This window comes from Arachis hypogaea, chromosome 14, assembly GCF_003086295.3.
Source record: "Arachis hypogaea cultivar Tifrunner chromosome 14, arahy.Tifrunner.gnm2.J5K5, whole genome shotgun sequence".
Lineage (NCBI taxonomy): Eukaryota > Viridiplantae > Streptophyta > Magnoliopsida > Fabales > Fabaceae > Arachis > Arachis hypogaea.
Window position 1 is genome coordinate 111,047,361 of NC_092049.1, and position 72,089 is coordinate 111,119,449.

The following is a 72,089-nucleotide window of genomic DNA, read 5'->3' on the forward strand; positions in this document are numbered from 1 at the left end:
GGAGCTCTGATACCATAAAGATATCAGGCCAGAACTCAACAGGGAGAGAGAGAGAGAGAGAGAGAGAGAGAGAGAGAGAGAGAGAGAGAGAGAGAGTGTGTGTGTGTGTGTGTGTGTTAGAGGAGAAAGAATGATCTGGATTAGAAATGTATGGTTGATGCCCAATGATGTGTGTGAGAGAGAAAGAGAGAGTGTTAGAGGAGAAAGAATGATCTGGATTAGAAATATATGGATGATGCCCAATGATGTGTGTGTGCTAATTTATATACCAACTAGTGTGACTAACTCTTATAACAAACTCTGCATAGCACACACGCTCACATGCCTAACAAATAGCTAACCACATTACAAAAAGATCTAACTAACTATTATTATACACACCACACGCTAACCTCCTTCGGTGATCCTTCAAATTCTTTAATCTATTCTTAAGATTATCTTTGCGAAGGTGGTTTCTAAATGAAGCTCTTAGAGTTGCAAGAACATTGCCATATGCACTTGTAGTAAAAGTACTGTCAATTCTATTTCCTTTGCTACATTTTTCAATCAAAGCATGAAGAAAAGTTGTATACATTTCTTTAGTCCATCTTAAATTGTCTTTACTTGATGTGTCACTTTGGGATGCTATTTTCTTTACCATTGACATGTCTTAATCTAAAAATCAAATAGTAAATTATAAAAATTAGGTTTCATACAATAACTTCAAGAAAATAATAATATAAAAAGTGTTAATAATTAATTCATCAATTAATCAAGGATATTACCTTAAGAAATGATTCGTATGTTACAAGTAATTTAATTAATAAGAAAGTCTATGAGACCAGCAATTTTACTAAAATATGGCCAACACTTAACCAGCAAAAGAAAAGTAAGTAATCATATACCATTAAATCTAATTTCATACCATTAAAAACACTAATGATAACTAATTAATGGCTACAAATTACAATACTTAGTGGCCCCCTAATACTCTTCTTAATTAATTCTAAAAAATCATTGTCATCATAAGCGAATGTTTCAACTACACATTTCATATACAATAATATAATGAATTTCACAATGTTCATGAGTTTTACATATTTTAAAATATTAGTGTGACACGTAATGCACATGGCATTTACATAAAATTCACACATTATATTTTTTGTTGAAACTAAAATGTCATTCTTGTTAGTAGGGACGATAGATTTAAGAAAGCCTCATCTTCTCATTTGATAGTCAGCCTACATTTGAGCCATAATGTTGTCTCTAAGAGCTGCACCTCTCCTATAATCTTCACTTATTCCCTTTCCTCATAAGTGATTTTTAGATTATTATTTTGTAATTCTTAATCCACTTGAGTAATTAAATATTGATTAGAATCTACACCCATTAAAAAGTTGTGGAGTATAATACATGCAAGGACAATAACCATAACCTCCATGTTATAATATGATTTCGTACCACCTGCTATTATTTCAAACCTTTTTCTCAAAATTCCAAAGGATTGTTCAATCACATTTCGTAAGAACGAATGATAGAGATTAAATAATTCATATGCATTTTCAAGTTCATATCTAGCAAACTCCTTTAGATGGTACCTTATACCTCGATATGGAGTAATTAGAGCATGTTTAAGCATGAATCCAGTGTCCTTAAAGTAATATTTTTCTAAAAAAATTCATATAGAGAGAGTATACTTTAGATATCACTACTTTATTTAAACATGTCAAAGTTTTTTTAACAAATAGATCTCTTGAAATTTTGAGCCTATCATCCCTTGATAATGCACTTTTAAGAATTTTTGAATCAGACGCGGTGCCTTTCCATCCTGTTAAAGCATGTGTGAATCACATATCAAAGGCACATGCAGCAAGTACATTCTGAGTTGGCCATTCTTTTCTACCACGAAATCTAGGTTGATCAGCTATTGGAACTTTGACTTTGACATATGTTCCATCAATAGCTCCAATACAATCCTATATGATATCACTTAATTAAAAAGAAAATTTTATTGTGTATACTAACTATGACTATCTACTTCAATGTGCAACTAGAGATATCTTAAAATATGGATAAAATCTATTGCTATGAAGAATCTCTGAGAAAACGTAGTTCCGGAAGGTTGTTGAACAAAATCTTCTTTGAGTGAGATTATACAACATAAAAATTGCCATTGATTGTTTCTCCAAATCGATGGAAGAAAAATGAAATGGTTCTATTTTTAACATTATAAGCTATAATATATAAGAATCTAGCTACTTGCTCTTTTAAGTGTGACATGTATAGTATCTTTTACATGATTAATTGCCCTTAGTTTTTCACATAACTCCATACAGGCATGACTCGCATGAGGGCCTATTCGCAAAATATCACACCTGTTCGTTTCAGTTGCAACAAAGTGGCTCGAATTTATTCTCTTCCAATAATATGATCTTTTATAGGTTTCTCAACTTTCTTGGCCATTGTAAGTATAACATGTGTACAATATATTATGCTTAATTTACTTGTGTTAAGGGTTGTTCTTATGAAATTATTGTTAAATTTGTCTTAAATTTTTTGAAAAATTAGCCATCAAGAATATATTTGATGCAAATCAAAAACTATTGAGACAAAATTGAAACAAAATAAATGGGATAAGTACTTTTTTCGTCCCCAAGGTCTGGGGTCAAAATCGAAATCGTCCCTGATCTTTTTTGTTATTAAAATCATCCTCAACGTTACAAAACGTTATAAAATCATCCTTTTCTACTTCTATTTTTTTTACCAAATTACCCTTTATTATTAAAAAATTATAAAATAAATAAAAAAAGAAGAAAAGGGGGTGGGGACTGAAGAGAGAAAGAAAGGGGGGAGTCCGCGAGAAAAAGGGAGGGGGAGGAGGGGGAGAGAAGAAAATCGGAGGGGAAGGGGCCTCGCTCCACGCCGTCCGGTCGCACCGCCATCGTGCCGTGCTCAGCCCGATACGTGTCCCGCCGCGTCTCGCCACCAGATCCGCGCCTTACGCCGTCACCCATGGAGCCACGAGCTGCGTCGGTCGCTGCCGCTTCGCCGCCGCACCGCACCGTACCACCCCACCACCGCTTCTTTGAACTGAATTTGTTGTGGAGTATTGTTGTTGCTGAAATTTTGGTGAAATATGTGGACTGAATTTTTTGTAAAATTTGTTGTGCATGTTGTTTGAATTTTCTGAATTTTTTGTTGATGATGATGATGACCATGAAGAGAGGGACATGAGGAAGTAGGGTGAGGGGGTTGGGGGGTTACGGTGAGGGGATGAGAGGGTGGGTAAAGGGGAGGCAGTAAGGGGTGGGGGTGAGGTGAGGGGTGAAGGGTGGGAGGCAGTGAGGGGTGGGGGGTTACGGTGAGGGGGAGGCAGTGAGAGGTAGGGGGTGAGGGGTGGGAGGCAGTGAGGAGTGGGGGGTTACGGTGAGGGGGTGAGGGGATGGGTGAGGGGGAGGCAGTAGTGAGGGGTGGGGGTGAGGTGAGGAGTGGGGGTTACAGTGAGGGAGTGGGTGAAGGGTGAGGGGTGGGGAGTGAGGGGGTGGGGGTGGGGGGTTACCGGAGTGGAGTGAGGGAGTGGTGTTTGTGTTTGTGTTTGTGTTTGTGTCTGTGGTGGTAGTGGTGGTGGGTTGGTGACAGTGGTGGTGGTGGTGGTGAGGAAGGTGAAGAGGAAAATGATGATGATAAAGGTATTTTGGTTCAAAAATTCGAGAAAGGATTATTTTAAAGCGTTTTTGAACGTTGGGGATGATTTTAATAAGAAAAAAAGGTTGGGGACGATTTTGATTTCGACCCCAGACTTTGGAGACGAAAAAAGTACTTATCCCAAATAAAATTTATGAATATTTTTAAATTTTTTGTCAAACTTTAAGGACAAAAAATATACTTTACGCTATCTGAAATTGACAAAATTTTAACGTTTATTTACAACTAACAAAGTTTAAGAAACTCTTGATTTTTTATCTTTATAGCTCTTCTGATATTTTTCAGTTATAACAGAGAAAAAAAATAACGCATCTAAATTATAAAGTCCATAACTCATTTAAAAAAATAAACTTAAAAAAAAGACTTCAATGCTATCACTAAAAATTAAAAATAAAAAACAAAATTTCAAAAACTATCATAATAAAAAAAAATACTAAAAGGATAAATACTACAGATTATTGTGTATTTTTTAAAATAAAAAATTAACATATTCTACTAATAATAATTTTAATTTGTGTCTCTAAAATATATATCAGCTAAATTCTAACTTTTTTACACAAATTAAAAATAAAAAGATACAACATTATTTTATAATTAAAAAAACATAATAATAATATTTATATTTTAAACAACCAATTAACTGATATAACTTTCTATTTCCAATAACAATTAGTTTAATTATTTGTACTCTGATCAGTAGTGTCCATGAGTTAAAATTTATTTATAAAATATAAATACTTAATTATTTATTATTTTTAAAATTATGTGAAAAGATAAAGACAAAAAATATTTTTAAAAATTAATCCATCTATCTTATAATATTTATCTCAATTATATTTTTAATTATAAAATATCTTCATATTTATAAATTATAATATCAAGTGTTACTGTGTTAGTTTTTCTTCCAATATTTTTTTTGGTATTTTTTTTCTTCCAAATTTATTCTAATAAGAATGTAACTTTAAACTTTAAAGATGAATAAATAGAATATTGATTATATTAATTAATATTTAACTTTTTATAAAAAACATTTGTATTTACTAATAATTTTTTTTTATTACTGGCAAAATAATTTATCTATTTTCATTGATATCCGTGTATTAGAAGTGTTATTTTATTCTTTTTCTACGTTGTTCTTATCTATTTAGTGCTTAGTAGGAGGAAAAATCGAGGGGAATCACAATTACAGTCACAGTTACAATCCACAAATCTATACTATGGAAGACGGTGTAACCGAAATTGATCAGAGTGTGGTTCCACCTCTGAATCTGAGTCCAGAAGATGGATCCAATAGAGAACACGATGACGAGGCTAACAACAATGGCGGTGAAGATGCTAAAGAAGATGAAGGTAAAGGTGGCGGAGTAATTAGTAACTTGATCTCTACACTGGTGTCACCCTTGAGCACTCCAAGAACAGGAAAATCAGGACATGAAAGCGAGAAAGGGGTGTTCAACTCTGAGGAAGGTGAAGGTGCTGGTTCTGAAGAAGGAAATAATGGTGGAGAGGGAGGAGGAATCATAAGCAATATTGTTTCGAATTTGTTTCATAATCATCAGAGTGAAGGTGGTGTGGCGGTGGAGAATGCGAAGAAGAAGGAGAAAGAGAGAGAAGGAGAAGAAGATGACGAGGAAGTGAAGAAGAATAAGCGTGTGAAGATTGGGGATGATGATAATGGCGGCGGTGGAAGCATCGTTCATGACATTGTTTCACATTTTCCTCCATCACTCCCAGGTACGCAGCAAAAAATAAAAAATACCTGCTATATCAATTATTATATTATATTTTATATTATTAATTATTGAGAAAAATATACCTTATCAAAAACGGAAAAAAAAAAAGAAAGAAAAATGGTGTGTGATAGGGAATGGGTGTTTGTTTCAGCAGAGGGTGCGGTTCCTACGGCAGACGAGGCGTCTATTTTGATTAACTCTCTTGTTCGTGACTAGCCAAATTATTGCTTCAATTTGGCACCAAGCTGCAACCAAACAAGCAGGATTCTTTCAATTTTCAGTGTACTCTGTTTTGTGTTTATCCTTTGGCGTTTTCTTTTTAATTTAATTTTTAGGGAGTCTGTTTTGTTAATTTTGGTAAGATTCTCGTTGAGTATATATATGGATATGGACTATGCGGCAGAAATCCATATATTTGAAGCTGGGCTTGTTGCATTGTTGCTGGGAAATTTTCAGTGGCGTGTACAGTTTGTATTGTTGTTCTTGAAGATGATGAACCTGGCTAACTTTTTCCAGTGGATCCTTTGGCCTTTATATGTGCTAGCTACTTAGCTTGTCATACTCGGTGATTTTCTTTTCCTTATAAGAATAAGACATATGGATTCTTTTTACCATAATTTTTTAGAATTTATTTGTCCAAATGACAATAACGATGACTAACATAGGAATTTATTTGATTCTATAAAGTTGAAAGATTTTAAGGTAATAATTTTTTTTTATTTTATTGTAATAAATTTTTTTAGACAAAAAATCTCACATAAAATTTGTTAAAAAAAACTTTTTAAGGATATATTCGAATATAACATTATTATTATTATTATTAAAACATAGTTTTATGTTTATTTATTTAATAATTCAAAATAGGATCAATTGGATTTATTTTAATTGTTTTTTTTATATTGGTAATTTTATTGTTAGAAAGACAAAAAAAATAATTTAAATTTATTTAATATTTATTAATTTTAAAAATAATTAATAAATATTAAATAAGATAAATTTTAATTATTTTTTTTTTGTTAATTTTATTTGGTTATTAATATTTTTGGTTTGGATATATGGTCGGTGATTTTCTTTTCTGTAAAATTTGCACTGGTTCAGTAGTTCTTGTAAAATCTTGGTGGTTAGTCGTAGTACTACGAGTCTACAACACAAACATAAGTTCTTGCAAAAATATTTTCACAAATGGTGCCCTCCTGATTGATGTGGGCTGAGCCAATAGTGGGTTTGTTGGGCCTTTCTGGAGCTTCTTGAATCCTTGATCTTTTGTTGCTTGGGCTTCCTCCTCAATTCATACAGTCCAATAAGCTCTGGATCTGTGGATAGCTGTGGACTCTGGGAAGCGCGTAAGACTTCGTTTTGAAGACCGTAGAAAAATATGAACTCGATGCAATCGGGTAGTTGCAAAGAAAGTTGCTGGAATTGCATGCAAGAACAAATTCGAGTCTATTGGTATTAATTTGTTGATTTTCTTTTCTCTTCTTTTCTTTTTAATATATTATTTTTCGGAACTAAGATTGGCTCTAGATATGGTTTATGGGAGGCACCGTTTAACGTAACTCCGTGTGAAGAAGATAAAATTTGTGAGATGATGACCTTGGAAAACAAGTTATCAATAGGTCATCAAGTGGAATTTTCTTGTCATGATAATTTTTTTACGTTCATTGAATTTTGTTTATCTAACTATTAGTTTTGTTGGTATAAGAATTTTTTTTTTGGTATTATTTGGTTGAAAAATATTAATTTTTATTTTTTTTATATAAAAGAAATGAGGCTAAGGCCCAAGAAAACAAAACTACAGTATAACTTAACCGAAATAGATCTTTTTAATTTTTTGTTTCAATTGAGAGAGTAAAGTGTGATCTAACTCTTTAATATTTTCTATTTCATATATTTTTCTATTTCACTTATAAAATTAATAGTGATAGATCATACTTTACACTCTTAAGTGAAAAAACTTAAGAGGATTCATTCCTAACTTGACAGGGTATGGTAACCCCTCTGCTATCATAAAAAATAACCTGAGCTGACTCCCTAAAGAGTTGATCAATAAAGTGTTATCCAGACTAGTTTTAAGACTTTTTTTAGACATCCAGTCAGTTGTTCTATTACCTTCTCTAATATATTGTTTAGATTAGAAGAATTTGAAAAGAAAGAAAATGTAAGGAAGGAAAATGAATAAAAAAAATACTTTTTCTTTATTTGGATGAGAACAAAATTGAGTAGAAAAAAAAATGTATGTGGGGACCATGTAAATGTTTTCTTTTCAAAGTTGCAAAGAAAACTTATAGAGAAGTGCAAATAAAAGTAAAAGTACAAATTTACCCTTTAAGTAACAGAAAGTGAAATTCCTAATTCATTCTTCCTAGAACTTGAAAACACGTCTCTTCTCTTCTCCCGTTTCATCGTCGTCCTCAACAGCACCACCGCAACTTCCCGTCGTTGTCCATAGCACCATAGCAGATTTGTCATTTTCGTGACAGCTCTACCGCATCTTCATCCGTGCATCTTCAAGATGAAGGTGAGTCCTTTTTTCATCATTTTCGTAGTTTCTCCCAAAATAAAATGAAAAAATCATCACTTCACATAGTTTGTGAAGTTTTTTTGTTTTGCAACTGAGATATTATTCTGCTTTTACATTCCATAGATGATTCTTATCTTTGTAGTGAAAAAATAATCAATTCTTTGTTCTCTGCTTTCAAATGAGTCCTTCATTCTAATTCAAAAATTCAACCATCTTTGAACTTATGTTTCACTACACCAATTTATGTTTGGTACAAAAAAGAAGAATTTTTAATTGGATTGGTATTTAATTAAGTGCCTTTAGTTGCATGATACCACTGAATTTTGGCAATAAAGCAATGCATTAATTAATTTTAGGCTTTTTACCATAAGCATCCATAACTAGTAAAATCCTAAGGCTATTCGCAATTCTTAGGTAAAAATTCGTTAAGGCAAATCACATTAGACAATTAAAAGGGATATCATCTGCATGTGAATATCAAGGAGATGAAGATTGGTAACAACTGCTCTAAGAATACTCACTCTAGCAAAAGCAAACTCTTGCCTGTCCCACAACGTTAGGATTGTGACAATAGATTGCAAAGTCCATTCCGTCTTCCCTCCAAGTACGTCAGCCAGATATAGCATATAGATCTCAACCTCGTAAATTAATGTCATATCATTTTATTTTGTAAAAAAACAAAAACGTAATTTTATTTTGAAATTAATTTATGTGAAAAGAGTTTACATCTTTAAAATATGTAATATTATTACTAATAAATAGATTAATTTTTTGAATGTCATAGAGTGAGACTGAGATATTTTAGGTTCAGACATTCACCTTATCCTTATTGAAACATCCAAAGAGTCGTATGAATACATTATATTTGAGTTCGAATCCTTACAAGTTTAAATTTGAGTTCAAAAACAGTTTAATTGTACTAGCTTATGTGAAAGAAAGAAGTTTGAGACTAGTTTTTATATAATTTTAATTGTATAAGGTTATGTTTTTATATGAGGTTATGTTTTTTGAGTTTGAATTCTTGAAGGTTTAAATTTGAGTTCTAAAATTCTTTAACTGCCTAGTTTATGCGAAAGAAGGGAGTTTGAGACTAGTTATCATATAATTTTAGTTGTACAAGGTTATGTTTTTGAAATTGAGTTCTTAAAAGTTTTTATTTAAGTTGCGAAATCTTTTAACTATACTAGCTTATATGAAAAATTTGAATGAAAGTTGACTTATTATACAAGATGAAAGCTTTTTTTTTTTGTTGTCTATATGAAATGTTTTGTTTATTTTGTAACTAAGTTATATTATTATTGTAATTATTATTATTGTTGAAGCTAAATAGAAAATAAGTGATGTTGAAGAGTAAGGTGAGGCATTGACTAAGTTATATTTTGAGATTAGAAATGCAAAAATCTTTGACTAAGTTAGAGAGAAATATGCGACTATTAAACAGGTTTTTAATAAACGAGTTTTTATTAAAAACATTACAATTTCAGTTCAGTTTTTTTAAGTTATGTAAAATAGTTTTACTTCAATTACAAATCAGTTTGGTTAAACTATTTTTTTAGCACCCCTAATTACCATATACGTTTAGTTGTATAAGATTATGATTTTAAGTTTGAATTTTTTAAGGTTTAAATTTGAGTTCGAAAACCCTTTAATTTTACTAGCTTATGTGGAAGAAGGGAATTTGAGACTAGTTTTCATATAATTTTAGTTGTATAAAATTATGTTTTTTAGTTTGAATTCTTCATGATTTAATTTGAATTCCAAAATTCTTTAACTATATTAGCTTATGTAGAAGAAGAGAGTTTGATAATAGTTTTCATATAATTAAAATCAATTTATTCTTTGACAAATTCATTATGATAGGTGGATCTTATGGGTAGATACATGTATTTTTTTTTTTTTTTGTGGAGAACTCATCTTCCACACAAAAATATGATTTTGTTAAATTAATTATTCTTTCATATGCATTATACCGTTCATCAGTCGTGTGAATAACTTGAGTCCCTTTCCTTTTATACAAAGATGGTAATATTTTGATAAACCATGGACAAGTTGTAATCTTACATTTTATAAATTTGGTTTAGATTAGTGTAAATAATGTATCATATAATTTACAATTTATATTATTATTTATGATAGAGAGTTTTAAAATCCAATTTGGCATTTAGAAATTGGAGATAAGTATCTCAGAACAAGATATTTTTATATTGCATAAGGTAAAAGTAAAGTTTTATATAAAATTTTAGTTTTTTTTTTCAACAAATAAATTGTTATATTGTAATAAAAAAAATTTAACTTTCTGGTTACTTTTATTATTGATGTGTCCACCCTAAACATTATATTTTATAGATGGGTAACAAAAATGTCGAAGATACGAATGTTGAACATAGAACAAACGTCATATACGACTCAAAATTTCAAGTAAATCAAATCACTCCTACTAATCTATATCATCCTAAACCAATATAAATCTTGATTCATGTTAGGAAAGAGTTAGAAAAGAGACAAAATATTTGTGTCAGATCTCTTTCATGTGTTACAGTGCATGCGCTGTATTTTTTGAAATTATTATCACAATATAGGCCTAGACAAATTAGTGATGACAACTTGGAAGAGAAATTAGACATACTCAGTTAATAACACGGTTACTGAAGTCTAAAAAATATTGAGATGTTATACGTATGGGTCCTGAAGTATTTAGACAGTTGTGTCAAAAGTCAAGAGGAATTGGTAGAGTAAAAGATTCAACTCGCTCTATAGTTGAAGAGCAAGTCGCTAAATTCCTACATATTATAAAGCATAATGTTAAAATTAGAACCATGTCTTTCTTCTTCCACCGCTTAGAGGAGACAATTAGTCGTTACTTTTACAATGTTCTACATCCTATGCTATCGTTAGAGGAAGAATTCTTCAAGAAATCATCTGGTGAGAATGTTTCTCATGAAATACTTAATAATAGTCAATTCTATCTCTTTTTTAAGGTAACTCCTTTAACTTAGTTAGTGACATTTATGTAATTGTCAATGAAATAATTATAAAAATATTATGTTAATATGTCAATATATTTTTCTAAAAAAGGGACTGCATTGGAGCCATAGACGGAACTCATAGTCGTGTGAAGGTACCACAGGTAGAAGTCCCTCATTTTTGTCAAAGAAAATTTCACCCCACACACAATGTTTTAACTGCCTATGTGTTTAATATGAAATTCACTTATGTGTTGTCTGGTTGGAAAGAAACCGACTCTAACTCAAGAATTTTGAAAGATGTTTTAAATAGGAAATATCCACTTTGAATCCCCGAAGGTCTGTGATAGTGTAATTTATGAAATTATCTATATAAAGTTAAATTCATCATCACAGTATGTTATACTTTAATATGTGTATGCAACTGTTGTACAAAAATTTTATTTAGGGAATGCTAGATTTATACTGAAACCTGGGATACTTACACCATATAGAGCTATTGGGTATCACTTGAAAGAGTATTTAGTGTGTGAGTTACGAAATCCTAAAAAATTATTTAACCACCAACATTCTTTATTAAGAAATATCACTGAAATATGTTTAGAAGTTCTAAAGAAAAGATTCTCAATCATAGTTGGCGACACTAAACCTAATTATTCATTTGAAATTATGAGACATTTTTTTGGCATGTTGTATACTGCATAACTTTTTTATAGATGTCGATGTTGATCAATCTATAATTGATGCGGTTAACCGAGAATTGCTACAAGAACGCAACATAGATAAATCACAATTAAATCAACAACGTAATGAAAAATATAGACATGCAACACTGTTACGAGATAACATTGTAACTGAAATGTAAAATGTATATCAAACATTATGAGTGATGATATATTTTCACACATATATATATATATATATATATATATATATATATATATATATATATATATATATATATATATGTCCGAAATTGTTTAATTGGATTTTTTGAGGGGATGTTACAGGTTAAATAATGCCAAATAAAGGGAATAAAACAACAAAAAATAATCAACCTTCTAAAGACAACTTAAGATGGTCTGATAATATGAATGAAGTGTTGTTGAATGCATTAGTAGAAGAAACATTCAAAGGTAATAGACACAATAGCTTCTGGACAACCAAAGTATATGCCAATGTTGTGAAAATTTTGAGTATAGCAATAGGCCCGCACATAACAAAGAACTATATCAAAAATAAAACGAAGACATTGAAAGATCATTTTGCTAAAGCATATGACTTATTTCATCACTTAAGTGAATTTGCGTGGAATAATCTTGTTACTAGAAAGTTTGAAGCTGAAGAAGAAGTGTAGCAAGATTTTATTAAAGTATCTTAAACTTTGTTTTTATTACTTATACTATTGATGAAGTTAGCCAAAAGTAATTTAAATATTTTTTATGTATGAGAAACCACATGTAAAAAAATAGAAAAAAAAATGCAAATTAAGCATTATGATACTTTAAAAGAGTTGTTTGGAGCTGATAGAACTATTGGTAAATGGGTTGTTACTTTACGAGAAAGGATTCAACAACTTGATAGAGATATCATTGACTTAAATGACTCATTTGAAAACATTAGGTTTTCTAACATAAATGTTAATATGAGACATGATACTCCTACATTTTTTACTAATTTAGATTCATTAAGTGCCCTTCATAGTCAGCCAAATTAATTAGGAGAGACTTCAACTTCAAGAGGTACAAAGCGTAAGTCTCCCATGAATAATTTTCTGGAGGTGAAATATGAGAAAGTTGCATTGCATTGGGAATTACTACCATGGCCAATGCTGTAAAAGAAGGTAATTATCTTTCTAGCAAGTACATGATGTGGCTGAGCAACAAGTTGCTATGACTCAGGGGCAGGTTGAATCAGCTGAAAGACAGGTTTCTGTGGTTGAGAGGTAGGTTTCGGTTGCCGAAAAATAAGTCTCATTAATTGAAAGACAAGTTGCAATGGCTGAAAAAGGGTTAACTATCATGCAACAAAATAGGCTTCGTCTTTTTAGTGAATTAGATGTATCAAATATGTTGACTGAATTAGATTTGGTAGGTTCATATTAGATGCAATATTATCAATTTTTATGTGAAAATGAACAAAAAAAGCGCCAATTTTTTGGTATCTCACCTGAAATGCGACTGCATCTTCTTTTCTATTTCACAACTGCTGCTTGTGTTCGCTTAGGAGATATGGTATTTTCAGAAAACATTCATCATTGCAGGTATAATTTTTATATGAACTTAATTTCTGGTTACTTTGAGGTTATTGTTTTTAATAATTGATTTTATATTTTGTATTGCTATAAAGTATGACTTTATTTTATGTATTTTTCATATATGTTTCTTTGTTTTATTTATGTCAACACATGGTTATAAATCAGCCTTTGTTGATACTTTAAGAGTGATTGTATGTTTGAATACAAAAATATTGAAAAAATATTTTATTATGATAAGCTCTTTGTGTTAATTTATATTTGTTATATATGTTTGTCCAGGATAAAAAAATGTTGAAAAAATATTTTATTATGATAAGCTCTTTGTATTAATTTATATTTGTTATATATATATTTGTCCAGGAATCATAATACTTGAAAATGTTTGGGAATAATGAATATATTGTATAGTACAAACAAAAATAGATCATGTATTATTTTTAACTAGGAAAAACCTTTTTTTTTGAAGTAGATGTATGCATATGGCTCTAACTATGTAGAATTAATTTTTTGAAGCAGGCATATAACGATGACTCTAACGATGAACAATTAGCTTTTTTGAAACTGGCATATAATAATAAAATATTATTCTTCTAGTTGTTGTTACTCTTTTTGTATTTTGTTATATGTTTTACAAGAATTGCATATGATTTTTCGTCACATATAATAAGAAAGAAATGCTAGCCACTTTTGATGTTATTTTATTATTTTAAAAGACGATTTTCGTTCCTTAAATATAATTAAAGAAATTAATATGGAATCTATAAGTAGTTTTTATTATCCTTTTATAAAAATGTATTTGTATTTTTTTGAAAAACAGAGATGTATATTTTTGTTTATGGCATTTAAAAGACAATAAAAAAAGATAACTTCAAAAAAAAATAATTTTTGCTAATAAAAATAACATATTAAAATCTTGCAACCTAATTTGGATTTTTTTTCTCTTAAAAAATGGGTTAAATACATTAATAAGTTATAATTTACATATAATATGTATAAGGATATTTATGTAATTTTACTCTATTATAATTTTTTCTTTTTTTATTTTTTCTTTCTTTCAAAAAAATTTTTTTTAAATTCTTTTTCATTCATTTTTTTCATCCAAACAACCACAAAAAAATCTATTTTTATTTCTTTTTTTAAATTTTTTTCTCCCATTTTTTTCTCTTATTTTTCATTTTATTTGGTTTGATAAAAAATAAAAAGAAAAAAAAAATAAAAAGAAAATAAATAAAAAAAAGTTTTTTTTTGGTTTGGATATAAAAAAAATTAGGAAAGAAAGAAATTTTTTTTTTGTAGATTCTACTAAAAAATATTTCTTTCCATCATAAGCAAAAAACACAAAAAAAAATACTATCATTCGTTATATTGTTATTAATAATTACTAATATAAGCTTAATTTTAATAGTTTTAATATATTATTATAATAAAGATTCACATTTAAACATTATATTATTAGATAAATAATTTAAATTAAATACATAAAATTATAATATTTTATAATATTTACAAAATATAATATAAATAAATAAAAATATTTATACTTTATTTTATGATAAGAATAAATTTATTAGTTCATATATAATGTATATTTTAATTTACATATAATGTAGATAAGTATATTAATATACTTTTATTTTATTATAATTTTTTTTTATTTTTTTATCTAAACAAAAAAGATTTTTCTCTATTTTTGTTTATTTATTTTCATCATTTATCTAAACAAAGTGCAAGTGTGTTTGCATCTAAATTGTCACTCCTTTTGTGTCATCTTTATTAATCTTCTCACCGATGGATTCGGACGTTGTTCATTTCTTTTTCCCTTACTCAAAACTTCCTCCAATGCTTTTGAATCAATATCTAATGTCACCTTCCGAAAGCCCAATTCCCAAGCGGTCCGTAACTCTTGAATAGTTGAATCAATTTCTAAGGGGCAGCTCCACAACATAAGGTGATGAAACCAGGAGAACCGTTCCGAATTTCGACGAAAAAAAAAATAGAATGAATTTTTTTAATTGTTAAAAAAAATTAAAAGGATAAAATGTAATTTTTAATTATTTATTGTTTTTTTATATTTATTTTTGATTTCAGTTATAAAATTAATAATAAAAGATCACACTTTACTTCTTCAATTATTAAAAAAAATTGAGATGATCCATTTTCAGAAAAAACACAGAGACAGCATTGAGCGTCCTCGGTCGCAATTGAAGTTCCAAAACCTCTGTAGAAGTTGAAAGTGGCCAGGGACGAAGCTAAGAATTTTTTTGGGAGGGGCGAACATGAAAAATATAAGTTAGGATGAGAGAAAAATTAAAAATTAAAAGAGAAGTAAACTGAAAATTTGGAGGTTTGGGAGGGGCCATTGCCCCCTTCCCACAAACGTGGCTCCGCCACTGAAAGTGGCGCCATATACCACATGCAGTGGAGGCACCATGAATATTCAAACCATTTCATCCTCTTCGATTAGATCACGGCTTCAGCTTTTTGAAAAGAGCCTAGCAGCAGAAACGACACAAATGTTCAACACAAGAACAATATGAAAACATTCACAACACAATATGGCAGCAACTATAACAAGCAAATATAGCAAGTAAAGCAATAATAAGAACACACTGAGATTTTAACGTGGAACACCCCCTCAGTGTGAGAGGTAAAAACCACGAGTTATCCAGACCAATGAAATAGCTCAACTATAATCAAATGAGGTACAAGAGAGTCTCAAACAAAGCACAAAAAATGTGCATATAACCAGCCAAAACATCAAAGCACCAAAGCTCACAAATGAAAAGCAAGAAGATGAAATATACCCAAAAAAATAGAGCTACTGTCGAAGCCAATTTCTCCCTCTGTAGACCTCCAATTAAAATCTTCACCGTCCAGAATGAAGAACAAGATGTGAAAAATCTACAGTTCAAATTTCACGTCGATCTAACGGTGAAAGAATGAGAAACTGCCGTTCCAAAATTGCTGCTCTGTGTAAAAACGGGAAACCTAATTTCTCTCTTGCGAAGCCAATTTCTCTCACTGAAAATTTCCAATAAACATCTCCACCGACCAGAATGAAGAAAAAGATGATAGGAACATGTAGTTTAAATTTCAAGCCGATCCAACGGTGAACAACTGAGAAACTTCCATTTGAAATTTACTGCTTTGGGCAAAAACGGAAATTCTGTTTTTTCCTTTCTCTCTCACTTGGTGGCTACTCTCTCTCACTCTCAATGACCCCCCAAAAATCTGAACTAGGGTTGTGGCACAATGGGTGCAAGAGACACCCTCAAAATGTTGGGCTTGGGCCTCACAAAGGAGAGAAAAACCCAACAAATCTCCCCCTTCTCGACTAGGTGGAGGCTCTCGCCATTCCGGCGATCAAACAACATGTTTCAAACTTTTCTCTTGACAATGCTTTTGTCATCATATCAGCACCATTGTCATCAGTGTGAACTTTCTCAAGTTCCAACAACTTTGAATCTAACACATCCCGTATCCAGTGATACCTAACATCAATATGTTTAGATCTTGGATGAAAAGTAGAATTCTTGGCAAGATGAATAGCACTTTGGCTATCACACAACAACACATAACGGTCTTGCTTGAAACCAAGTGCTGCAAGAAACTTCTTCATCCACAACAACTCTTTACATGCTTCAGTTGCTGCAATAAACTCTGCCTCTGTGGTAGAAAGTGCAACACACTTTTGTAGCCTTGACTGCCATGAAATAGCTCCCCCTGCAAACTTGACCAAATAACCTGAAGTAGACTTTCGAGAATCAATATCTCCTGCCATGTCTGCATCAGTAAAGCCAACTAGCAAAGGTTTCTCACCACCAAAACTCAAACTCAAGTTAGTTGTACCTTTGAGATATCTCATAATCCATTTAACAGCATTCCAATGTTCTTTACCTAGATTAGAGAGAAAACGACTCACAGTACCAACCGCATGAGCAATGTCTGGTCTAGTACATACCATAGCATACATCAAGCTTCCAACAGCTGAGGCATAAGGAATTTCATCCATGGCTTGTTTCTCCTCATCAGTGGTTGGACACTGCTTGGTACTCAACTTAAAATGAGGAGCAAAAGAACTAGCAACACATTTGGCATCATTCATGCCAAACCTTTGAAGCACCTTCTTTATGTACTTCTCCTGTGACAAATAAAGCTTCTTGGAATCTCTATAACGAGTAATAGTCATGCCCAAAATTTTTTTGGCAGGACCCAAGTCCTTCATAGCAAAGAACTTGCTCAATTGTTTCTTCAACTCATTAATCCTCAAAGCATTCTTGCCCACAATCAAAATATCATCCACATAAAGCAAAAGAATGATAAAATCATCATCAGAAAATTTTTGCACAAATACACAATAATCTGAAGTTGTCTTACGGTAACCATGCTTCCCCATAACAGATTCAAACTTCTTGTACCACTGTCTTGGAGCTTGCTTCAACCCATAAAGACTCTTCTTAAGCTTGCACACAAAATCTTCCTTTCCTTTAACAACAAGGCCCTCCGGTTGCTCCATGTAGATCTCCTTATCTAAATCACCATGAAGAAAAGCTGTCTTCACATCCATTTGCTCAATCTCCAAATCAAGAGACGCTGCTAATCCAAGCACAGCACGAATGGATGACATCCTCACAACAGGAGAAAAGATCTCCTCATAATCAACACCTTTTCTCTGGCTAAAACCTCTAACAACCAATCTAGCCTTATACCGAGGCTTAGAATTGTGTTCTTCATTCTTGATTCTGAATACCCATTTGTTCTTCAAAACTCGCATACCTTTCGGTAGCTTCACTAACTCATAGGTATCATTCTCAAGTAATGACTTCATTTCTTCTTGCATAGCTTCAAGCCATTGAGCTTTGCTTTCATCTTCAACAGCCTCTCCAAAGCATTTAGGTTCTCTCCCATCAGTCAACAAAACAAACTCATGTGAAGAATACCTTGACGAAGGCTTTCTCTCTCTCGTAGACCTTCTAAGTGCATTTGCAGGAATTTCTAAAGCTGGTTCTTCATCTTGATCATCATCACCAACTTCATCAAGTATCGGATCAACTGTTCCATCTTCACCTGCACTTGTATTATGCTCATTATTTTGAGCTTCAACTCTACCATCTTCTACCATAGGCATAGAGGGAGTAATATCCAAGTCAGAAAAATCATCACTAGGCTGAACCATTGGCTTTTCCGCATTATCAACATCCTTCAATGTTTGGTCTTCAACAAAGACAACATCTCTACTTCGAATCACCTTCTTGTTAACAGGATCATAAAACCTGTAACCAAACTCATCCATGCCATAGCCAATAAAAATATATTGCCTAGTCTTTACATCAAGCTTAGATCTCTCATCTTTAGGAATATGAACAAAAGCTTTACATCCAAAGACTCTTAAATGATCATAAGAAACATCTTTACCTGACCATACCTTCTCTGGCACTTCAAATTGCAAGGGAACACATGGTGTCCGGTTCAAGACATGAACAACAGTGCTCAAAGCTTCACCCCAAAAGGATTTTGCCAATCCAGACTGTGACAATAAGTACCTAACTCTTTCAACCAATGTTCTGTTCATCCTTTCAGCCAAGCCATTCAACTGAGGAGTCTTCGGAGGAGTCTTCTGATGTCTTATACCATGCTCTTTACAATAAGCATCAAATGGACCTGAGTACTCACCACTATTGTCAGTACGAATGCATTTCAACTTCTTCCCAGTTTCTCTTTCAACAGAAGCTTGAAATTGCTTGAACACATTCAAAACTTGATCTTTGGTCTTCAAAGTGTAAACCCATAATTTCCTAGAATGATCATCAATAAAGGTTACAAAATAGATAGACCCTCCAAGTGTTCTTGTCTTCATCGGCCCACATACATCAGAATGCACCAAGTCAAGTATCTCTGACTTCCTTGAAGGTGGGTGGCTCTTGAAAGAAACCCTGTTCTGTTTCCCAGCAAAGCAATGGTTGCACTTTTGCAAAACAACCTTACAACCAGATAAAAGATTCCTCTTGGATAATATATTCATGCCCTTCTCACTCATATGACATAATCTCTTATGCCATAAATCAGTTTCATCAACAAACTCAGCAGCATTAACAACATCTTTCACAATCTTTGCTTGAGTTAAATAAAGAGTAGAGTGTCGAGTACCTCTAGCAACAACCATGGAACCCTTGGTGAGCTTCCAACTATCACGAGAGAATGAGCTATCCAAGTCTTCATCACACAACTTACCAACAGAAAGTAAGTTCAACCGAATATCTGGAACATGCTTCACACGCTTCAAAGTCAACTTGGTACCGTTGGAGGTTTCCAAACAAACCTGTCCAACACCGGCACATTTTGCAACACCTTGATGAGCCATTTTCACATCACCAAAATCACCAGGAGTATAAGACGTAAACAAATCCCTCCTAGATGTAACATGAATAGAAGCACCGCTATCAATCACCCAACTAGTGCTATTATCAACAAGGTTAACAGATTCAAACTCCTCAACAACAAGAAAATCATCATGAGTTACATTAACCTTGTCTTCCTTGCTACCATCATCTTTATTTGTGCTCTTGTCTTTACTTGCCTTGGCTTTCTCCTTCTTTAGCTGCCAACAAAATTTCTTCACATGTCTCTTTTGACCACAATGATGACACTCAATATTCTTATACTTTCCTCGAGATTTGCTTCTGCTTTGATCTCTACCTTTAGGACCTCGACTTTTGCTTCTCCCCCTAGACTCAGAAACAAGAACATCTGAATGTGTAGTCGATGTACCTTGTGACTTTCTTCTCATCTCTTCATTTAAAACACTGCTCTTGGCAAGATCCATAGATATTACACCATCAGGAGCAGAATTAGACAATGACATTCTGAGAATTTCCCACGAGTCTGGTAAGGAGCCAAGAAGTAAAAATCCTTGATAACTGATTCATAATTCCTTGAAAATTATTCAAGTGATCTGTCATTGATGTCCCATCTGTATACTTCAAAGCCAACAACTGCTTGATCAAAAACATCTTGTTATTCCCAGTTTTTCGAGCATACAACTGTTCAAGCTAAATCCAAAGAGTCCGAGCATGTGTCTCTCCAATAATATGGTTCAACACATTATCGTCAACCCACTGCCTAATATATCCACAGACTTGTCTATGCAACAAAGTCCAATCATCATCAGATTTATCATTAGGCTTCTCTGTACCAAAAACTGGTTGATGAAAATTCTTGACATAAAGCAAATCTTCCATTTTTGACTTCCACAAATCATAATTAGGACCATTAAGAGTGATCATCCTACTAGTATTAGTATTAGCTTCCATTGTTCACAAAATCACAAGCCCAGAAAAATACCAACAAGCTCTGATGCCAGTATGAAAAGAGCCTAGCAGCGGAAACGACACAAATGTCCAACACAAGAACAATATGGAAACACTCACAACATAATATGGCAGCAACTATAACAAGCAAATATAGCAAGTAAAGCAATAATAAGAACACACCGAGATTTTAACGTGGAAAACCCTCTCAGTGTGAGAGGTAAAAATCACGAGTCGTCCAGACCAATGAAATAGCTCCACTATAATCAAATGAGGTACAAGAGAGTCTCAAACAAAGCACAAAAAATGTGCATATAACCAGCTAAAACATCAAAGCACCAAAGCTCACAAATGAAAAGCAAGAAGATGAAATATACCCAAAAAAATAGAGCTGCTGTCGAAGCCAATTTCTTTCTCTGTAGACCTCCAATTAAAATCTCCACCGTCCAGAATGAAGAACAAGATGTGAAGAATCTACAGTTAAAATTTCACGTCGATCCAACGGTGAAAGAATGAGAAATTGCCGTTCCAAAATTGCTGCTCTGTGTAAAAACGGGAAACCTAATTTCTCTCTTGCGAAGCCAATTTCTCTCACTGCAAATCTCCAATAAACATCTCCACCAACCAGAATGAAAAAAAAGATGATAGGAACATGCAGTTTAAATTTCAAGCCGATCCAACGGTGAACAACTGAGAAACTGCCATTTGAAATTTACTGCTTTGGACAAAAACGGAAATTCTGTTTTTTCCTTTCTCTCTCACTTGGTGGCTACTCTCTCTCACTCTCAATGACCCCCAAAAATCTGAACTAGGGTTGTGACACAATGGGTGCAAGAGACACCCTCAAAATGTTGGGCTTGGGCCTCACAAAGGAGAGAAAAATCCAATAGTTTTGTTATAGAACCGGGATAGATCTTTTCAAATCGATTTTTTTAAAGGTTTTGACTCAGACCAAAAAAAAAAAAAAGAATTCTCTAGATAATATATAATAAAAATTACTAGACGATAAAGTATTGATGGTTATTAATCCAACAACATGCTTTACTTCATATTTTTAAATATTAATAATTAATTATTAATTAAAAATAATAAATTTTAATAATTTGTTAATATTTTTTATATATAATTTTATCTATTGAAGTATGTCTTCTTTATATAAGGATAATTTAATAATTTTGTTTATTTTACCAAATTCTATATTATTAACTAAGGTTTTTTTTTTGTGTGTTTTATTTTGGGACAATTATTGATTTTACAGTTATCGTGAAATTTAGGGAGTATTTACTTTATTGTTCCATTTTCATTTTCAAAAGTATAAATAAGTATCATACCTTTCTTTATTAAGTATGCGTTTGGATGACATTAAGTGGTGAGAATTTTTTTTTACTTTTTAATTTTTAAATTTTTGTGTGTTTAACAATTAAGTTAAAGTAAAAGTAATAGAAAAATTAAAAAATATCTTTTAAAATGTTATAATTTGCATTTTTTAAGGAAATCTTTTTTATTTTAGAAAAAAATGTCTTAACATAATAAAAAGTTATTTTTATATCATTCTATTCAAACATAATTTATAAATAAAAATATTTTTATATTACATATTTAAACATCAAATTATATTTATTTTTAAAAAATCTTTTTAAAAATCATTTAAAGAAAGTTTTCTTAGAAATTTACCCTAATAATGCTAAAATTTACAGAAAGTGTAAAATATAATAGTGCTCAATAAACATCACAAAATCAACCACTTGGCATGGGAAGACGAAATGATTGCATAATGCCAAGAAGATACAAATCGTTTTTTTTTACTAAATACAAGTCATGTTTAGATTATGATTTATAATCAACTTTTATAAATAATACAGTAAAACAAACTCGTCACTATAATAAAATTTTATAATCATACAATATCAAATAAATACACAATCACGCGTTTTTGTATTAATAATTTATCTGTTGCATTCATTAAGCATTTATTTTAAGTGTAGTGATAGATATATAGCATCGATGTCATTTTCAATAATATAGAAGGAAAATTATTAGGTTGATGATGTAATTCATAAGTAAAAGGTCACCGCATCATGAATGTAATATGTAATATATTTCAACGAAACTACACGAATTATTTTTCGGTTAAGGAGTTGATGAAACCTGATTGCCTTCACGTCACTTCAATTCCTTGAAATTTCTCTTGCTACACCAATGTCAAAGTAAATAGCACTATATCAGCCATTTAGAGTTCATAATAAACTTTGTCGTGTATTACTACTTGTCTACTTACTACTAAATCTCTGCATTTTCTTCCATATTTTTCCAAGATTGCAATTTGCAAAGCATCACAATCTGCAAAAATCTTGTGCCGTTGTAAACAAGGCAAGACATAGGTGGCGAATAGCGTATAGTGCTAGTTATTCAATCAGAATGTTGATGGCTGCATTAACTACTCAATCGATCACCGTGATGAAGAACAATAGCGCCAAGGAAGAATAGTATTGTATTGCTGAGTGTAGCATCATTCATGCTGCAAAAACTAATCACAAGGCGTACAATATTGGTGAATGAGTATCAGAGTATGTATATCTGAATAGTACTGTATAAATATTTAGTGTAACATAATATGGATTAATACTCAAATTTGTCAAGAACGTAACTCATTCTTCAAACCGTTTTTTCAAAAATTTTATTAGTGATATTAATCTTTAAAAGATACAATTTAAAAATACAATCCTTTCAGTTAATTACCTGATTATGTATCAAGTTAAGTGTTTCTTAGCATGATGACATGACAAAATGTCATAAGTCTCAAAATTTAAAATGTGACACATTAACTAATTATTTTGTGGTATGCATGATTAACTTGTCATGTCATCATGTCACGTTAACAAATACTTTTAAAACATTTTTGAGACTTATTTGTTAAGACACGTTTAAGTGGTGAAATTCCATCTTGGATGATGAACCTCAGCAGTTTGTATTACTTGAGTCTTCAACAAAATCACCTTCAAGGTGAAATCCCTCACTCTTTCTTCAAACTAAGGAATCTTGCAATCCTTTCTCTAGCCAGTAATTTGTTGGAAGGACAATTGGAGCTTGACATATTTTTTAATCTCAAAATGCTCTATTATCTTAGTTAATCATTCAACAATCTTTCTTTACTCACTGGGAAAGGATCTTCCAATGCAACCATTCCTCAGTTCCAAATTTTAGGTTTGGCTTCGTGCAATCTAGTTGAGTTCCCAAATTTGTTACTAGACCTCGACAACTTGGAATATCTTGACATGTCATTCAACGATTTAAAGTCGATACCAAGTTGGATGTGGAGAAAAACAAGTCCTGAGAGTTTGATTGTTATCCAGAGTTCTTTGACCGGAGAAATATCTCCAAAGATCTGCAATTTGAAATCCCTTGTGCATCTTTATTTGTCTGAGAACAACTTAAGTGGTATGATTCCCACATGTCTTGCAAGCTTAAGCAAATCTCTTCAGATTTTGGTTTTAAATAGAAACAAATTAGTTGGTCCCATTCCTCAAACCTATATGACAGAATGTGCTATATTGGTTTGATTAATTTTAGTAATAACAGTTTGCAAGGTCAGTTGCCAAGAGCAATGGTCAATTGTAGAATGCTACAAGTTCTTGATGTGAGTTATAAACAGATCAATGATTCATTTGCCTTTTGGTTGGGAACTCTTCCTGAGTTGGACATTATTGCTTTATGCTATAATGAATTTGACGGAGCTATAGATTGTCCTACTACATGCCCATTTCCGAAGCTCCATGTTCTTGATCTTTCTCACAACATGTGTTCTGGAAAGTTGACTTCAGAAACAGTAAGAAATTGGAAATCTATGATGGCTTCTAGCAATAGGAAATTACAAAATGAGGAATGGACTCTTTACTATGCTGGAAAAGATTGGTTTTCTCGCATTATTTATCCGTTCTCGATGTCTAACAAAGGGGTTGTCATGGATTATACATCAGCTTTACAACAATTTTATTCCAGGGTAGCAAGCGACATTTCATGTAACAGAATTTCTGTAGAAATTCCAGTTGCCATGGGAGAGTTGAAGAGTCTTGTTTTGCTTAACTTGTCCAACAATATGTTCATTCGAGACATTCCATCTTCTCTAGGAAATCTTTCCAATCTTGAAGCATTAGACCTTTCTCTCAATAACTTGTCAGGGAAGATTCCTCCAGAGTTAACAGAGCTCACTTTGTTTTTTAATGAAACTGAACAGTTTTCCACGTTTGGAGTTAACTCATTTGAAGGAAACATGGCTTTGTGTGGAATTCAACTGATGAAGAAATGTGACGATCGTACTAGACATCAACCACCTGAATCTAATGGCGATCAACATTACTCTGGCTCAAACTCTTTTGTGGAATTTGACTGGAAAATAATTTTCATCGGTTATGTGGGAGGACTTGTTGTTGGACTGGCATTGGGAAGTGATTTTTGTTCAGATATTCTCAGATTTTTTTTTTTTGGTGACAGATATTCTCAGATGGACTAAAAGGAAGACTTTTTGTTTGAATTTCAAATAATAATTATGTTCTCTTCTCTCTTGTGTCACGTAGTGTTATGTAAAATTACTTAAATAGAGAGGGGAAAAAAAGGTAGTATGCTATGTAAATTGTAAAAAGTAGTAGTGTTTGTTTGCTCATGTTGTAATTTAATTGTCATACTTAAAAGTAGTAGTGTTTGTTTTAAGTTGCTACCAAAATCATACTTAACTCTTAGTTTATCTTTTTTATTGCTCCATTTCTTTTATCCTGAAAAGAATGAGATGTTAACTTGAGAAAATAGTAATTTTACCCCCTTTTTTTTTTTTTTTTGAGTTTTCCCGGGATTATCTTATTGATGCCTTACAGGCCAATTCTTCAAATTTTTTTTTTCTATTAAAAATATGAACTCTTTAACATTTCTTGATACACATTTAAAGAAGCCCTGTTTTAGAAGAAAATGTATAGGATCAACCTTAATTTAGTATTTAAACGATATCAATGTTATCCTTTGGCATTTTCTTTTTAATTTAATTTTTAGGGAGTCTGTTTCGTTAATTTCAGTAAGATTCTTGCTTAGTTATATATATGGATATGGATTATGTGGCAGAAATCCATCTTTGAAGCTAGGCTTGTGCACAGTAGCAGAACTTGAAACAAAATTTTGGGGAGTCACGTAAAAGATAATTGTCAAGATGCTTTTGATATGGACCTATTTAAAATAAGTTCGTCTTTGGGTGATATTGCCAAATTTAAAGCCGTTTTTCAGGGTCTCGTTCCAAAAAATTAAAGTTAAACTCATCAGATGTAACTTTTTGAACTTTTAAAGGTTGTATCTCACTTTTTTCGTGATTCATTAAAGTAGAAAAATTATCTGCAGGTGTTGATATTGTAAAAGTTATATGTTTTCCTTCTTAAATATTAGCCTTTCTCTTAAAAAATACATAAATTCTTTAATTTTTTTATTATTATTTTATATAAAATTTGAATATATATCCTATAAAATATATAAGGAAGAAGTTAGAAGGACAAATATTAAAATTTATAAAATAATATTAAATTAAAGAAACAGTAAAATATAAAATAATATTAAATTAAATAAATAAAAAATATCTAATTTTTTATATTTGAAGTTAAAGATAGAGGGAGTGTTGTTTATTGAACTTATATATTGGGTACTTTAAGTCATAATAAAGTATTTAAGTCAATTGAACTATTTTTTATCTTTTGAAAAAGTACTACTAATTTTTTTATAAAAAGTTTAGGGAGGGTCATGTCCCCCCTTGTCGGAATTAAGCTCTGCCCCTGCTCGTGCATTGTTGCTCGAAAATTTTTTCAGTGCCATGTATAGTTGTATTTTTCTTGGAGACGATAAAATGGCTAACTTTTTCTCGTGGATCCTTTGGCCTTTAGACCATCTTCAGTAGGGAACTCATTCCAGTTCTTATTTATGGCCCACCTGTTATAAAAAAGTAACTCCACATCAGCTTTTGCGTCATAAATAGTAAATAGGAACTCAAAACATCTTTTTCTTCTCCAATAGGAGGAACTAACTTTAGTCCCTATTGTGGTCCTACTTAATTAATTAATTAAAATACTTAAAATTAATGTAATTATTTTTTCAATAATATTTTTTAAATTTATAAATTTAAAAATAATTCACTATTAAAAGATATTAATTATTAAAAAAATTCATATATAACAATAAATACACAATATATAATTTGGGATTATACTAAAATTATTTAATAAAAAAATAAATAATTAATATAAAATATTAATTAAATAAAAATTTAATTATTTAATCTAATTAATTATTATAATTATTAATACATTAATTATAATTATTTACTTAAAGAAGGCTGCAGCTACTCAAAATATCTCGGCCAAGGTGGCGGGAGAGGGGTCTTCTCAAGTTCCGGTGAAGCCGCCCGTGCCGAGTTCTCCTGGCCCGAGGAGGGTAATTCCCACTCCTAGGGTTCGCCTGGCCGAGCCTCCGCAGTCTTCCGCTGCTACTTTTGGTGCTCCTCCCAACAAGAAACAAAAAACAATTGAGCCTTTTAACCTTGATGCCCCTGATTTTGACGCGGTTGAGTTCGTAGATCAGCAGATCGGTCCATACGGTGTCCTCCCTATGGATGATGAATCACTCCTTCATCATTTGAACTTTATAACTCGGAGTAGTGTAAAAATGGCACATATAGGAGCTGCCTTGTACCGAACGGCTCAAAATCTTTCTCTCCATGCCACCAAAGCCTTCATGGAGGAGGCAAAACAGGAATTCGATCGGATGAAGGGCTTGAAAGAGGAGCTTGAGGTGAAGGTGGCCAAACTGGAGAAGGATCTGGAGAATGAGAAGGCGAGTTCCCTTGCTCTGGCGGCTTCTATGCGGTTGGCCGAGGACACGGCGTTGAGACATAAAGACAGCTACGTGGGAAGGAATGCGTTTGAAGGGGGAGTTGGAGAACGCCCGAGCTGATTATTCTGAGCTTCAGGGTCATCTTGTTGGCAGTGTGAATGCTGCTTTCGAGAACCTGAAGGAGCAGGTTCGAATTATTGCTCCTGAGGCCGACCTTACTCTTTTTAGCCTGGATAATGTTGTGAGGGATGGTAAGATTGTCCCTGATGACCAGGATGATGACGATATCGAGCCTCCCCCTGTGCCTTCTGTCAAAGTGTCAACTTCTGTTGTTCGTCCAGGTGAGGTCGGTCATTCCGTTTCTGATCCGGACTGTCAGATCTTGAACCGGGATGATGGTACCGTGGATGCGGTGCCTATTCAGACTCGCCCTCCTTCTCCCCGTACTGATGCTGCCGAAGGCTCCCGATCTTAGCTGATTTTTCTTGGATGTTTGTGTAGATGACCTGACTTGTGGACTTTTAAACTCTTTATTTTGTAATTTGAATATTTTGCTGACTGTTGATACTCTTTCTAGTTGCTTGTTTAGCAACTTTTCGTTTTGAAAAAACAACAAGTAGCTTTCAAGCTTTTGGGCCTGATCCTGAAGCTTGTTTATAATATTGTATTTCATATTATACTTGTTTGCACTTGTCTTGGCACCTTTTTGGGTTTTGAGAATGCTGAAGCCTTGCTGCTTGGCCTCTTTGGATTGCTTTGTACCTATTGCTTGTAGCTCGGATCCTTTGAGGTTGTGGATGTGTGGATCCAACTTGTATTTCAGTTTTCTGGCTCTTACTTGTATTTATTTCTGGCCATCCATAACCGATTTCTTTACGTTGGTCCTCTTTCCAGTTATTTTTGTAGTCCTCTTTTTTGGACCTTTGTCAGGTCTCTTTCAGGGACTACTTTTATAACTTGTTTGTTGCAGGAGACCGACTTCTTTATGTCGATTTCTTATAAGTTATTTTGTAATCCTCTTTCTTGGACCTTTGTCAGGTCTCTTTCAGGGATTACTTTTATAACTTGTTTGTTTGTAGGAGACCAACTTCTTTATGTCGATCTCTTCTAAGTTATTTTTGTAATCCTCTTTCTTGGACCTTTGTCAGGTCTCTTTCAGGAATTACTTTTATAACTTGTTCATTTGTAGGAGACCGACTTCTTTATGTCAATCTCTTTTAAGTTATTTTTGTAATCCTCTTTCTTGGACCTTTGTCAGGTCTCTTTCAGGGATTACTTTTATAACTTGTCCGTTGTAGGAGACCGACTTCTTTATGTCGATCTCTTCTAAGTTATTTTGTAATCCTCTTTCTTGAACCTTTGTCAGGTCTCTTTCAGGGATTACTTTTATAACTTGTTTTTCGTAGGAGACCGACTTCGTCATGTCGATCTCTTCTAAGTTATAGCAATTCCTCTTTTATAGGGTTGGCCAGACCTCTTTCCAGGGATTTGCTGATAACTTGGGTTGACTTGGTCCGACTTTTTAACGTCGGCCAGTCTTTAAGTTATTATTTAGCAATCCATAAGACCTCGTCAGGTTCTTTTTCTGGATCACTTTCGATAACTTCTTGCATTATTCTGTGTTCATCTTTGCCGATTCGTAGAAGGTGGTTTCTATCTTTGTTTGGTCGACCTTTAGATGAATCACGTTTTCATCTCTATTAGTCTTTATCGTGATCGTGCAGTGAATCTGTTTTTCACTTTTCTACCAATCTGTTGCTTTATAATCGGACGATGAATGCTTCAGATTAATGCGTCTTGAGAATTTGTAGAATATCTAAAATATGCTTTATTTAAAAGAAAATGCAAATATATACATGTGGGAATTTTTTATCCCTTTAAGTCGGATAATTTCTGAATCTCAACTTGGTGCCTCATTAAAAAACCTTTTCAGGAAAAAGAGTGCATCCTATGATGAGATCTTTTACTTTTTCTAGCTATAGTACCTTCTTAGGTTGCAGGCGTGCCATGATCTGGGAAACTATTGTCCCTCGAGTTCGGACAGTCTATAGGGTAGCGTTTGTTTTCGGGGGCAGGACACGGAGACATGGACAACACTTGTTTAAAAAGTGTTTGGAAGCAGAGACATGGACAGTGGACATATTGTCTCCGAGACAGTTTTTTATACTTTTGTGTCCACTCTTTCATGAAGGACAATGATGAACACGGGATTTGGAAGAATGGACACGGACAATTTTATAAATTTTGTTTTCCTTTTTTCCACTATTACCCCTTTTTATTTTTCCTATTGCGTTGTTCAGAGATACTTTTTTCTTCCTGTTCTTCCTCTATCTCTTTCTTTTCTAGGTACTCTCTCCTTTCTGTAGAATTTTTTATTGGGGGTAGATAATTCTTTTCTTTTTATCGTTTTACTTCAATACCATTTTAACCTTATATTATATTATTTGATTTGTAATAAAAATAATAACAAAAATAATTAATCTTAAAACTTTTAAAAGATAAATATTAGCAAAAGTAAAATTGATCTTTTAAAATGCTAAAAAATAATTTATAAATTGTAATTGATTTTATATAATTTAAAGAAAAATCAGTTTTTTATAAAGAAAAATCAGTTTTTAGATAAAAAAAATAATTTTTTTAAATAAAAATAGATTTTTATATGCAAAAACTAATTGTTTTTCATGTAAAATGGATTTTTTTTAAAATTAATTTGGCTTATTAACTTAAACAAAATTTTTTATTAATCAAACTCAAATTTATTTTTTTTTGTTAATCTTAACCATATGTATTCCTACATATTAATAATAAATTTTAAAATAAAATAATTATATTTATAAATTTTATTTTAATATAAATACTAATATATTTTTTTATTAAAATTTTTTGCCTCTTCAAATATTTTTTTCAAGTTCCGTCTGTACTCCTACGTACTCTCATTTTTTATTAAATTAATTTGTATTGATGTAGAAAATTTGGAATCACAGGGCTATTTTAGTCATTTCATATAATATTTTAGTCTTGTCCATGTGTATCCAAACATAATACTAGACATTACATTAGTGTCTTGTCCATCGTATCCAAACACAATACACAAAAGATAATTTTTAGTGTCTCCGTCCTATTGTCTCCGTTTCAGTGTCATGTTCTGTCCTGTCTCTAAAAACAAACACAGCCTAGTAGCCCTTCCCAAGTACTTCTATGACTCGGTAGGGTCCTTTCCAGTTTGCTACCAGCTTTCCTTCTCCGGGTCGAGTTGTTCCAATATCATTTCGGATTAGGATGAGATCATTCTCAGCGAAACCTCTCGGTACTACCTTTTGATTATATCTGGAAGCCATTCGACGTTTTAGTGCTTCTTCCCTGATCCGAGCTTTTTCTTGGGTTTCAGGAAGTAGGTTGAGCTCTTCCCTTTGAAGTTGGGAGTTGGCTTCCTCATTGTAATGAACCACTCTAGGCGACCTTTCCTCGACCTCTACTGGGATCATTGCCTCCACTCCGTATGCTAGTCGAAATGGTGATTCGTTTGTGGTGGAATGTGGCGTTGTTCGATATGCCCATAGGACTTGTGGAAGTTCTTCGGCCCAGGCTCCCTTTGCATCTTGCAGTCTCCGTTTCAACCCAGCCAATATGACTTTGTTGGCCGCTTCGGCTTGTCCATTGGCTTGGGGATGTTCAACGGAGGTGAACTGGTATTTTATGTTTAAGTCGGCTACTAACTTTCTGAAGCCCGCATCTGTGAATTGGGTGCCATTGTCTGCAGTGATGGAGTATGGAACCCCAAACCTTGTGACAATATTCCTATATAGGAATTTCTGGCTCCTTTGAGCAGTGGCGTTGGCTAGGGGCTCTGCCTCGATCCACTTTGTGAAGTAGTCTACCCTGACTATGAGGAATTTAACTTGTCCCGACCCCTGGGGAAAGGGTCCGAGAAGATCGAGTCCCCTATTTTGCAAATGGCCAAGGCGAGGTTACACTGATGAGCTCTTCTGGCGGGGCGATGTGAAAGTTGGCATGTTTCTGGCATGGTGGGCATGTCCTTACAAACTCTGTAGCTTCCTTTTGTAGAGTTGGCCAATAAAATCCCGCCCGGAGTACTTTTTTGGTGATAGCTTGTGCTCCGAGATAATTACCACAAATGCCACTGTGTACTTCCTCTAAAACTTCCCTTGTGTTGGAGGTCGGCACATATTTTAATAGCGGTATTGAAATCCCTCTTTTATATAGGGTGTTGTTTATGATAGTGTAGTACTGAGCCTCCCGTTTTAACCTCTTTGCCTCCTTCTCATTTGTGGGGAGTGTTTCTGTTTTGAGGTAATTAATTATGGGGGTCATCCATCCTTGATCCTGACTTGTTATGGCTAGGACTTTTTCCTTTTCCGAGATTGACGGGTTCTGCAGCATTTCCTGGATAAGGCTTCTATTGTTGTCCCCTGGTTTGGTGCTGGCTAGTTTTGAGAGTGCATCAGCTCGGGCATTTTGTTCGCAAGGTATGTGGCAAATCTTATATTCCCCGAGTTGTCCGAGCTGTTCCTTGGTTTTATCCAAATACTTTTTTATGGTGGGATCTTTGGCTTGGTAGCTCCCTGTTATTTGTGAGGTGACTACTTGTGAATCGCTGAAGATGTTGAGTTTTTGAGCTCCAACCTCCTTAGCCAGCTTCAAACCAGCTAGTAACGCTTCATATTCCGCCTGGTTGTTTGAGGCCGGGAACCCAAATTTGAGGGAAAGCTCAACTTGGGTTCCTTGGTTGCTTTCTATTATCACACCTGCGCCGCTTTCAGTCTTATTCGAAGACCCATCCACGTAGAGATTCCATTCTGTGGGGGTTTCCAGGGTATCTGTGAATTCTGCAATGAAATCGGCCAAGTATTGTGATTTGATGGCTGTCCGAGCTTCATATTGGAAGTCGAACTCGGATAACTCGACTGCCCATTGTAAAATTTTGCCTGCTAGATCTGTTTTCTGCAGTATCCCTTTTATGGGCTGGTTGGTCCGAACCTTAATAGTGTGAGCCTGGAAGTACGGGTGAAGTCGTCGAGATGTCAGTATGAGAGTATAGGCAAACTTTTCTATTTTGTGGTAGTTCAGCTCGGATCCCTGCAGCGCTTTACTAATGAAGTATACAGGTTGTTGCCCTTTGTCGTCCTCTCGAACTAGTGCTGAGGCTACTGCCTGACTTCCTACCGCAAGGTACAATACGAGTGGTGTTCATACCCTGGGTCGAGCTATCCGACCCGGGATGATCGGCGACACAGCGACCGACCTCTTCAGGTCAGACTACCCGACCTCTTCTAAAAGAGCTCGGCCAAATCGACAGGAAAGCCCAATAAAGGGCCCAAATAGAGGAACACGACCCAAATCCAAAGGCAATCCCAGCCTATAGAGATAAAGGCGGTTCCCTTGAAGATAAGCTGACTTCATCCAAAACAGGATAAGATAAGATAAGATAACTAACTTATCTTATCAGAAAGATCAGCCCACACTACTATAAATACACTGGAGCACCCAGGTATAACTCATACTCTGATTCTACATAAAACCTGCTTTATACCCGTGCTAACTTAAGCATCGGAGTCTCTTGCAGGTACCCCCCACCCTCTGGTGGCCAAGGATCAGCAGCGCAGCAAGCCCACCAAGTCGGACACAACAGCTCCGGCCGCCACCAACTGGCCGGACACGTTATCCCCGACCAGTACCAAGGATCTCATCTGAGATCGACCTCCAGTTTCAGGTAACCCTCGGAACATTGGCGCCGTTGCCGGGGAATCTGAAAGTCATCCCAAAACCATGGCGGACGGCCATGACAACGACCACGACTCGGATCTGGAGAACAGAACACCACACAAGAACGCGGACGCTACGTCAAAGGACACTCCGGAATCCAACGGGGACAAAAACTCACCAAATCTAGAAGCCATGGAAACACTTCAAGATCGCTTAAAGCAACTTGAGAAAGAAACCCAGCAACAACGGGAGATCGGAAAGGATCTACAAAGAGAGGTACGGCGACGTCGAGAACTAGAAGAAAAACTACAGCAATTAGAGGCCGACCTTAAATCAAAAGCTCCTCGGACCACTCCTGAGGAAAATTCACACAAAGAACAGGATCCATTCACCAGGGAAATCATGAAGACCAAAATCCCAAAAGATTTCAAGCTCCCGGATATGGTTTTGTATGATGGCACTACAGATCCCAACCATCATCTCAGCAATTTTAGAAGCAGAATGTACCTTACTGATGCCTCAAATGCCGTTCGCTGCAAAGCTTTTCCAACAACTCTCACGAAAACGGCGATCAGATGGTTCGACAACTTACCTCCGAAGTCCATCTCAAACTTCGACGACCTGGCCAAAAAGTTCCTGGCCAGATTTTCCATCCAGAAAGATAAGGCCAAGCACGCACCCAGCTTACTAGGGATCAAGCAAGGAGATCGGGAGAGCCTCCGCAACTACATGGAAAGATTCAACAAAACATGCATGGACATACAAAGTTTACCAACAGAGGCCGCCATCATGGGGCTTATCAATGGCTTACGAGAGGGACCTTTTAGCCAATCTATATCTAAAAAGTATCCTACCTCCTTAGACGAAGTCCAGGAGCGAGCAGAAAAATATATCAATATGGAAGAGAATGCTCGGCTGGGAGAAATCTCAAAATCTGGGGCCTCCTACCGAGACAAAGACAAGGACTCCAAAAGGAAAGAAGATCGACAGGGTGAAAAAATCAAAAAATACCACAACTACACTCCTCTCAAAGCATCCCTAGTCGACGTGTACAAAGAAGTCTGCCATACAGAAAAAATCCCCCAGCGCGGCCACTCAAAGGCAAAAAGGGAGGAGGAAACCGGAAGGAATATTGTGAATACCATCGAATTTGAGGGCACTCTACCAACGAGTGCTTCGACTTGAAAAATATCATAGAAAAATTGGTAAGAGAAGGAAAATTAGATCGATTTCTGGCCACCCGGGATGACGACCAAAGAAAAAGACGGAGAGACGAAGATGATGGACGAGCTGAACGGTCACCTCGGACACCAGAAAGACACGTCCATATGATACATGGCGGATTCACAGGAGGTGGGATCTCCAAATCATCCCGAAAGAGATATCTCAAAGAAGTATATCATGTTGAGGGAAAGGAGGAAGCACCCGACATCCCGGCGATAACATTTACTAAAGAGGACGCATCCGGCATCATCTCGGGACACGACGATCCCATGGTCATCACTATTATACTAGCAAATGCCAATTTACACCGCACACTAGTAGACCAAGGGAGTTCTGCCGACATCTTATTCAAAATAGCCTTCGACAAGCTCGGCTTAGACGAAAAGGAACTTAGAGCATACCCGAACAATCTGTTTGGACTAGGAGACACTCCGATACAACCGCTGGGATACGTATCACTACACACTACTTTTGGAAAAGGGAACCAATCTAGGACCCTCAAAATAGACTACATTGTGGTCGACGTAAGTTCGGCCTACAATGCTCTCATAGGTCGGACAACACTCAATCAACTTGGCGCAATAGTCTCAACCCCGCATCTATGCATGAAATTCCCAACTACAGAGGGGATAGCCACGATAAAAGCAGATCAAAAGATGGCACGTCGCTGCTATAACGAGAACTTAAACTTCAAAGGCAGAGGAGAAGAGTTTCATACCATTGAGCTTAACGGAGCTCAGCATCGAGAAGAACTCCGTCCGCGCCCAGAAGGTGAGGTAGAGAAGGTCCAGATTGGAGACACCTCGGACAAAATGACTAATATCGGCACGGTCCTAAGAGGGGACTCAAAAGAATTATTGATACAATTCTTACAAGATAATGTCGACCTCTTCGCATGGAAAGCCGCAGACATGCCAGCCATAGACCCTAAGCTAATGTGCCACATGTTGGCGGTCCATCCAGGATCGCGGCCGGTGCAGCAGAAGCGAAGAAAACTCGGACCAGAACGATCCCAAGCTGTGGAAGAACAAGTACAAACGTTACTGGAGGCAGGATTCATAAGAGAAGTCAAGTACCCACTATGGCTAGCCAACGTCGTCTTGGTGAAAAAATCAAACGGGAAGTGGCGCATGTGTACCGATTACACCGATCTCAACAAAGCCTGCCCAAAAGATCCATACCCACTCCCAAGTATTGACGCTCTGGTAGATGCTTCCTCCGGATATAGATACCTCTCGTTTATGGACGCCTATTTGGGATACAACCAAATCCCCATGTATCCACCAGATCAAGAAAAGACCTCGTTCTTAACACCAAAGGCGAACTACTGCTACATCGTGATGCCTTTCGGTCTCAAGAACGCGGGAGCTACTTACCAAAGGCTAATGAATAAAGTCTTCTCAGATCACATCGGAAAAATCATAGAAGTCTATGTAGACGACATGTTGATAAAGACACAAAGCGAAGATACATTATTGTCCGACCTGGCTCAAGTGTTTGACACTATAAGGAAGCATAACATGCGACTCAACCCCGCAAAATGCACCTTCGCAGTTGAAGCAGGCAAATTCTTGGGCTTCATGCTCACACAAAGGGGAATTGAAGCAAATCCAGACAAATGTCAAGCTATACTCAACATGAAGAGCCCAACCTGTGTCAAAGAAGTACAACAACTCAACGGGAGACTGGCCGCCCTATCCCGATTCTTGGCAGGAGCTGCGATAAGATCTCTCCCCTTCTATGCTACTTTAAGAAAGGGAAAACAGTTCGAATGGACGACAGAATGTGAGCAAGCTTTCCGAGACTTCAAGGAGTTCTTAGGACGGCCACCTATCCTATCTCGACCACGAGAAGGAGAACCACTCATATTATATCTCGCAGTAGGAAGCCGAGCGATAGCCTCAGCACTAGTCAGAGAAGATGAAAATGGGCAACAACCCGTCTACTTCATTAGTAAAGCACTACAGGGATCCGAGCTGAACTACCAGAAAATAGAAAAATTTGCATCCTAACATCTCGACGACTCCGCCCGTACTTCCAGGCTCACACCATTAAGGTTAGAACTAACCAGTCCATAAAAGGAATATTACAGAAAACAGATTTAGCAGGCAGAATTCTATAATGGGCAGTCGAGTTGTCAGAATTTGACCTCCAATATGAAGCTCGGACGGCCATCAAATCACAGTATCTGGCCGACTTTATTGTAGAATTCACAGATACCCTGGAAACTCCCACAGAATGGAATCTCTACGTGGACGGTTCCTCAAATAAAACTGGAAGCGGCGCAGGCGTGATAATAGAAAGCAACCAAGGAACCCAAGTTGAGCTCTCCCTCAAGTTCGGGTTCCCGGCCTCCAATAACCAAGCGGAATATGAAGCATTATTAGCTGGTTTGAAGCTGGCTAAAGAGGTCGGAGCTCAAAAACTCAACATTTACAGCGATTCACAAGTGGTCACATCACAAATAACAAGGAGCTACCAAGCCAAAGACCCCACCATGAAAAAATATTTGGATAAAACCAAGGAACTACTCAGACAAATCGGAGAATATAAGATCTGCCACATACCCCGTGAACAAAATGCCTGAGCTGATGCACTCTCAAAACTAGCCAGCACCAAACCAGGGGGCAACAATAAAAGCCTCATCCAGGAAATGTTGCAAAACCCGTCAATCTCGGAAGAGAAAAAAGTCCTGGCCATAATAAGTCAGGACCAAGGATGGATGACCCCCATAATCAACTACCTCAAAGAAGGAACACTCCCCGCAGAAGAAAAGGAGGCAAAGAAGCTAAAAAGGGAGGCACAGTACTACACCATCATAAACAACATTCTGTACAAAAGAGGAATCTCAATACCTTTACTAAAATGCGTGCCGACCTCCAACACAAGGGAAGTGCTAGAAGAAATACACGGCGGCATTTGTGGCAATCATCTCGGAGCACGAGCCTTCGCCAAAAAAGTACTCCGGGCAGGATTTTATTGGCCAACTCTACAGAAAGAAGCCACAGAATTTGTAAAGACATGTCAACCATGTCAAAAACATGCCAACTTTCACATCGCCCCGCCGGAAGAGCTCATCAGCGTGACTTCGCCTTGGCCGTTTGCAAAATGGGGACTCGATCTTCTTGGCCCTTTCCCACAGGGATCAGGACAAGTTAAATTTCTCATAGTGGGAGTAGATTACTTTATAAAGTGGATCGAGGCAGAGCCCCTAGCCAATGCCACCGCTCAAAGAAGCCGGAAATTCTTATATCAAAACATTGTCACAAGGTTCAGGGTCCCATATTCAATAACCACAGACAATGGCACCCAATTCACAGATGCAGGCTTCAGAAAACTAGTAGCCGACTTGAATATAAAGCACCAGTACACCTCCGTCGAACATCCACAAGCCAATGGGCAGGCCGAAGCTGCTAACAAAGTCATATTGGCTGGATTAAAACGGAGATTACAAGATGCAAAGGGAGCCTAGGCAGAAGAGCTCCCACAGGTCCTGTGGGCATATCGAACAACGCCACATTCCACCACAAAGGAATCCCCCTTCCGATTAGCATACGGAACAGAGGCGATGATTCCAATAGAGATTGAGGAAGGCTCGCCCAGAGTAGTTCACTACAATGAGAAAGCAAACTTCCAACTTCAGAGAGAAGAGCTCGACTTGTTACCTGAAATCCAAGAAAGAGCTCGGATCAGGGAAGAAGCTCTAAAACGCCGAATGGCTTCCAGATATAATCAAAGGGTAGTGCCGAGAAATTTCACAGAAAATGATCTCATCCTAATCCGAAATGATATCGGAACAACTCGACCAGGAGAGGGAAAGCTGGCAGCAAACTGGAAAGGACCCTACCGAATTGTAGAAGTACTTGGAAAGGGCTACTACAGGCTGTCTGAACTCGATAGACGAGAGCTTCCCAGGTCATGGCACGCCTGCAACCTCAGAAGATATTCTACAAAGATTTCAAGACACATTAATCTGAAGCATTCATCGTCCGATTATAAAGCAACAGATCGGCAGAAAGTGAAAAACAATTTCACTGCACGATCACGATAAAGACAACTGTCCGATAAAGGTGAAAACGCGATTCACCCAAAGGACGATCTAGAGATGACAACCACTTTCTACAAATCGGCAAAGATGAACACAGAATAATGTAAGAAGTTATCGAAAGTGATCCAAAAAAGAACCTGACGAGGTCTTACGGATTGCTAAAATAATAACTTAAAGACTGGCCGACGTTGAGAAGTCGGACCAAGTCAACCCAAGTTATAAGTAAACCCTGAAAGAGATCTGACAAAGATCCAAGAAAGAGGACTACAAATAACTTAAAGGAGACCGATATAACCAAGTCGGACTCCTACTACTTAAAAGTTATCAAAGTAGTCCCTGAAAGAGATCTGACAAAGATCCAAGAAAGAGGACTACAAATAACTTAAAGGAGACCGATATAACCAAGTCGGACTCCTACTACTTAAAAGTTATCAAAGTAGTCCCTGAAAGAGATCTGACAAAGATCCAAGAAAGAGGACTACAAATAACTTAAAGGAGACCGATATAACCAAGTCGGACTCCTACTACTTAAAAGTTATCAAAGTAGTCCCTGAAAGAGATCTGACAAAGATCCAAGAAAGAGGACTACAAATAACTTAAAGGAGACCGATATAACCAAGTCGGACTCCTACTACTTAAAAGTTATCAAAGTAGTCCCTGAAAGAGATCTGACAAAGATCCAAGAAAGAGGACTACAAATAACTTAAAGAAGACCGATATAACCAAGTCGGACTCCTACTACTTAAAAGTTATCAAAGTAGTCCCTGAAAGAGATCTGACAAAGATCCAAGAAAGAGGACTACAAATAACTTAAAGGAGACCGACATAACCAGGTCGGACTCCTATAACTGGAAAGTTATGAAAGTAATCCCGGGAAGATATCCGACAAAGATCCAGGAAAGGGATTACAAAAATAACTTAGAAAAGGACTGCGAAAACAACTCGGCGGACTAACTTGAAGAAATCAGTTACAAATCATCAGAAATACAAGCCGGAGCGAGAACGAACCAAAAATCAAGTTAGACCTACCTAGTCACAACCACAAAGGATTCAAGATACAAAGTACAAAGCAATCCAAAAAGAGATACCAAGTCAAGCACAAAAAACGCGATATCATCCACAAGGTTATAAAAGCCTCGGAGGCCACCAAAACCTATCTCAAAAAAGCTAAAGCATGCTACCATTTGTTTTTCATAAAAAACAAAAGTTGCTAGGCAAGCAACGGGAAAGTGTCAGCAATTAACAAAACATAAAGAGTTTAAAAAAGCCCACAAGCCGGGCCAACTACATATCCAGAATAAAGTTAAAACTAAGGGTCAGAAGATTTTTTAGCAGCATCAGGCTGAGGAGACGGAGGCCGAGTCTGGAGAGGAACGGCATCTACAGTACCGTCATCCCGGTTCAAGATCTGGCAGTCGGGGTCAGAAGCGGGAGGACCAACCTCGGCAGAGACAGCAGAGGTCGACACCTTGGTAGAGGCTACAGGGGGAGGATCGACATCATCCTCTTCCTCGTCATCAGGGACAACCTTGCCATCTCTGACAATGTTCTCCAAGATAAAGAGGGTCAGGTCGGCCTCGGGAGCAATAATCCGAACTTGTTCCCTCAAGTTCTCATAGGCAGCAGTTACACTGCCAACAAGATGACCTTGGAGTTCGGAATAATTAGCCCGGGCATTCTCCAACTCCTCTCTCAGACGCAACACCTCCCGGTAAGACATCAAATAACTGTCCTTATGCCACATAGCCGTGTCCTCGGCCAGTCTCAGAGAACCATCCAGAGAAGTAGAACTAGCCTTTTCATTCTCCAAGTCTTTCTCCAACTTGGCCACCCTTACTTCAAGCTCCTCCTTCAAGTCCTTCATCCGATCAAACTCCTGTTTGGCCTCCTCCATAAAAGCTTTAGTAGCATGGAGAGGAAGACTTTGAGCAGTTCGATATAGGGCCGCCCCCATGTGTGCCAACTTAATACCACTCCGGGTGATATAATCAAAATGATGAAGAAGTGACACGTCGTCCATAGGAAGAACACCATAAGGGCCGATTTGTTGATCTACAAACTCAACCGCATCAAAGTCAGGAGCATCAAAGTTGAAAGGCTCAGTTGTTCTTTGCTTTTTACTAGGAGGGGCACCGGAAGCTGCAACAGAAGATTGTGGAGGATCGACCAGACGGACCCGGGGAGTAGGAATTGCTCTCCTCGGCCCGGGAGAACTCGGTATAGGAGGTTTAACTTGAGGCTGAGAAGATCCCTCTCCGGCCGCCTTGGCCGAGATGTTTAAAGCAGCGGTCGCCTTCTTCGCCTTCTTATAGGCTCTCATAGAATCATTATTCTTCGACATCTCTGAAAAACATAAAAAACAAAGACAAGTTACAACACAGGAGAAACAAAGCTCGAGAGCAAGTATAAAAACAAATCAGACAGTACCCAAAGTAGCCCGAACCAAAGATGGATCACTCAAAAATCTCTTCGTGTCCAGATGGGGAGGCTTCCCCCACAAATCTTCGAGAATAACTACAAAGGCCCGCTCAATCTCACTAAGTATTTCCCATGTGTAACGTGGCACTCTTACATTCTTTTGCCACTCCAGAGGAAAAGCAGGCTCATCATTTTCATCAAGAAAAAAGGGGCGAACCCCCTCAATGGCACGAACTCGGAAGAAATAGTTCTTAAAATCTTTAAACGACTCGTCATACATGGCAAAAACTTTATGTCCCTGGGCCGACCTGAAAGAAACCCAGGAAGCTTTCTTTCTGGAGGAACCTCCAGGTTTGGCCGAGACAAAAAGATAAAGGAAAAGAGTTTCAGAAGGTGTTATGTCCAACTCCTGGCAAAGAAGTTGAAATATCTTGATAAAACCCCAGGAGTTCGGATGAAGCTGGGATGGAGCAATGTTACAGGACCACAACAAGTCAGTTTCAAAAGAGTAAAAGGGAAAGTAACGTTTAACTGGCTGAAGAAGTATTCATAAGCATAGAAGGAGGGACGCTCCCCCTCGACAGAAGTCGGAAAACAAACTCTCTCATCGGAATCAGGAGCAACAAGCTCATAATCACCCTCGTGGGCACTGTTACCACAAATCCTATGGTGCTTCCTCAGCTCTGTGCAAAATTCAGCATCCACAATAGAAACACACAACAAAACAAGGGAGTCCAGCCAATCGGACATCCCCTCGGGAACTTTGGAAGACATCTCTACAATGTTATTGCGAGAAGACATGAGGCCAACTAATCCTACAAGTAAGAAAAAAAGATGGGATTACTAAAAACATCTCGGACAAGGGAGAAAACAACTCAATACGATACAGGCGAACACACAGAAAAAGGAAAACTCCAAGACTCAAACCAAAATCTTGGGGCATCCTTTGGAGGCAGTAATAAAGCAAGGTTTCCAGGAAAATCTACAGCTCCCACCCCAGCATTTTTCAAAAAAGAAAAGGACTTTAAACAGCAAGTAGTGTCAAAAGAAAAAGTCATCACAATCTATTAGCAAAAGCATTCCCAAAATCAAGTACGCCAGGAAGAAACCATCAAAGGTGCGAACTTTTTTAGAATCAGGCAAGGTAACCGTCAAATAAAGCAGGAAATAGATACGGGTTTTTTCTGGGTAAACGGCCTCAGAACGGAAACAACATGCAAAACCCTAAAAGCATTAAGTAAAGGCAAAAAAGGACCATGCAGAAAATGAAGAAAATCCCAGAACAACAGGGCATAACAAAACAAAAGATCCAAACTTTCTCTAAAGAAAGGGTCAAAATCAAAGCAAAACAAGGAGAATATATGAAACGGGACTAACCTGGAGACGATGAGAAACTTCGAGGAGAAAGACGGAAGCGCAGAAATAAAAGCTGCCCAAGAAAATCACCAAGAAACGCCGCAACGCAAGGAAGCAGAAGAACAAAATGAAAAACAGAGAGCGAAGAGAGCAGAGAAAGAAGTTACGAAAAGGGCGAAGGAGAAAAACCGTTTTAGGGGTTTTCAAAATCAAAATGAAAGAGCCAAAGGGAAACGGGGCAATTAATGACAAAATTAATGAAAGCATTAAACCCTTGCACGTTCCCAAAGCACCGATATAAAAGCGCGCGCTTTTAGAGGAAACGTTCTACATTCAAAAGCTGTTTCAAAGGAATCGACAAAATGCTTGAGTTCGGCCTCACTAGACTGAAGTCAAAGAACTCAACCTCAAAAGAAGACCGAGCTCAAGCAGGGGCACTGTTCATACCCTGGGTCGAGCTATCCGACCCGGGATGATCGGCGACACAGCGACCGACCTCTTCAGGTCAGACTACCCGACCTCTTCTAAAAGAGCTCGGCCAAATCGACAGGAAAGCCCAATAAAGGGCCCAAATAGAGGAACACGACCCAAATCGAAAGGCAATCCCAGCCTATAGAGATAAAGGCAGTTTCCTTGAAGATAAGCTGACTTCATCCAAAACAGGATAAGATAAGATAAGATAACTAACTTATCTTATCAGAAAGATCAGCCCACACTACTATAAATACACTGGAGCACCCAGGTATAACTCATACTCTGATTCTACATAAAACCTGCTTTATACCCGTGCTAACTTAAGCATCGGAGTCTCTTGCAGGTACCCTCCACCCTCTGGTGGCCAAGGATCAGCAGCGCAGCAAGCCCACCAAGTCGGACACAACAGCTCCGATATGAACTTTCTCTATTTCTCCTTCGGGCTATGGACGGAGTTCTTCTCGTTTCTGAACTCCACTAAGCTCAATTGTATGGAACTCTTCTCTTCTGCCTCTGAGGTTTAGACTTTCGTTATAACAGCGGCGTGCCATTTTTTGATCTGCTTTTATCGTAGCTATCCCTTCTGTAGTTGGGAATTTTATGCATAGATGTGGAGTTGAGACTATTGCGCCGAGTTGATTTAGTGTTGTCCGACCTATTAGGGCATTGTAGGCTGAACTTACGTCGACCACGACGTAGTCTATCTTGAGTGTTCTGGATTGGTTCCCTTTTCCGAAGGTTATATGTAGTGACACGTATCCCAGCGGTTGTACTGGGGTATCTCCCAGTCCGAACAGGCTGTTAGGGTATGCTCTAAGCTCCTTTTCTTCTAAGCCGAGCTTGTCGAAGGCAGTTTTGAATAAGATGTCGGCGGAGCTCCCTTGGTCTATTAATGTGCGGTGGAGATTGGCGTTTTCCAGTATGATGGTGATGACCATGGGGTCGTTGTGTCCTGAGATGATACCGGATGCGTCTTCTTTGGTGAATGTGATTGCAGGGATGTCGGGTGCTTCCTCCTTTCCTTCGACATGATATACTTCTTTGAGGTATCTTTTGCGAGATGATTTGGAGATTCTTCCTCTTACAAATCCTCCGTGTATCATATGGACATGTCTTTCTGGCGTACGAGGTGATCGATCGATTCGTCTGACATCTTCATCCCTTCTTCTCTTTCTTTGATCATCATTTCGGGTGGCCAGAAATCGATCTAGTTTTCCTTCTCTCACTAATTTTTCTATGATGTTTTTTAAGTCGAAGCATTCGTTGGTGGAATGCCCTATGACTCGGTGATATTGACAGTATTCGTTCCGATTTTCTCCTCCTCTTTTGCCTTTGAGTGGTCGAGCTGGGGGTATCTTTTCCGTATGACGGACTTCTTTGTAGACATCTACCAGGGATACCCTAAGAAGGGTGTAATTATGATATTTTTTAATTTTTTCCCCTTGTCGATCTTCCTTCTTTTTGGATTCTTTATCTTTGTCTCGGTGGGAGAATCCGGATTTTGAGGTTTCTCCCAACCGAGAGTTTTCTTCTATGTTGATATATTTTTCCGCTCGCTCCTGCACCTCATCCAGAGATGTGGGATATTTCTTCGATATAGATTGGCTAAAAGGTCCCTCTCGTAGGCCATTGATGAGGCCCATGATGGCGGCCTCTATTGGCAAGCTTTGTATGTCTAGGCATGTTTTGTTGAATCTCTCCATGTAGTTGTGAAGACTTTCCCGATCTCCTTGCCTGATTCCTAGTAGACTGGGGGTGTGCTTGGCCTTGTGTTTTTGGATGGAGAATCTGGCCAGGAATTTTTTTTGGCTAGGTCGTCAAAGCTTGAAATGGACTTAGGAGGTAAGCTGTCGAACCATCTAATTGTTGTCTTCGTGAGGGTCGTTGGAAAAGCTTTGCAGCGAACAGCGTCCGAGGCGTCAGTGAGGTACATTCTACTTCTGAAATTGCTGAGGTGCTGGTTGGGGTCTGTGGTGCCATCATACAGAGTCATATCCGGGAGTTTGAAGTCCTTAGGAATTTTAGTCTTCATGATGTCCCTAGTGAATGGATCTTGATCTTTGCGTGAATTGTCCTCAAGGGTGGTCCGGGTAGCCTTTGCTTTGAGATCGGCTTTGAGTTGTAGGATTTTATCTTCTAGCTCTCGACGTCGCCTTACCTCTCTTTGTAGATCCTTGCCAACTTCTTGTTGATGCTGGCTTTCTTTTTCAAGTTGCTTTAAACGATTTTGAAGTGCTTCTATTACTCCTGGATTTGATGAGTTTTTGTCTCCGTTAGATTCTGGAGTATCTTTTGGTGTGGCATCTGTGTTTTTGTGCGGCATTCTGTCCTCCAGATCTGAATCGTGGTCGTTGTCATGGTCGTCCGCCATGGGGATGGGATGACTTCCAGGTTCCCCGGCAACGGCGCCAATGTTCCAAGGGTTACCTGAAACTGTAGGTCGATCTCGGATGAGATCTTTTGTACTTGGTCGGAGATGACGTGTCCGGCTAGCTGGTGGCGGCCGGAGTTGTTGTGTCCGACTTGTTGGACTGGCTGCACTTCTGATCCTTGGTCACCGGAGGGTGGGGGGTACCTGCAAGAGACTCCGATGCTTAAGTTAGCATGGGTATTAAGCAGGTTTATTGTAGAATCAGAGTATGAGTTATACCTAGGTGCTCCAGTGAATTTATAGTGGTTGTAGAGTGACCTTTCTAGATAAGATAAGTTAGTTATCTTATCTTATCTTTATCTTTTGAGTTGTGGTTAGCTTATCTTCAAGGGAACCGCCCTTATCTCTATAGGCTTGGAATGCCTTTGGATTTGGGTCGTGTTCCTCTATTTGGGCCCTTTACTGGGCTTTTCTGTCACTTTGACTGACTTCTTTTGAGAAGAGGTCGGATAGCCTGACCTGAAGAGGTCGGTCGCTTTATTGCTGATCATCCCAGATCGGATAGCTCGAACCAGGGTGTGAATAGAAATTAATAGGTTGGTGGAGCGAGACCTCGCCTTGATGAAAGATTTGAATGCTTCCCGTGGTGAAATTGCCGCTGCTGAGAAGAAGATTAAGGATTTGGAGGAGAAGCTGAAGTTGGCGGAGAGCTCGGCAACGGCTGCTCGTCAGGAGGTAACCGCCCTGAAGAAGAAAAAATAAGGAGATTGCTAAGGGGCCCGGGAGGCTGTGAAGCTAACCGAGGAGGGGATTAAGCTTCAGGTAGCTGTGCTGGTTCTCGACCTCGACCTTTCTCAGGTGGGCGCTTTCAAGACGGTTGAGGACGGGAAGATCGTTGACATCCTCAAGCCTTGAGATGGACTCCCCTCTTCAGCTTTTTATATTCCTTGCCTTGTTTTTGTAATTTTTTGCTTTTGCTTTTGGGCCTGTTTAAGGCGCCTTTGATTGTAGTGAATACTTTGGCGTTTTACTTTGATTAAGCCGTTTATGATTTTGTTTGCTTGCTCGGGCCGTCATGGCTTTTGATTACTTTGTCGTTTTCGCTTATTCGGGCCGTCGTGGCCTTTTGATGTTTGGTTTACCGTTTTTATGGTATTTACCATTTTTGTCGCTTGCTGCTTTTTAAGTTGTATTTTGACTTTTGGGTCCCTTTGGTTCCTGGGCTGATCAATCCCGGGTTTCCGTCAGGTCGACAAGTCGTCGTTTGTCGTTTTGTCGCATTGGCGTATATCTTGCAAAAGACAAAGTTATTGTATGCGCATATATAGGACTTAAAACAAAGAAGTGATGTAATACATAATTAAGTGAAAGAAATGGGAGTGAAAAGGGAATGCAAAGGAAATTAAAGTGGAGGGAGCGAGGTCGTCAGATCGTGTGGTTGCTTCTTCTTATGAGTAGAACCTCTTTAAGTTTGCCATGTTCCATGTTCTCGGTACCTCGCTTCCATCCAACCTCTCCAACTTGTAGGCGCCCTTGCTGAGGACTTCTCTTACCCTGTAAGGGCCTTCCCAGTTCGCGGCCAATTTGCCTTCTCCTGGGGTTGGCAACCCTATGTCGTTGCGTCCTAAGACTAAGTCGCCTTCTTTGAGACTTCTTTTCAGCACTTTGCCATTGTACCTTAGGGCTATCCTTTGCTTGATTTCTGTCTCTGTTAGATGTGCCATTTGTCTTGTTTCATCAATCAGATCTTTTTCGACTGCCTCGTTTCCCCCTTCGAGGAGTAACCTTGGACTTGGCTCTCCGATTTCGACTGGGATGACTGCGTCGACCCCGTATGTGAGTCGGAAGGGTGTTTTGCCGGTAGATGATTGGGGGGAGGTTCTATAAGACCATAAGACTGAGGCTAGCTCGTCTGCCCATGAGCCCTTCTTTCCTTCAAGCCGCTTCTTTAGCCCTTTTAAGATGACTTTGTTGGCTGCCTTTACCTGGCCGTTGGTTTAGGGGTGCTCGACTGAGGAGAACTTTTGCTTGATTCGTAGTCCTGATAGGAATTCTTTGAACTTCTTGTCAGTGAATTGTGTCCCATTATCCGATATGACGATTTCTGGGATTCCGAACCTGGTGACTACTTGCCTCCACATGAAATTTTGGCAATTTGCTGAAGATATGCTAGCTAGTGGTTCCGCTTCCACCCATTTGGTGTAGTAGTCTATGGCTACTATCAAGTATTTTACTTGTCCAGGCCTAGGTGGAAATGGCCCTAATAGGTCGACTCCCCATTGGGCAAAAGGTCGGGGCGCCATCATTAGGCTGAGTTCTTTAGGTAGAGTTTTGTGGAAGTTGGCGTTTTCCTGGCATTTTTTTCATTTTTTGACGAACTCCTGGGCGTCCGACATCATTGTGGGCCAGTAATACCCTGGTCGGATGATCTTTCTTGCCAATGATCTTCCTCCGATATGGTGACCACAACACCTCTCATGGACTTCACTTAGGATGTAGTCCATTTGGTCAGGGCACAGGAATGTGAGTAAAGGTTGGTGGAGCCCTCGTTTGTACAGCTGTCCTTGTATGATCGCATACTTGGAGGCTTCCGTTCTGGTGGTTTATGCTTCTTTCTCATTCTTGGGAGTTTTTCCATGTGGTGCGGAATTTATAGCCACAAACTAACCGGCAAGTGCACTGGGTCGTACCAAGTAATACCTCAGGTGAGTCAGGGTCGATCCCACGAGGATTGATGGATCAAGCAACAATAATTGAGTGAAATCCTTAGTCAGACAAGCAGAAAATAGTGTTTAAGAGTTCAAAAAGCATTAAATAATAAATTCAGAGTTTGAAGACAGGCAAGTGAATAGGTTGGGAATAAAATATGGAGAAGGCAGATAAGGTTTCAGAGTTATCTATTTTTCCAGATTAACTTTTTTTACTAACTATTTTAATCATGTAAGATTTAATTCATGGCAAACTATATGTGACTAGACCCTATTCCTTAGACCTTTCTAGTCTCCTCTAATTCTCATTAACTGCCAATTCCTTGGTCAATTAATTCCAATTAGAGGGTGAAGTTTAATTCTAGTTATTATGCCATAAAAATCCTAATTATCCAAATATAAGAGGATTATATGTCACGTATCCCGTTAAGTCCAGATAATTTGAATTTAGGAGAAATTATTTTCAAGCTGCTGTTCAAGTAAAGAACTTTTCCAAGTTATACAAGAACTCAATTAGAAAGAAGGTCATACTTCCGTTCCACCCAAATTCATAAGATAAAGAGCGAAAACAATTCTTAAATTATAAATCAGTACATGAATTAAAATAGAAAAGCAATATAATTAATCCATACAAATAGACAGAGCTCCTAACCTTAACAATGGAGGTTTAGTTGCTCATGGTTCAGAGTGAAAAACTAGGATTGTAAATTGGGCTGAGGTGGAATGAAAAGTTAACTAATGTTGGGATCCCGTTGGGACCTCTCCAAAAGGGAAGTTTCTTTTCCCTTTTATATATAATCCTAATAAATTTAAAACCTAATTTCTAAAACTAAATAATATCTTTTCCTAATTAAAATAAAAATAAAGTTTTAAATCAGAATTAATTTATCAGCGTTTTCTGCATGTGGCGCATGCCACGCATACGCGTCAATCACGCGTACGCATTGATGGTCTTCTTCGCGTGTCACGTGAACGAGTCAGGTACGCGCACGCATCGCCATGGAAAGCTCCAAATCACGTCCACGCGTCAGGTACGCGCACGCGTCGCTCCTCGCTGTCATCTCCTTTAATTCTTGTGTTGCAGAAACTCCATCAAATCGAGCTGAATGCTACCTAAAATAAACAGAATTGCACAAGACTCAAAGTAGCATCCATAGTGGCTAAAAGATAATTAATTCTTTATTAAACTCAACAAATTAAATGCAAATTGGTGCAGAATTCAAGACCACAAACTTACCGGCAAGTGCAATGGGTCGTACCAAGCATGGTTCTGAAAACCGAACCGGACCGGCTGGTTCAACCAGATTAATCGGGAACCGGTCACCTAGCCAGTCCGGGTAAGGTCAGAAATCGCCTAGCAAAAAACCAGTCAAAAAACCGGTCGAACCGGCAGTTAACCGGTTAACCGGGAGAACCGTTCGGTTTTTTAACGGTTTTTTGTTTGAAAATAAAAAATGCTAAACGGCGTCGTTTTGGGAGTTTTTTTTTTTTATAAAAAAAGAAAAGAAAAAAAGGGCTAAATGCCTAAACGAGGAAACGAAGCCCTAAATCCCTAATGTTCACAGAAATCACCCAGATCCCAGAACTCCAAAAGGCAGAAGAGAAGAGGAATCACTGAAAAAGCAGTTCACCACCCACAGTCCCACCGCCATCGCCACCGCATCCCACAGCCATAGCAGCGACGGCGTTGACCACGGCAACCACCACCGCAGCCTGTTTTGTCGTCGAATTCGCCCCCTATTGCGTCGTCGCCGAGCTCGCCTCATGTTGCGTCATCGCCGAGCTCGCCTCCTCTTCCGTCGTCACCGTTACTCGCCGCCGGTAATACTCTATTATTCACTTATTCTATCATTCCTCCTTGCTGCTTCATGATTTGTGGTTTTTGATTTGCTGAGGTTATTCGAATTTGTTTGCTGCTTCATGGTTTTGTGGTTTTTGATTTGCTGAGGTTATTTGAATTTGTTTGCTGCTTTATGGTTTTGGTTTTTGATTTGCTGAGGTTATTTGAATTTGTTTGCAGCTTCATGGTTTTGGTTTTTGATTTGCTGAGGTTATTTGAATTTGTTTGCTGCTTCATGATTTTGGTTGCTGAATTATTTATTTGTTCATGGTTTTCTAAAGTTATTTTCTGGCCTTTGATTTTCTGATTGTTACAGATGGAATAATCACAAAGTAACCCACAACCACAAGATAATGCTGAGAAGTGATTAAGCAATCTGGAGCGGTTCTTGCAGGCGATCACGCCCTCTGTGCCTGCTCAGTATCTTTCTATGGTTAGTTTTCAGTAACTAGCTGGCAAGTTTTGGCTGGAATTTTTAATAGTTGTGGCTGGGTTAGGGAAGAAATCGTTTCTTTAACTAAGTTATGTAATTTATTGCAGTATTGTCATTGTTTGTAATGGATAGATTTAATGGCTGGTGTGATAATAAGGAGTAACATTTTGAAGGTCTGAATAGGATCAATGAATAGAAAGGAGAAGTGAGTTTCTAATCCATAAAGAAGTAAGCTAGTAAATGATGCATAGTTGTTACTTTATATATATATATATATATATATATATATATATATTATGCATTACAAAGAAGATACTGATAATGTTTCCAAGATGAATAGGAGTCAAAATCATCAAAACAGATTTATTCCTTTATCTGGAGGAGTTATTTCATGTGCTGCACATCCTTTATATAATGCCATCGTAATTGAATCACGATTGTTAATTTAAGATATAATAAAGTATTTGGTATTTGATTATTGACAGATTTCCATTGTTTACAAGTCATATGACAGATTTCCTTTATTTTAATGTGGTTTACGGATTTGATTCTCTTTCATTGTTTTTGTTTTTAGCCATTTGCTTGTCTTTCCTCTTTTGATTGTGAATTGAATATTGCAGAGGATCATGATGAGAGTATACTCTTGTATTAAACAGGAATGAGAGTGTTGTTCAATATTAAGTTTTCTATTTTTCTAGAATTTAAACAGGATCATGATGGATTGAACTTTTTATTGAATTTGTATATTTAAAATTGTATATTGAATTTTTAATAATTATATTATATATTTAATAGAACCGATTCAACCCCGGTTAGACCCTGATTGAACCATTGAACCATTAAACCTGTCATCTGACTGGTTCAATGACCGGTCTGGTTCTCGCAACCTTGGTACCAAGTAATACCTTACGTGAGTAAGGGTCGATCCCACAAGTATTGATGGATTAAGCAATAATGGTTATGTGATTTACTTAGTTAGGCTAACAGAAAATGATGTTGAGAGTTCAATTGCATTAATCAGTAAATTTAGAATATCAGAAAAGCAAGCAGTAAACAAATAGTGAATAATATATGGAGAAACAGTTAAGGCTTCAGAGTTATCTATTTTCTGGATTGACTTTTCTAACTAACTATTTTAATCATGCAAGATTTAATTCATGGCAAACTATATATGACTAAGGCCTAATTCCTTAGACCTTCTTAGTCTACTCTAACTTTCATCAACCGCCAATTCCTTGGTCACTTAATTCCAATTAGAGGATGAAGTTCAATTCTAGTTTATGTGCCACAAAAACTCTAATTACCCATAGATAAAAGGATTATATGTCACGTATCCCGTTAAGTCCAGATAATTAGAAGTTTAGGAGAGATTATTTTCAAGCTGTTGTTCAAGTAAAGAGCTTTTCCAAGTTATACAAGAACTCAATTAGAACAAGGGTCATACTTCCGTTCCACCCAAATTCATAAGATAAAGAACAAAAATAATTCTTGAAATATAAATCAGTACATGAATTAAAATAGAAAAAATAATAGTATCAATCCATACAATAGACAGAGCTCCTAACCTTAACAGTGTAGGTTTAGTTGCTCATGGTTCAGAGAGAAAACTAGGATTGTGAAAAACTGTAAATTGCAGAATGAGGTGGAAGAAAAGAGAAGAGCCTGAAGGGCTGATTCTCTTCCCTTTTATATCTAATCCTAATTAATGTAAATTATAATTTTTAAAACTAAATAATATCTTTTCCTATTTTTAAGATAAAATTAAAGCTTAATCAGAATTAAAATAAAATCTTTGAAGAGCCTTATTTTGGACGCTGGGACCACTTGATTCGGGAGATCATGTGCCTAACTTGGGGTTGTCCACGCCTTACTTGGTCCTGGCCACATGGATTGGAGTTTGAGTGGGTGAGGTTGCACCTAACTCAAGGATTCATGCACCTTACTTGGAGTGTGAGTTGCTCCTTATGCGTGCTTGTTGGTGTCTTGAGCCTAACTTGAGAATTCTCAAGTTAGGCGCAGCCTAGGCAGACTCCTTGGGCGCTTTTTCTTCATCCTTGCGCCTAACTTGAGAAATCTCAAGTTAGGCGCAGCCTTGGCTATATTGGATTGATGTGGATGGCTTGTCTTTGCGCCTAACTTGAGAAATCTCAAGTTAGGCGCCACCTTTGCTGACTTGGTGGAGAAGAAGTATGGACTATTATATATCGTTGGAAACCTCTAAAAGTTAGCTTTCCAACGCCACTAGAATCACGTCCATTGGACCTCTGTAGCTCTGGATATTCAGGTTTGAGTGCAGAGAGGTCAGGGTTGATAGCATCATTCGCCTTCTTCTCTTTTTCTGCGGAAACTCCATCAAATCCAGCCGAATGCTACCTAAATTAAACAGAATTGTACACGACTCAAAGTAGCATACATAGTGGCTAAAAGATAAGTAATTTTTGATTAAACTCAACAAATTGAATGCAAATTCACTAGGAAAAGATAGAAAAGATGCTCACGCATCACAACACCAAACTTGAATTGTTGCTTGTCCTCAAGCAACCAAAACTAATACAAGATTAAGACTTGAGTTTGCATGAGAAGTGCGAGTTCAGTTATGCTTGTGTCTCTTCTTAAAGTGGGATTTATCTATTGCAATTCTGAACAGTTTTGGCATCTCACTCTCTTTTGAATCAGAGGAATGTCAATGTCATTCGGAATTAGAATCCGGATCATATTATGGATTCTCTGATCCTTATACTTCAGTTTAATCCTTGAACACAGCAGGTATCCTTAAATTCTCAATTAACTGGTGCTTTTCACCTTGAGCCTAGTCGTGACTTTAAATGTTCTGTCTCAAGGGTTGATTGACACAAGAACACCACAAGCACTTAACTGGGGAGCTCTCTTGGAATTCTGATTTCTCTTTCAGCTACTCCCAGAAAGTGGTGCTCAAAGCCTTTGGCATACTCTGATAAAATACAATTGATCTCGACTCTAAATATTCTGTTTCAATGATTACTTGACACCAGAACACCACAAGTATGTGACTAGAGAAACAACTCTTTGAGCTTTTAATCATGTCTGAACTCCCTGGTCATTGATGCTCAGAGTCTTGGACCTTGCATTTTTTTCCTGTTTCTTTTTGCTTCAAGGATTAACTTTCACTAATTTCAGAGAATTCATAATGGTTCTCTAAATTCCTGTTCCTTATACATCAGCATCCCTTGATTCAAATTCAAATATGCACTATTCATATCATTCATTCAGAATTACAATTACTACCACCACAATTAAGTAAATAAGACTATTCTTTGTTATAAACTTTATTTCTCATGCAATGCATCTCTTTTTTTTGGATTCAAGCTCAGTGAGCACTACATGAGACACCTTCCAGAATTAAAGTGACTAACAGAAATTTTGAAAATAGCAGAACTAAACTAGAACCTAGGAATTTAAATAATAAAGGATCATGCAATAGACAAAACAAAATAGCAGAAAACAAGAATATATCAAAGTAATGGCAAACTACTATATAGTGGGATCTCTCTCCTCGGGCTGTGCTCCATATGGCCCTCTCAGGCGGTTGTAATCATGTCTCAACTGGGAGATCTCCTGCCGTTGGAATTCCTGAGCAGCTCGCATCTCGTCAAGGGTGGTACAGAGATGCGCCCAATGGCTATCCTGTATCGCTCTCATCTCCTCCACAGACACATTGTACTGCTACCAGCGACTGTCATTCGTGACCCTCATCTGCTCAATGGAGGAGGTGAGCTGCTGCCAGTATTCCGGAGGTGGATCGTGCTGTCTCTGAGGCAGTGGTGGTTGAGCTTCCTGAACTTGCTTTTCCCCGTGGGCTTTGTGCTGTTCTCTGTGAGTCTCCATTCTCTTCTTTGTAATTGGCTTCTCAATAGGAATGGGGACATCATTCTCCACCCTTACCCCTGCTGCTTCACACAGGCGGTAAATTAGATGTGGAAATCCGAGCTTACCATTCTTATATGGGTTGGAGGCAATCTCGTATATCTGCTTTGGGATAATATCCTCCACCTCTACTACTTCTCCCTTTATAATGCTGTAAATCATGACAGTCCGGTCCAGAGTGCATTCGGACCGGTTGCTAGTAGGCATGATAGACTGATAAACCCATATTTTATGATGTATTTTGTGCTTAATTTGAGTGATTTATTTAATCCTTCACCTACTTATTCATATTAATTGCATGGTTTTACTTTCCCTTCCTTATTATGTGATGTATGTGAAAAACATGTTTCCTATGCTTTAAAATTAATTATTTTAATTACCTTTATTTCCATTCGATGCCGTGATTAGTGTGTTGAGTAGTTTCAGATCTTCTAAGGCAGGAATGACTTAAAGAATGAAAAAGGAAACATACAAAAAATGGAAGGAAAGCACAAAACGGAGTTTCTAAAGAAACTGGCATCCACGCGATCGCATGGGTGACGCGGACGCATGCCAAGCGCGAATCAACAGCAACGCGACCGCATGACTGACGCGACCACGCGCCTTAAGCAAAATACATATAACGCGGTCGCATGACTGACGCGACCGCGTGACAAGAAAAGCTCCGAATGACGCGACCGCGTGACCCACGCGGACGCGTGACAGAGGCCACGCACCAGAAATTGTAGAAAACGCTCCCAGCAATTTCTGAAACCCTTTTTGGCCCAAATCCAAGTCCAGAAGGCATAGACCAGAGGTTATAAAGTGTGGGAATGCATCCATTCAAAGGGAGCTGGCCAATTTTAGTTACTTCTCATGATTTAGATCTAGTTTGAGAGAGGTTCTCTCCTCTCTCTCTTAGGATTTAGGACTTCTCTTAGTCTTAGGAGTGACTCTCAATCCCAGGTTTAATGTTCCTTTATTTTAAGCTTCCCCTTCACTTTTATTCAGTCAATTACTTTAGTTGATTATTTACTTTGCCATTTAATTTATGAATTCTTCTATGTTCCAGATTATTTGAATTAATGTTATTTGAGGTATTTTAGTTTAATATTGCTTTCTTTTATTTATGCTATTATTGCTTTTACTCTGAAGACATCTTTATTCCAATAAATTTACTTTTTTCCTTTTGGTTTTGGTTAAGAACTCAGTAACTCAGGAGTTATCTTATCTCTACATAATTGATAACTGTTATCTTTGCTAATTGAACTGAACTTCAATAATCCCAACCTTTTCTTAGGAAATAAATAGGATTCGAAGATCAAACTAATTAGTCCCTTGACTTTTCTTTGCTTTAGTAAAGGTCAACTAAGTGGAATTAAGATTCAACTTTCATTGTTATTGATAAGGATAACTAAGTCTGGACTTCCAATTTCTCATACCTTGCCGAAAGTTTATTTTACAATTATCTATCTATTTTTAATTGCCATTTAAATTATTTGTCATATTCGTTCTTCATTCTTGAAACCCCAGATCTACAATCTCTATAACCAATAATAAGAACATACTTTCCTGCAGTTTCTTGAGAAAACGACCCAAGGTTTGAATACTTCGGTTATCAATTTATTTAAGGGGTTTGTTACTTGTGACAACCAAAACGTTTGTAAGGGATTTCTGTCGGTTTAGAGACTATATCTACAACGCGACTATTTTTATGAAATTCTTTACTGGCAAAAATCTTAACGTCAAAATGGCGCCGTTGCCGGGGATCGATCCCGGGTCACCCGCGTGACAGGCGAGAATACTCACCACTATACTACAACGACTAATAAAAATTAAATTCAATTGAATCCTTAACCTTTAACTTCACTTTTTCACTTGAATACGGTTTGATTGAAACAGATGGCCAGCTTAGAGCTATCTGTGGCTTTAAGAGTAAGAGGAAAATGGCTCGTGCTCAGAGCTGGTGCACAAGGTTCAATAAGGTTCCACGCTTCAACTTGAAGTGCACGGATCGGTATCATGTTCAATTGAACGGATCTCGGAAAATGTTTGGTCACCATGGTGAGAATCTACTTTCTAAACCGCCTGGATGGAAAAGTATAGATCAAAACGAAGGCGGATTTAGAACCAAAGTTTGGGATCCTGGAAAATATTCTGATATTCATCACCCCGGGAGCCTGAAAATCTGTTTGAAGCTGCTCAGAAGCTTCACATGCCTAGTTTGGGACGCCGGAGGCTGTTGGTATTCCAAACATTGGTGGAGATTTCTGGATGAATTTAAACACAAGCCACCATAACAGTTAGCTCATCTAATGTCCAACTTAAGGACTTTAACTAAAAGTGCTAGGTGGGAGACAACCCACCATGGTATGATCGTTCCTTTTGAAATTTTAAATTTATTTAGTTTTGTTTGTTTTTGAATTTTATTTTTATTTTATTGAACCTGGAATCATGCATAGCATTTACATTAAGCATTGCATTCTGCGTACTGCATTCTGCATTCTACATAAAAAAAAAAAAATCGCAGGTATTGGGAGAGAATAATGAACAGAAAGTTACGCAGGAGCAGTGCTGGAGGCGTGCCAATGGCACAAATCGTCCCACGCGACCGCGTGCCCCACGCGGCCGCGTGACCAGGATTTCGACGTCAAAGTGGTGCACACCCGAAGTTGTGCGAGAGTGGTGCTGGATTGGTGCTGAACGCATAATCCTTCCCATGCGGTCGCGTGACCCACGCGACCGCGTCATATCCTTCTAAAGCCCACTCACGCGATCGCATGCCCCACGCGATCGTGTCACTTAAAATTTGGCAATTAATGATTTTGAACAGAGAGTTGTGTGAGTGCGAGGCTGCCCTCGCTCCAGTCGCATAAAATGGGTCACGCGACCGCGTGACCGACCCGACCGCGTCAATCAGTTTAAGCGCAATTCGCGCGACCGCGTGCCCCACGAGGCCGCGTCGCTCGCACCGTACAACTCATTCAAAATATCTTATATCTTTCTTTTCCAAATCCTTATTTTTTCTCTTTTCTTATTTCTTTCTTCTTTCTTTCTTATTTTTTTTCTCTCTTCCATTCTATTTTATTTAATTTATTTGCATACTTTCATTCATTGCATATTTTTATTATTTTACCATTGGTGTTCAAATGTTCCTATTCCACTGTTATATCTTTTCTGGTATTTTCTTGGTGCTTAGTGACTTGTTTAATTCTGATTGAGTAATATTATTTAAATTAATGCCAATTTTTTATATATGTATTACTTTTACATTGACATGAATTTACATTATCTCTCCTTCCTCACTCTCTTCCCCATTGTTGCAAATTTTGCACCATTGGTATGCCATGTGCTTCTATTGTTTTTCTCACGTACATATTGAAGCTTCCATGTAATTGAGACCCTTATTATCTGGCATTAACACCCATATTTTATTTATTTTCTATCTTTAATTTTGGGTTACTTTTCTTCTTTTTTTCTTCTTCAGGATGGCCACCAAAGAAGGGAAAGGGAAAACTTCTAAAAGCGGAGACAAACAAGTCCATCTGCACAATCCTTGAAGGAAAGCATCAGTTGAAACAACCCGTCCACCTGCACATCTCAGCATGCACCGAGGACGATGCTACATTTTAAGTGTGGGGAGGTCGCCATCTCTGGCATATTATTTTGGTGAACCACTACAGACTCTTTTTCTTTTATTTTGGATATTTTTCTGTATTTTTCTCCTTATTTTTATTTTTATTTTCTGAGTACTTATACATTGTTGTTTATGTATTTTTACTCCATTTCTGCATTTTGCATTTTTAGTTCATATTTTAGCCACTTAGTTTAGTTGCAATTCTAACTTATTAGTTATAGAAATTGTGGATTGATTAGTATAGTTTACCCTTTTTAGCATAAGATAACTCAGAATAGATTGAAAAGAAAAAGGAAGTAAACTAGAGACTTTAACAGAATCAAAACAACCCACACCTTGTATATATAGCATTACATGTTAGTTAACAACACTTCATCAAGGAGAAACACGAGAACTTTAAAGCCATTCAATATAAGTTTTACATTGAGAATAATGGGAATTTTTAACTAAACCTGCATGACATACATAAGTGATAAATGATTTTTGAGCTAGAGAACACATAGCCTGTGAGTTTTGAGCTTAATTGTATGGTTACATTCAAACCATAATTTTTATTCCTGTGTGTTCCGCCCTTCTTTTATATTCTGGTGTTCTTTACTTTGTTTTAATCTATATGTCCGATTATAGAATGTAGATACATACCAGGAGAGTGATTGAGGCCATTATTTGATTTTAGCTCACTTAGCCCAAAATAGCCTACCTTTTACATCACCCTTGTTAGCCCCCTTGAGCCTTTAAATCCCCTCTTGTTTTATAACCACATTACTAGCCTTAAGCGGGAAAAACAAATAAAGAAGTCCCAAGTTGAATCCTTGGTTAGCTTAAGATAGAAATTGTGTAATTGTTTAAATATGGGAAAACCTATTGGGAACATAGATGATAGAAACAAAGGGTAGAATGTTGAAAAAGAATAAAGATGTTTCAAAATAAGAATTTTTGGGAAACATGCTCATGTGAAAGAAATTAAATTACCATGTGTATTAAAAAAAAATTTTAAATTATTTTTCAATATTTGAATAAAGGGGACACCAAAGGATCCCCCAAATGCAAATAAAGCAATGCACATGGGATAAAAATAAATATTGAGGCATGAGCATGTAACATCAAAGTGAAAAATATGGGAAAATAGGTAAAGCAGCTTTGCTTTAGAAAGTATGTATGTTAGGTGAGATCTTAGACTAATTAAGGATTCACTTATTAGCTCACTTAGCCTTATACATATACCATTACCTTTACCTTGGCCCCATTACAACCTTACTTAAGACCTCATGATTTTTGGTATGACTATATTCTATGATTGTTGATTGGTTAGATGAAGAACAAAGTTATAGAAAGTAAGAATAAAAAGAAGAATAGAGTGATTAACCCAATAAACACTGAGTGATTAGAGAGTAAACACAAATCCAGTGAGGGTTCAATAGCTCATTAACATTTATCTCTGCTTAAATTATTAATTGTCTTGCAAGTTTTTAAAATGTTTCTCTCTCCCATCGCAATTGTAAAGGCACTTTATCACTATCTAAAGTTTGGCTATATATATATATATACATGACTCCTTGAGAATGTGAATTAATTTAACTACATGCAAGCTTTATATTCAAGTAAATAAAAATTAGAATTGCATGATGCATCATTCATCTAGGTAGTTGCATTTAGATTAGATTGCATTGCATGACATTCCACCACTTTAACCTTACTTTTTACCTTGGACTTAGCATGAGGACATGCTATTGTTTAAGTGTGGGGAGGTTGATAAACCTATATTTTATGATGTATTTTGTGCTTAATTTGAGTGATTTATTCAATCCTTCACCCACTTATTCATATTAATTGCATGGTTTTACTTTCCCTTCCTTATTATGTGATGTATGTGAAAAACATGTTTCCTATGCTTTAAAATTAATTATTTTAATTACCTTTATTTCCATTTGATGCCGTGATTAGTGTGTTGAGTAGTTTCAGATATTCTAAGGCAGGAATGACTTAAAGAATGAAAAAGAAAACATACAAAAAATGGAAGGAAAGCACAAAACGGAGTTTCTAAAGAAACTGGCATCCACGCGATCGCATGGGCGACGCGGACGCATGCCAAGCGCGAATCAACAGCGACGCGGCCGCATGACTGACGCGACCGCGTGACAAGAAAAGCTCCGAATGACGCGACCGCGTGACCCACGCGGACACGTGACAGAGGCCACGCACCAAAAATTACAGAAAACGCTCCCAGTGATTTCTGAAGCCCTTTTTGGCCCAAATCCAAGCCCAGAAGGCATAGACCAGAGGTTATAAAGTGTGGGAATGCATCCATTCAAAGGGAGCTGGCCAATTTTAGTTACTTCTCATGATTTAGATCTAGTTTGAGAGAGGTTCTCTCCTCTCTCTCTTAGGATTTAGGACTTCTCTTAGTTTTAGGAGTGACTCTCAATCCCAGGTTTAATGTTCCTTTATTTTAAACTTCCCCTTCACTTTTATTCAGTCCATTACTTTAGTTGATTATTTACTTTGCCATTTAATTTATGAATTCTTCTATGTTCCAGATTATTTGAATTAATGTTATTTGAGGTATTTCAGTTTAATATTGCTTTCTTTTATTTATGCTATTATTGCTTTTACTCTGAAGACATCTTTATTCTAATAAATTTACTTTTTCCCTTTTGGTTTTGGTTAAGAACTCAGTAACTCAGGAGTTATCTTATCTCCACATAATTGATAACTGTTATCTTTGCTAATTGAACTGAACTTCAATAATCCCAACCTTTTCTTAGGAAATAAATAGGATTCGAAGATCAAACTAATTAGTCCCTTGACTTTCCTTTGCTTTAGTAAAGGTCAACTAAGTGGAATTAAGATTCAACTTTCATTGTTATTGATAAGGATAACTAAGTCTGGACTTCCAATTTCTCATACCTTGCCAAAAGTTTATTTTACAGTTATCTATCTATTTTTAATTGCCATTTAAATTATTTGTCATATTCGTTCCTCATTCTTGAAACCCCAGATCTACAATCTCTATAACCAATAATAAGAACATACTTTCCTGCAGTTCCTTGAGAAGACGACCCGAGGTTTGAATACTTCGGTTATCAATTTATTTAAAGGGTTTGTTACTTGTGACAACCAAAACGTTTGTACGAAGGAATTTCTGTCAGTTTAGAGACTATATCTACAACGCGACTATTTTTATGAATTTCTTTATGGACCTTCGGATGAAATCCAGCCATCCTCTAGCTAAGGGGACTAGCTCAGTGCTCTTTAAATGGTTCGGGTTTCCCTCAGCGCTTGTCCTCCATTGAGAACCTAGAATGCATAGTGCTTGGATGACTAGATCCAATTATCGATCCTCATGCATCCTCTCACTGTAACTGTCAGACATGCGTTCAGGGCTTGGCAGTTGGAGGATCTGGCGGATGCGTCTTGGGCTGAAGTCAATGACCTTTCCTCTTACATAGCTCTGAAAATTCTTCTCATTGACCCCCTGTACATCCTTGTATGTGATCCAGAGATTTCCATAGAATTCTTGGACCATCAGTTGCCCTACCTCAGTGTGTGGGTTGCACAGAAATCGCCACCCTCTTCTATCAATTTGAAATTGAATTTCTGAATATTCCTCCGATTTCAGTGCAAATCTCACTTCGAGGATCACAGTCCTTTTTATGGTATGCTCAAAAAAATGTTCCTCATGAAGTTTGGATCTAAATCTGGCTGGCTCTTTTCCTTTCCTTTTCTTTGAAGGTGTGGTAGTATTTGGCGCCATTACAAAAAGAAAGAAAAACTGCAAGCAGAGCGACAACACCAAACTTAAAATATTTACTCGTCCTCGAGTAAAATAAAGAAATACAGGGGGTAGAAGAAAGAGATACAGAAATTTAAATAGCAGAAAATAAAATACAATGCTAAAAATATTCTTCCGGTTTCTTTTTTTGTTTTTATTTTTTTTGTTTTTTTTTAAACGAAGGTAACACAGAACAAAAAAATAAATGAAAAAAAGAGAAAGAAGAGGGGACTAGAGAATTGTTGGGGTGGGGGCCGTGCCTTACTTGGAGTGGAGGGGGTTGAGTAATAAAGGGAGGGGGGCCCACGCCTTACTTGAATGGAAGGGGGGGGGAGGGGGAGATCCACGCTTTACTTGCCTTGGGGGTCTTGTCCTGCGCCTAACTTGGGCATGCATTATGCCTTACTTGAATCCTAGGCCCACACTCGGCGCCTTACTTGGAGTGAGGTGTTATTCCCTGCGCCTTACTTGAAGGCTCCCGCAAGTCCAAGTATTTGATGCGCCTAACTTGCCTTGAGGCTTCACACCTTGTGCCTAACTTGATAATTCTCAAGTTAGGCGCAGACCCTCCAGAAAGTTTTGCTCTTTGGTGCGGAACATATGGCGCCTAACTTGAGATTTCTCAAGTTAGGCACAGACCCTCCAGAGAAAAAGTGGATGCTGCGCGTAGTATGTTGCGCCTAACTTGAGATTTCTCAAGTTAGGTGCAGACTCTCCTGAAACAAATTTCTTTCGGTGCGTCTGCGGCTCTATTTTTAATAACCTGCTCTGTATCAATAATTCTGCATGATCCAAACATACGTAAAACAGAGGAAAAATAGTAAAAATTTCAACTAAAACAAAATGAATAAGAAAATCAAACCACTAGAAATAAAAAAAAGGATACGAAATCACCGGGTTGCCTCCCGACAAGCGCTTCTTTAACGTCACTAGCTTGACGGTCAGTTCTGCTGATTCAGCAGATGAGCAGACCTCTGGCGATCAATCTCGCCTCCAAGATAGTACTTCAACCTCTGGCCATTCACTGTAAACTTCCTGTCAGAATTCTCATCCTGAATTTCCACATGACCATATGATGAAGCTCTGGTAACCACAAACAGTCCTGACCACCAGGATTTCAGCTTCCCGGGAAAGAGTTTGAGCTTTGAATTATATAGAAGCACTCGCTGTCCTGGCTCAAAGACTCTGACGGCAATCTTCTTGTCATGCAATAACTTGGTTCTCTCCTTATAGAGCTTGACATTTTCATAGGCTGAATGTCTAAATTCATCATGCTCATTCAACTGAAGCATTCTCTTAATTCCTGCAGATTCTGAATCAAGATTCAGATACCAGATTGCCTAGTAAGCTTTATACTCCAGCTCAACTGGCAAGTGACAGGCTTTGCCATAGACCAACTGATAAGGGGACATGCCAATAGGAGTCTTGTAAGCTGTCCGGTAGGCCCAGAGAGCATCATCAAGCTTCCTAGACCAGTCTTTTCTTTAAACACTGACGGTCTTCTCTAGAATCCGCTTGAGTTCCCTGTTAGAAACCTCAACCTATCCGCTCGTCTGAAGGTGATAGGGGGTTGCCACTTTATGACGGACTCCATATCTCTGAAGAAGTGAGTCTAGCTATCTGTTACAGAAGTGACTTCCACCATCACTAATGAGTGTCCTAGGGACACCAAACCGGCTGAAAATATATCTTTGAAGAAAGCTCATCACCACTTTGGCATCATTGGTGGTTAGAGCCACCGCTTCCACCCATTTGGACACATAATCAACTGCCACTAGGATAATGTTGTTTGAATGTGAGGGTGGAAAAGGTCCCATGAAATCAATACCCCATACATCAAACAACTTAACCTCAAGAATCCCCTGCTATGGCATCTCATGGTTGGCAGGAAGATTCGTTGCTTTTTCACATCTGTCACAGTACTTCACAAATTCTCTTGAGTCCCTGAAGAGAGTCGGCCAGTAAAACCCACTCTGAAGGACCTTTGTAGCTGTCCTTTCGCCACCGAAGTGGCCTCCATAATCAGAACCATGACAGTGCCACAGAATCTGCTGTTTCTCCTCATCCGGGACACATCTCTGGATTATACCATCTAAACACCTTTTAAAAAGATACGGTTCCTCCCAAATGTAGTACTTTGCATCAGTCAATAGCTTCTTTACTTGTTGCCTACTGTACTCCTTTGGAATAAAATTCATGGCTTTGTAATTTGCAATGTCTGCAAACCATGGAGCCTGCTGAATGAGGAACAATTGCTCATCCGAAAATGTCTCAGCCACAGCTGTGAGTGGTTGCACTCCTTGTTCAGGCTCTATTCTGGAAAGATGGTCAGCTACTTGATTTTCTGACCCTTTCCTGTCCTTTATCTCAATGTCAAACTCCTGGAGGAGCAACACCCATCTGATTAATCTTGGTTTAGAGTCCTGTTTGGTTAGAAGGTACTTCAAAGCAGCATGATCAGTATAAACAATAACCTTAGAACCAATTAGATAGGACCTAAACTTATCAACAGCATACACAATAGCTAATAGTTCTTTCTCTGTAGTTGTGTAATTCTTTTGAGCATCATTTAACACACGGCTAGCATAGTGAATGACATGTACAAGCTTGCCATACCTCTGTCCTAAAACAGCTCGTATAGAAAAATCACTAGCATCACACATTAATTCAAATGGTAAATCCCAATCAGGGGGAGCTATAATGGGAGCAGAAGTAAGGTTTGCTTTCAGAGTTTCAAAAGCATGCAGGCATTCAGCATCAAACATAAAAGGAACATCTACAACCAATAGGTTGCTTAGTGGTTTAGCAACTTTTGAAAAATCCTTTATAAATCTTCTATAGAATCATGCATGACCCAAGAAATTCCTGACTGCCTTAACATTGGCCGGTGGTGGTAATTTTTCAATTACCTCCACCTTTGCTCTATCAACCTCAATCCTCTTACTTGAAATCCGGTGTCCAAGAACAATACCTTCTGTAACCATAAAATGACATTTTTCACAATTTAAAACAAGGTTTGATTCTTGACACTGTTTCAAGACCAGAGATAAATGCTTAAGGCATGATTCAAAAGAATTACCAAAAACAGAAAAGTCATCCATAAATACCTCAATAAACTTTTCAACCATATCAGAAAAAATTGAAAGCATACACCTCTGAAAAGTTGCTGGAGCATTACAAAGTCCAAATGGCATTCTCCTATAAGCAAATACTCCAAAAGGGCATGTGAATGCTGTTTTCTCTTGATCTTGAGAGTCCACTGCAATCTGATTATATCCAGAATATCCATCTAGAAAACAATAAAAAGCATGACCAGCTAACCTCTCAAACATCTTATCAATGAAAGGCAGGGGGAAGTGATCCTTTCGTGTAGCAGTGTTGAGCCTCCTGTAGTCTATCCACATTCTCCATCCTGTGACTGTTCTTGTAGGAATAAGCTCATTCTTTTCATTCTTGACCACTGTCATCCCTCTCTTCTTGGGAACTACCTGCACAGGACTTACCCAAGTACTATTAGAAATAGGGTAAATAATACTTGCTTTCCATAATTTCATTACCTCTTTTTGGACCATCTCTTTCATGGTTGGATTGAGTCTCCTTTGTGGTTGCACAATTGGTTTAGCATCATCTTCAAGAAGGATCTTGTGCATGCACTTGGTTGGACTAATTCCCTTTAAATCACTAATGGTCCACCCAAGAGCTGTTTTATGGCTCCTGAGTACTAAAATAAGCACCTCTTCCTCTTCAGGCTTCAGGGAAGAATTAATAATCACTGGATATGAATTATTTTCACCCAAGAACACATATTTCAGAGAAGGGGGCAAAGGTTTGAGCTCAAGCTTGGGGATTTCCTCTTCCTTTATTGGCGTGTTCATCAGCTCCTTTTGGGGTGGTGAATCATCAACTTCAACTAATTCATGCTTAGAAATAGGATTTAGAACATCATCAAGTACCTCAGCTTCCAGTACTTCTTCAACAAGTGGTTCAACAACATCAATTCTCATACACCCTTCAGAGTCATTAGGGTGCTTGAGAGCTTCAAACACATTAAGGACCACCTGTTCTTCATTGACCCTCAGGGTTAATTCACCCTTTTGCACGTCAATTAGAGATCTACCTGTAGCTAAGAAGGGTCTACCAAGAATAATAAAGGATTTTACATCCTCTTCCATGTCTAAAATAGCAAAATCAACAGGAAAAATAAATGGTCCTACTTTCACAAGTAAATCCTCAACAACACCTGCAGGTAATTTAATAGAAAGATCAGCAAGTTAAAGAGAAATACGAATGGGTTTTACCTCCTCAATTTGAAGCTTTTTCATCACTGAAAGTGGCATGAGATTGATGCTAGCTCCAATATCACATAAAGCTCTCTGAATGGTGACATCTCCAATGGTACAAGGAATTACAAAGCTCCCTGGATCCTGTATTTTCTCAGGAAGGTTATGTTGAATAATAGCACTGCATTCCTTGGTTAATACCATTGTTTCTTGTTCCTTCCAATTCCTCTTGTTAGTCAATAATTCTTTCATGAATTTAGCATAAAGAGGCATTTGCTCAAGAGCCTCTGCAAAAGGAATATTAATCTGTAGCTTCTTGAAGACTTCTAAAAATTTAGAAAATTGCTTGTCTTTGGAAGCCTTCTGAAGTCTCTGAGGATAAGGCATTTTTGGTTTGTATTCAGGAGCCTTTGGTAATATAGGATATGCGTCAAGAGAATCTGGGAATGGGTTGTCTGCACGCTTTGGAGGGGCATGCTCTACTTCTTCCTTCTTCTCCTCTGGAGCTTTCTTTTCAACTAGATCTTCATTGACCTTGGTCTCAGAACTAGCTACCTTACCACTTCTCAATTGAATAGCCTTGCAATCTTCTCTTGGGTTCACCACTGTATCACCAGGAAATGTATTTGAGGACCTCTCAGGTAATTGCTTGCTCATTTGACCTATTTGCACCTCCAAGTTTCTAATGGAGGCTCTAGTTTCCTGCATGAAACTCCTCATCATCTCCCAATTAGAATCTTCTTGGGATTTAGAATTTGCCTACTGAGGTGGTTGTTGTTGCTGAGACTGAAATTGGCGGTTGTTGTAATTATTCTGTTAGAAGCCACCCTGAGAATTATTATTGAAATTTTGAGGTCTCTGAGGTTGGACCCTCCACCCAAAGTTTGGGTGATTTCTCCATCTTTGATTGTATGTCTTAGAATATGGATCATTGTTGGGATTTCTAGGACCACTCCCCATGTAATTGACCTGTTCAGAAGCAGATTGAGCATAATCATAATTATCATTTTGTACAAAATTACCTGCCATATCATAAGAGAACTCTTGAGGTTGATTTTGGGTGTTGACAGCTGAGACTTGCATGCCACCCATCTGCTGAGTAAGTAGATTTATTTGCTGAGACATAAGCTTGTTCTGAGCAATAAGAGCATTAACAGCTTCCACTTCCAACACGCCTCTCTTCTAAGAGGTATCAGAGTTCACAGGATTCCTGTTAGATGAGTATAAATATTGGTTGCTAGCCACTGGTATGCGAAATTGTTACTCAGAGGTTGTAAAATTTGTTGTTCGTTCTCTCCCTGGCAATGGCGCCAACAACTGGTGGTGCACAATAACATGGTCCAAACATAATTTCACAACTTCGCACAACTAACCAGCAAGTGCACTGGGTCGTCCAAGTAAGAAAACCTTACGTGAGTAAGGGTCGATCCCACGGAGATTGTTGGTATGAAGCAAGCTATGGTCACCTTGTAAATCTCAGTCAGGCGGATATCAAATGGTTATAGAGTTTTCGAATAATAATAATAAATAAACAGAAAGTAAAGATAGGAATACTTATGCATATCGTTGGTGAGAGTTTCAGATAAGCGTATAGAGATGCTTTCGTTCCTCTGAATCTCTGCTTTCCCGCTGTCTTCATCCAATCAGTCTTACTCCTTTCTATGGCAAGCTTTCTGTAAGGGCATCACCGTTGTCAATGGCTACATCCCATCCTCTCTGTGAAAATGGTCCAAATGCTCTGTCATGGCATGGCTAATCATCCGGAGGTTCTCGATCATACTGGAATAGGATTTACTATCCTTTTGCGTCTGTCACTACGCCCAACACTCGCGAGTTTAAAGTTCTTCATAGCCATCCCTTCCCAGATCCTACTCGGAATACCACAGACAAGGTTTAGACTTTCCGGATCTCAGGAATGGCCATCCATGGGTTCTAACTTATACCACGAAGATTCTGATTAAGGAATCCAAGAGATACTCATTCAATCTAAGGTAGAACAGAAGTGGTTGTCAGGCACGTGTTCATAGGGAATGATGATGACTGTCACGATCATCACATTCATGTTGAAGTGCGAATGGATATCTTAGAAGCGAAATAAGTTGAATTGAATAGAAAAACAGTGGTACTTTGTATTAATTCATGAGGAACAGCAGAGCTCCATACCTTAATCTATGGAGTGCAGAAACTCTACCGTTTGAAAATACATAAGTGATAATGGTCTAGGCATGGCCGAATGGCCAGCCCCCATGAAGGTCTAAGATAGCATAAAACTGATCAAAGATCCCTAATACAATAGTAAAAAGTCCTATATATACTAAACTAGTCACTAGGGTTTACAGAAGTAAGTAATTGATGCATAAATCCACTTCCGGGGCCCACTTGGTGTGTGCTTGGGCTGAGATTGAAGTTTACACATGGAGAGGTCATTCTTGGAGTTGAACGCCAGTTTGTAACGTGTTTCTGGCGTTTAACTCCATACTGCAGCGTAGAACTGGCGTTCAACGCCCATTTGCGTCATCTAAACTTGGCCAAAGTATGGACTATTATATATTGCTGGAAAGCCCTGGATTTCTACTTTCCAACGCAATTGGAAGCGCGCCATTTTAAGTTCTGTAGCTCCAGAAAATCTACTTTGAGTGCAGGGAGGTCAGAATCCAACAGCATTAGTAGTCCTTCTTCAACCTCTGAATATGATTTTTGCTTAAGTCCCTCAATTTCAGCCAGAAAATACCTGAAATTACAGAAAAATACACAAACTCATAGTAAAGTCCAGAAATGTGAATTTAACATAAAAACTAATAAAAATATCCCTAAAAGTAACTAGATCCTACTAAAAACATACTAAAAATAATGCCAAAAAGCATATAAATTATCCGCTCATCACAACACCAAACTTAAATTGTTGCTTGTCCCCAAGCAACTGAAAATCAAATAGGATAAAAAGAAGAGAATATACTATAAATTCCAAACTATCAATGAAACATAGCTCCAATCAGATGAGCGGGACTTGTAGCTTTTTGCCTCTTGAATAGTTTTGGCATCTCACTTTATCCATTAAGGTTTAGAATGATTGGCATCTATAGGAACTCAGAGTTCAGATAGTGTTATTGATTCTCCTAGTTCAGTATGTTGATTCTTGAACACAGCTACTTTATGAGTCTTGGCCGTGGCCCTAAGCACTTTGTTTTCCAGTATTACCACCGGATACATAAATGCCACAGACACATAACTGGGTGAACCTTTTCAGATTGTGACTCAGCTACGCTAAAGTCCCCAATTAGAGGTGTCCAGGGTTCTTAAGCACACTGTTTTTTTTTTTTGCTTTGGACCTTGACTTTAACCGCTCAGTCTCAAGTTTTCACTTGACACCTTCACGCCCCAAGCACATGGTTAGGGACAGCTTGGTTTAGCCGCTTAGGCCAGGATTTTGTTCCTTTAGGCCCTCCTATCCACTGATGCTCAAAGCCTTGGGATCCCTTTTATTTATCCTTGCCTTTTGGTTTTAAGGGTTATTGGCTTTTTGCTCTTGCCTTTTGGTTTTAAGAGCTTTTGGCTTTTTCTGCTTGCTTTTTCTTTTTCTATATTTTTTTTTGCCATTTTTTTTCTGCAAGCTTTGTATTCACTGTTTTTTCTTGCTTCAAGAATCATTTTTATGATTTTTCAGATTATCAAATAACATGTCTCCTGTTCATCATTCTTTCAAGAGCCAACATATTTAACATTCTAAAACACCAACTTCAAAAGACATATGCACTGTTCAAGCATTCATTCAGAAAACAAAAAGTATTATCTCCACATCAATATAATTAAACTAAGTTCAAGGATAAATTCGAAACTCATGTACTTCTTGTTCTTTTGAATTAAAAACATTTTTCATTTAAGAGAGGTGATGGATTCATATTCACTACTTTAAGGCATAGACACTTAGACACTAATGATCATGTAATAAAGACACAAAGATAGATAAACATTTAACATAAGAAAACGAAAAACAGAAAATTTAAGAACAAGGAATGAGTCCACCTTAGTGATGGTGGCGTTTCCTTCTTGAGGAACCAATGATGTCCTTGAGCTCTTCTATGTCTCTTCCTTGTCTTTGTTGCTCCTCCCTCATTGCTCTTTGATCTTCTCTAATTTCATGGAGTATGATGGAGTGCTCTTGATGTTCCACCCTTAGTTATCCCATGTTGGAACTTAATTCTCCTAGGGAGGTGTTGATTCGCTCCCAAAAATTATATGGAGGAAAGTGCATCCCTTGAGGTATCTCAGGAATTTCTTGATGATGAGCTTCCTCACGTGTTTCTTGAGCTCCATGAGTGGGATCTCTTGTTTGCTCCATCCTTTTCTTAGTGATGGGCTTCTCTTCCTCAATGGGAATGTCTCCTTCTATGAAAGCTCCGGCTGAGTAACATAGATGGCAAATAAGATGAGGGAAAGCTAGCCTTGCCAAGGGGGAAGGCTTTTCGGCTATTTTGTAGAGTTCAAGGGAGATGACTTCATGAACTTCTACTTCCTCTCCAATCATGATGCTATGAATCATGATGGCTCGATCCACAGTAACTTCAGATCGGTTGCTAGTGGGAATGATGGAGCGTTGGATGAACTCCAACCATCCTCTAGCCACAGGCTTGAGGTCCAGTCTTCTAAGTTGAACCGGTTTGCCTTTTGAGTCAATCTTCCATTGAGCTCCTTCCACACATATGTCCATGAGGACTTGGTCCAACCTTTGATCAAAGTTGACCCTTCTAGTGTAGGGGCGTGCATCTCCTTGCATCATAGGCAAGTTAAACGCCAACCTCACATTTTCCGGACTAAAATCTAAGTATTTTCCCCGAACCATGGTGAGATAATTCTTTGGGTTCGGGTTCTTACTTTGATCATGGTTCCTAGTGATCCATGCATTAGCATAGAACTCTTGAACCATTAGAATTCTGACTTGTTGGATGGGTTTTGTTAGAACTTCCCAACCTCTTCTTTGGATTTCATGTCGGATTTTCGGATACTCATTTCTCTTGAGTTTGAAAGGGACCTTGGGGATCACCTTCTTCTTGGCCACAACATCATAGAAGTGGTCTTGATGGGCTTTGGAGATGAATCTTTCCATCTCCCATGACTCGGAGGTGGAAGCTTTTGTCTTCCCTTTCCCTTTTTTAGAGGATTCTCCGGTCTTAGGTGCCATCAATGGTAATGAAAAAACAAAAAGCTATGCTTTTACCACACCAAACTTAGAATATTGCTCGCCCTCGAGCAAGAAAAGAAAGAATAGATGAAGAAGAAGAAGAAATGGAGGAGAGGGAAAGAGAGATGTGTTTCGGCCAAGAAGAGGAGGAGGGGGTTGTATTGTGTGAAATTGAAGAAGAATGGAGGGGTTTATATAGTGAAGGGAGAGGGTTTAGGTTCGGCCATTTAGGGTGGGTTTGGGTGGGAAAGTGATTTTGAATTTTGAAGGTAGGTGGGGTGTATGAAGTAGGTTTATGGGAAAGAATGGGTGGATGTGAGTGGTGAATAGGTAATAGGGAAGAGAGCTTGAGGTGATTGGTGAAGGGTTTTGGGGAAGGGTGTTTATTGGGAAGAGAGGATGAACATTGAGAAGAGGAAAGAGTATGAGTGGAGGTAGGTGGGGATCCTGTGGGATCCACAGATGCTGAGATGATCCTGTGGGGTCTACAGATCCTGAGGTGTCAAGGAATTGCATCCCTACACTAATTAGGCATGTAAAATGCCTTTGCATGCAATTCTGGCATTTATACGCCGAATTGGTGCTTGTTCTGGGCGTTCAGCGCCCAGATGCAGCATGTTTCTGGCGTTGAACGCCAGTTCTATGCTTGTTTCTGGCGTTCAGCGCCAGCTTTCCTCAGTGTGCATTCCTGGCGTCTAAATGCCAGGATGCTGCTTGTTTTGGGCGTTCAACGCCAGATCCATGCTCTGTTCTGGCGTTGAACGCCAGCCAGATGCTCCTTACTGGCGTTTAAACGCCAGTAAGCCCTTCCTCCAGGGTGTGATTTTTCTTCTGCTGTTTTTGATTCTGTTTTTAATTTTTTGATTTATTTTGTTACTCCACATGATCATGAACCTAATAAAACATGAAATAACAATAAAATTAGATAAATAAAAATTGGGTTGCCTCCCAACAAGCGCTTCTTTAATGTCAATAGCTTGACAGTGGGCTCTCATGGAGCCACACAGGTGATCAAGTCAATTTTATAGACTCCCAACACCAAACTTAGAGTTTGGATATGGGAGTTCAACACCAAACTTAGAGTTTGGCTGAGGCCTCCCAACACCAAACTTAGAGTTTGACTGTGGGGGCTCTGGTTGACTCTGTTTTGAGAGAAGCTTACTGTGCCTCTTTTCCATTTTTACAGAAGGATGTCCTTGAGTTTTAAACTCAAGGGAGTCCCCATTCAATTGAAGGACTAGTTCACCTCTGTTAACATCAATCACAGCTCTTGCTGTGGCTAGGAAGGGTCTTCCAAGGATGATGGATTCATCCTCATCCTTCCCAGTATCTAGGATTATGAAATCAGCAGGGATGTAAAGGCCTTCAACCTTTACTAATTTGTCCTCTACTTGTCCATAAGCCTGTTTTCTGGAAT

General features: G+C 37.6%; 3 protein-coding genes across 4 annotated transcripts; 2 read left to right on the forward strand and 1 right to left on the reverse strand.

Annotated features, from left to right (window-relative positions):
- Positions 1-4,772: 4,772 nt before the first annotated feature.
- On the forward strand, positions 4,773-6,037 carry LOC112743693 (uncharacterized). 2 transcript variants are annotated; one of them, XM_025792991.3, is made up of 2 exons: positions 4,773-5,421; positions 5,575-6,037. In XM_025792991.3, exons 1-2 carry the CDS (start codon positions 4,905-4,907, stop codon positions 5,634-5,636), a joined length of 579 nt encoding a protein of 192 aa, XP_025648776.1. In that variant the 5' UTR covers positions 4,773-4,904; the 3' UTR covers positions 5,637-6,037. The 2 variants fall into 2 exon arrangements, with proteins under 2 accessions (XP_025648776.1, XP_025648775.1); XM_025792990.3 differs by having other exon boundaries at positions 4,776-5,421; positions 5,572-6,037.
- Positions 6,038-24,072: 18,035 nt separating this feature from the next.
- Positions 24,073-27,801, forward strand: LOC112742913 (receptor-like protein 47). The gene is made up of 3 exons (XM_025792156.1): positions 24,073-24,903; positions 26,829-26,927; positions 27,601-27,801. The coding sequence occupies exons 1-3, from the start codon at positions 24,073-24,075 to the stop codon at positions 27,799-27,801; spliced, it is 1,131 nt and encodes a 376-aa protein (XP_025647941.1).
- An 11,830-nt stretch (positions 27,802-39,631) lies between these two features.
- LOC112742914 (uncharacterized) lies at positions 39,632-47,244 on the reverse strand. The gene is made up of 3 exons (XM_025792157.1): positions 46,964-47,244; positions 46,403-46,822; positions 39,632-39,953 (listed from the first exon to the last, which is right to left on the reverse strand). The coding sequence occupies exons 1-3, from the start codon at positions 47,242-47,244 to the stop codon at positions 39,632-39,634; spliced, it is 1,023 nt and encodes a 340-aa protein (XP_025647942.1).
- Between the last annotated feature and the right edge of the window lie 24,845 nt (positions 47,245-72,089).

Bases quoted from the DNA above. Each gene is read 5' to 3' on its own strand.
- LOC112743693 (XM_025792990.3), top strand. From the start codon at position 4,905: ATGGAAGACGGTGTAACCGAAATTGATCAGAGTGTGGTTCCACCTCTG. The intron at 5,422-5,571 runs GTACGCAGCAAA...TGTTTGTTTCAG, and splicing joins TTTTCCTCCATCACTCCCAG to CAGAGGGTGCGGTTCCTACG.
- LOC112742913 (XM_025792156.1), top strand. From the start codon at position 24,073: ATGGTCAATTGTAGAATGCTACAAGTTCTTGATGTGAGTTATAAACAG. The intron at 24,904-26,828 runs GCATTGGGAAGT...TACTTAAAGAAG, and splicing joins GAGGACTTGTTGTTGGACTG to GCTGCAGCTACTCAAAATAT. The intron at 26,928-27,600 runs GTAATTCCCACT...CCTGATGACCAG, and splicing joins GTTCTCCTGGCCCGAGGAGG to GATGATGACGATATCGAGCC.
- LOC112742914 (XM_025792157.1), bottom strand. From the start codon at position 47,244: ATGGCGCCCCGACCTTTTGCCCAATGGGGAGTCGACCTATTAGGGCCA. The intron at 46,823-46,963 runs GTTCTCCTCAGT...ATGGTCTTATAG, and splicing joins GGACTACGAATCAAGCAAAA to AACCTCCCCCCAATCATCTA. The intron at 39,954-46,402 runs GTTCTACTCATA...TCTTGTTGGCAG, and splicing joins AACATGGCAAACTTAAAGAG to TGTAACTGCTGCCTATGAGA.